The 70,837-nt window shown below is 53.5% G+C and overlaps 1 protein-coding gene across 1 annotated transcript; it reads left to right on the forward strand.

The window, feature by feature from the left end:
• Positions 1-8,431: 8,431 nt before the first annotated feature.
• Positions 8,432-36,839, forward strand: LRRC74A (leucine rich repeat containing 74A; the record flags this gene model as incomplete). The annotated part of the gene is made up of 14 exons (XM_079769000.1): positions 8,432-8,468; positions 9,898-10,026; positions 12,990-13,162; positions 15,890-15,997; positions 17,421-17,517; positions 21,520-21,569; positions 21,920-22,001; positions 25,524-25,609; positions 26,059-26,253; positions 27,064-27,159; positions 30,470-30,616; positions 32,677-32,784; positions 32,931-33,013; positions 36,725-36,839. 14 exons carry the CDS (start codon positions 8,432-8,434, stop codon positions 36,837-36,839), a joined length of 1,506 nt encoding a protein of 501 aa, XP_079625126.1.
• Positions 36,840-70,837: the final 33,998 nt, after the last annotated feature.

Consider the following 70,837-nt stretch of genomic DNA (forward strand, 5'->3'; position numbering starts at 1 on the left):
AGAAGCGCAGACACAAGCTTCCCCAGTCAAAGGAAAATTACAAGTATAAACTACACCATCTGCAGCCTCATGATGTCAGAAATATTCTAAGAGAGACCGGATGAGCCCCTCAGTTCACCCCCACTGTGATAACAGTGGAAGCAATGATAAACATCTGTGTCCACCACTGAGTGGTTTCAAGGGTGCAGACCTATTTAATGGGGCAAGTGGAAGGTTTTGCAATTCTTTGAGGAATTTAAAATGTTCTTTTAGAGGCAAATTTCCTGTATATAAGAAATTTAAGCTTTGAGCTTTCAAATTTTACTCTGCCAACAGGTATGTGTGGAAATTCGATATGAGAGCTGCCTTTATTAGTCCATTGGTTGACTATACAAGGTGGCATAATGCTTCCCTTGGGAATTCAGAGGCTACTGACCAAGGCCTACAGTAGTGTTGTCCAAGAGAAATATAATGTGAAGCAGATATGTAATTTAAAATTTTCTAGTAGCTTGACATAAAAAGAAAAAAAGTAGGTGACATTAATCTTAATATATGTAACCCCATATATCAAAAAAATTTAACATGAAGCTCATGTCATCAACATTTTTAAATGAGATATTTTATGTTCTGAAAAAATATATATATATATATATTTTTGGCACAACTGGTGTGGCTCAGTGGTTGAGAGTCAGCCTATGAACCAGGAGGCCATGTTTCAATTCCCGGTCGGGACACATGCCCAGGTTGCAGGCTTGATCCCCAGTGGGGAGGCATGCAGGAGACAGGCAATCAATGGTTCTCTCTCATCATTGATGTTTCTATCTATCTCTCCCTTCCTCTCTCTGAAATCAATCCTATATAATAAAACCCTAATATGCAAATCGACCAAACAGCAGAATGACCGGTTGCTATGACGCACACTGACCACCAATGCAGGACGCTCAATGCAGGAGCTGCCCCCTGGTGGTCAGTGCGCTCCCACATGGGAAGCGCCCTCAGCCAGAAGCTGGGCTCACAGCTGGTGAGCGCAGTGGCGGCGGCGGGAGCCTCTCCTGTCTCCGTGGCAGCACTAAGGATGTCCGACTGCCAGCAGGGAGTGGGCCTAAGCCATCAGTTGGACTTCCCCCGAGGGCTCCCGGACTGTGAGAGGGACCCCCCCCCCAGCACCCCCACCACCCCCTGAGTACACAAATTCCGTGCACTGGGCCTCTAGTAAAGCATATTAAAAGTAGTTTTTAAAAATTTTTTTGTGCTAAGTTTTTGAAATCCAACATGGGTTTCAGGTGAACAGCACATCTTAATTCAGACTAGCCACATTTCAAGTAGCTACACTAAGTGACTATCATATTGAACCTGTGCAGGTCTAGAGGGCTCAAACAGCCTCTTAAATAGGATAGGTAGAAAAGAATTGTCTGTTTAACTCTCAAGATAATTTGGACCCATACACTCCCAGTAACTTGCCTTCTCTGAGCCCAGTGTTTCCTCTGGCATCTCGGGATTTATGTCTAGATATTCCCAGAATACACCGGATCGGTCTGAGTTGATGCATTCATTCAGTTCCTTACTCACTGATTCATGTATTCATGTGTTTATTAGAGATTTCTCAAGTACTCATCAATGTTTACCTCACCCTTGTTTTTTCTTGACCTCATTCCTCCTCTCTCATCAAGACATTAATACTAGACTCACAGTATTCCCTACCTCCAGTCCTCCCTCCATTACTAATGTGGATGAGCCATCTCAAATCCTAGAAGCTCACTGTCACCACCTCCTCACTGACCTCATTCCCACTGTACTTTAGACACCCATGATGTGTCATTACTGGGTACTGCTCTACCTCTGAGATCATAAATTCGCATACCCCCTCTGATGGGTCACCCCTTGGCTTTCTGCCTTTCCCAGTTTCACTTCTGCACACTGTTCTTTAACTCCATCAAACCCTTGAGTTCTCTATTCTGCCCTCAATCTTCCCCTTAGTCACCTTTCAATCCCCCTCAGGCATCCTTTCAATCGCTCTCATCCCAATATCAATTCTCTTGCCCACCATTCCTTGATTACACCTGCCCAGGTTCAGTAAAGCCATTCTTCTCTTCGTCTGGGCTGCTGAGCACTGGTGTGTAAAATTACCAACAGATTGGAGCTATTAGTGGGCTGGTCTCCAACCTCACTTCAGCCCTCAACCCTCCCCACCAATCCTGTGTTCTTAATTAGTTTTCTCTCCCATTTCCACAAACTTGCTGTCATATTGCCTCCCTTCTTGCTCTCTGGAGATCATCTCCCTACCAACTTTAGAGGAAAAGTAGAACCACCAAGTGAAGTCCCTCTACTCCCGGTTGCCACACCAACACACTGACTAGCAGGCACAACCAACTTTTCTTCCTTCCCTCCCAACACGGTGGCTGAAAACCCCACCAGGCTTGGAGTCCCCTCCTTCCTGCCTTCTCAGAGGTTGTGCTCCTTCTGTTTACCCCTCTCCTTTTCTTCCCTGACTTCTTTCCATCAACATTTAAACTTGCTCAAATTGCTCCTATATTATGAAACCCTCCTTCTTCAGCCCCTGTCCCCCTCCAGCCACCCTTCCATCTCCTCACTTCTCCTCCACAGCCAAGCTTCTTCAAAGCGTTTTCTGTTCCTGCTGTCTATACTTCCTCACCTCTCACCCACCTTCATTCCACTAAAATATAGCTTCCACTCTCATCACTCCACTAAAACGTCCCAATGCCTTCCTTGTTGCTAAATTCTATGGACATTCTCCGGGCTTTATTATTTCTTGGATATTCTGTAATTTTGCATCTCCCCCCATCCCCCTTTTTGTAAGATTCTCTTCCCTCAGTTTCTGTGACATTGTTTTCCTTCTAATTCTCCGGACATTTTGTCCTAGTGTCTTTTATTTCTGTTCCTCTGACCCCCGCCCTCCTCCTTTCAATGATGGCGTTCCTAGGATTTTATCCTTGGCCTCTCTTCTCTTCTTACTTTAACGTTCTTCCTTGAGAAATTTTCACCACGCCAATGGCTTCAAGTACCATACACATACTGACAACTCACACATCTACATTTTTAACCTTTTCCTGGGCTACTGACACATACATCCTTTTGCCTATGGACCTCTCTGGTGGATTTCCCAGGGTCACATCAAAGATTCAACACACCCAAAGTAGTACTCATGAGCTTCCCCCACCATCCTCCAGAAAACCACTGCCCCGGCTCCTCTGTCCTTTTCTTTAGGAATGGCACGGTCATCCATCCTGGCCTCCTGCTTTTACATCTCCCCTTTTACTTCCATATCTGATCTGCCCCCAAGTCCAAGTAGTTTGGCCTTTATATTTATTCAGTCCACTTCATCCCTGCAGCCACTCCTAACTGATGTTGATCCTCTTCCTATCTTCAATCCACTCTCGACCCTGCAACCAGAGCAGTTTTCCTGCTATTCGAGTCATGTCAGGTCACACTGCTGCTTAAAGCCTCTCTCCCCTCTCCCTGCCTCCCCCCCCCCCCCCCCCCGCAATTCTCAAATACAGGTCAGACTCTTCAGCATAGCATTAAAGGCCCTTCATTATTGGCTGCTCACCTCCCATCTCATCTCTGTTTTTCTTTCCCACCACCACTTCCCCCCAGGAGAATCACACTCCAGCCTCATTAAACAATTTGAGACTTCCTCAACATGCCATAGGGACTTTGTATGTATTTCTCACCCTCAAATAATTTTCCTCTCCCAGTGAGCCTACCCCATCTCTCTGCCTTCACCTGGTTACTGCCCGATGGACCTTCAGGTCTCAGCCTAGACATTCCTTCCTCAAGGTTAACAGTAGCCTAATGCTAGGTCACCATGCCTATGTTATTCACTTCACTTCATCTAATGTAGGCATTGTATCATCTCACATCATCATGAGAAGGGTAAGTACAGTACAAGAAGACATTTTGAGAGAGAGACCACATTCACATAATTTTTATTATAGTATACCAGTGGCCTGGTGCACAAAATTCATGCACATTAAAAGAGGAACACAGAGTCAAGTCCCCGCCCACCCACATGCGCCTCAAAATTGCATGAGACCCAGACCCGGCCACACCCCCCATTGGGCTAGATCCAGACCCAGATAGTCCCACCCTTGTCAAGCCCTGCCAGGCAGAGGGCTAGCCTCAGGTCCCCTGGCCCAGCACCAGGATGGGGAGGCATGGCCTGAGGTCCCCCAGATGGGGTGGGGGTTGTACCTTGAGGTCCCCCATCAAGCCCTGCCAGGTGGGGGCATGGCCTGAGGTCCCCTGTCAAGCCCTGCCAGGCAGGGGTGCACAGCCTCAGGTTCCCCGTCCTGGCACTGGGAGAGGGCCGCAGCCTAAGGCCCCTCATCAAGCCCCGCTGGGCGGGGGGTGCAGCCTGAGTTCCCCTGACCCAGCACTGGGGGTGCACCTTGAGGACTCTGTCAAGCCCCGCTGGGTGGGGAGCACGACCTGAGGTCCCCTGTCAAGCCCTGCCAGGCAGGGGGGCGCAGCCTCAGGTCCCCTGGCCCGGTGCTGGGGCAGGAGGTGCGTCCTGAGGTCCCCCGGCCTGGTGCCGGGGTCGGGGGAGCAGCCTGAGGTCCCCTAGCCCAGCACCAGGACAGGAAGCGCACCTTGAGGTCCCCTGTCAAGCCCCACTGGGTGGGGGGTGTGGCCTCAGGTCCCCTGGCCTGGCGCCGGGGCGGGAGTCATGGCCTGAGGTCCCCCAGCCTGGTCCCAGGGCAGGGGGTGAGGCCTGAGGTCCCCGTCAAGCCCCGCCGGGTGGGGGGCATGGCCTGAGGTTCCCCGGCCTGGTGCCAAGGGAGGAGGCACGGCCTGAGGTCCCCAGCCTGACGCCAGGGCGGGGGGCATGGCCTAAGGTCCCCTGTCAAGCCCTGCTGGGTGGGGGGCACAGCCTGAGGTCCCCAGTCAAGCCCTATGGGAGCAGGGGAGGGCGTATCCTCAGGTCCCTGCTGATTGCTCGTTAAGGCTCCTTAAGGGAACTTGGCCTCAGCCATGGGTGCAGCCATCTTTGTGATGGAGTGATGGTCAATTAGCATATCCCCTCTTTACTAGATAGGATTGTTATAAGTGTTCTATTCCATTATTAGTCACTAGAGGCCTGTTGCATGAAGAATTGTGCAAGAATAGGCCTTCCTTCCCCTGGCTTTGCTCCTTCGCTCCCAGCTGCCCAGGAGCCTGCAAGTCCTTGCTCCCGGCCTCCCGGGAGCCTGCAAGTTCTTGCTCTTGACTGGAGCGCCGCTCCTGTAGCTCCCTCTGCCCCCCACCCTCCCCCTTATAGCAGGCATCCCGCCCCGCCGAGCCACTACGTGCCTGTGTATGCAAATTAACCTGCCATATTTGTTGTGTTAATTTGCATAGTCACTCCTGATTGGCTTATTGTCACCACGGAGGTATGGTCAATTTGCATATTTCTCTTATTAGTGTAGATTGTTGTGAATCTCTTACTGTACCTAATTTACAAATTAAATGTCATCATAGATATGTATGTATGTAGGTAAGTAAGTATGTAAGTATGGGAGAAAACAGTATGTAGGGCTCAGTACCATCCATGATTTCAGGCATCCACTGGGGATCTTGAACATAGCCCTTGTGGATAAGAGGAACCATGGTACAACATTTTGATAGATAGTGCATCACATTGCTGGTTATGTGGTTTCTGAAATGCTAGCCCCACACACACAAAAAAAACTGAAAGGATGCCTATAGTCAACTGATTTTTAACAGTGGTGAAAAAAACAATTCAATGGAGAAAGGACAGTCTTTTCAACAAATGGTGCTGGAGCACTTGAACATCCACATGCAAAATGAATCTCGACCTATGCCTCAAAAAGTAACTCAAAATGGATCATAGGAAAAGTTCTGGAAATGGATAGTGGTGATGGTTGTACAACATTGTGCATACACTTAATGCCACTGAATTGTACACTTTAATAGGGTCAAATTGTAGATTTTATGTTAGTACCCTGATAACAAAATTTAATGGATCATAGACCTAATATAAAAGTCTTTCCCTCAGACTCTACTTGTCCAAAAGCCTTTCCCCTGGACTATCCTGTCCAGAGCCCATGAATGCTCCCCAGCATAAAGAGACCTCACCCTCCTTGAACTCCTGGAGCATATCCCTCACGACCTTTATCAATTCCCAGTACTGTTCTTAGGCCCAGGCAAGCAGTGCCTGTGCCCAGTGGCTATTTGGAATGCCTTCCTCCAAATGTTCTAATGTGCCTTTTGTACCTAAGACCACCTGGTCCTGTCCAGAGTTTAGACCAAGACCTACATACTCGCTAGTCCCAATTTCTCTCCTTCCAGGACAATTTCTTATCCTTTCCATCAATGTGGGGTTCACTAGATGATCCGAGGGTCTCCATGACTGGTACCTACCAAATTATGCCAGGAGTTGATCACTCCCTTGGCCTGTTTGATATATCTTTAAAGAAACCACAATCATGAGACTGGACCACTAGAATGGTATTACCATGCTTATTTAGAGTGACTCGAGTTGTTTATATGAACAGGAGCTCTGCCAGAAATATTTGCCCAGGATCCTCACACTATAGAAGTGGCCCTGTCAATTTATATCTTGTTATATAGTACTAGAGGCCCGGTGCATGAAATTCGAGCACGGTGTGTGTGTGTGTGTGTGTGTGTGTGTGTGTGTGTGTGTCCCTCAGCCCAGCCTGCACCCTCTCCAATCTGGGACCCCTCGAGGAATGTCCGACTGCCCGTTTAGGCCCGATCCCACTGATGGGATCGGGCCTAAACGGGCAGTCGGACATCCCTCTCACAATCCAGGACTGCTGGCTCCCAACTGCTTGCCTGCCTGCCTGCCTGATTGCCCCTAACTGCTTCTGCCTGCCAGCCTGACCACCCCCTAACCACTCCCCTGCCAGCCTGATTGCCCCTAACTGCCCTCCCCTGCTGACCTGGTCACCCTTAACTGCCCTCCTCTGCTGGCCTGGTCGCCCCTAACTGTCCTCCCCTGCTGGCCTGGTCCCCCCAACTTTTCTCCCCTGCAGGCCTGGTCGCTCCCAACTGCCCGCCCCTGCTGGCCCGGTCACCCCTAACTGACCTCCCCTGCAGGCCTGATCACTCCTAACTGCTCTCCCCTGCTGGCCTGGTCGCCTCCAACTGCCCTCCCCTGCAGGCCTGATTGCCCACAACTGCCCTCCCCTGCGGGCTATCTTGTGGTGGCCACCTGTGTCCACATGGGGGCGGCCATCTTGTGTGTTGGGGTGATGGTCAATTTGCATATTACCTCTTATTATATTGGATACCCTGAAAGTCCATGTTAATCATGTCTGCATCCCCTCCCCATAATGGTGCTTGTCTTAGTGCCTTGCTCTATATTTTTCAGACTGAATGCCTGAAGAAATGACTAACATCTCAGATTTACATATTTCTTTTGATCCAAGGATCTATGTTTTCCCCACACAAGTTCCTAGATCTTCATCATTCTTCTGAGTGGCAAAGAGGCATTTTCATGTCCCCAAGCCCTGTAGTCACTGACCTGAACGTTGATGTGTTGAAAGCTTATCAAGAAGGAACAAACATGCCTCCAGAGTCTCTTGACAGTAAACTGCAAGTGAACTTCAACGAACGTGAAAACAGCCAAGCGTGGGAATGATGGTTGAGTGGTTTCAAGTTAGGCAGCCCAGTAGTTTGGATTGAACAACGGTTTGGCTGCAACAAATTGTAGTGATAGAACATATGTTTGTTGTGCTTTGCTTTAGATCTTCTGCTTCAAGATTGAGGATACTCTCCCAAGGGGGGACAAGAACAAAGGAAGGAGAACTGGGTAGAAGAAAACAGACTTCACCCATCACTGAAATGTTTCGTACCTGAAGCACAACCACCTGGAGAGAAGAACATGGTGGCAGCTCTTCACAGTCACCTGATTGAGGGGCTTGGGTTTGGTCCTGACTCAGAGGGAACTACAACACCACTGAGAGGCACCCCCACTGCACCTTCGTAATCACAGCCAAGCCTTAGCTTGGTCCCAGCAGACATATGAAAAAAGATGACTGTCAGAGCCACCAAGAGGGTGGCAGACTTGCTGTTACCAGGTCCACTCACATGGATCACAATGTCTGCATGAGGTCATGGAATGTTGCCGATGAAATGAAAGTGGCTCCTAAGTCATAAAGTTGCAGGCAGATGGACATCCTTTTGACAGGGCTCCTAGGAATTTAGCTGTACCACTCTCCCTGATGATTCTGGGAAGTAGTTATCTCTTCCAGAGTTGGGGTCAAATCCATACATGTCCAATTCCCACCAAAGCCCACTCTCCCCAGGGCTTGCAGGGATAGAAAGATACCCACACCCCCCAGATTTGCCTATGTGAGAGCAGAGAGCACAAAGTCTGAGACAGAGGTGAATGGACAGGTGTGCTTCTTAGGGAAGCAGCCGAAAGGTGGCAAGAAGCTGGCAGCAGCCCCAGGAGGCCCCTGGCACCATGGACAATGATGAACCTCTTGAGTCTGAGACAACAGGTGAAAAGGCATCCCATCTCTCACCACTCCAGCCCTTCCGGGCCGCCTCAGTGTAATACCCAGTGATCACATGGACCCAGAAGCCTAGTGCCCTTCTTACTTGGGACCCGCTAGATCTGGGATTAATGTACATCGACTTGGCTTCGGGACTTGCCAAACAGGGAGTGAGAGCGTTGAATGCATGTTTGTGCTAGAATTGGCTCCTACCAGTTCTAGCCGACTTTGAATTTCATTTTTTGAGCTGGTCTACGTCATGTTGGCAGTTTGAAATCACCCATATTGGGAACATTTACACCACTGGAAATGGCCATTACTACACATCAGAATTTTTTTTTTTTTTTCTGGAGAGCCAGTTAGACATTTACCAGCATTCCACAGATTGGATGGAATTCTAAAATTGTTTGACTACTGAGGAAATTAAGACTCAGAAAGTCATCACTTCTTGATACCTAATTTGCTGGTTAATCTGCTGTATGTCTTCTAACTACCAGGCCACTAGCTACTCCCACCCCTTATTACACAGACCTTATCTTACAGGCTGGGAAATAAATGTTGGGGCTTGGGTCTATAGACAAGGACTAAGAAAGACACAGACCTGTGTGGACTCGTTGGGAACTCCCATCTTAGAACCTGGTGGTCAAAACTTGGGGCCCCTGCCACCAATGCTCAGTCCACCCAAAGAATAGGCTGGCTAAGTTCTGGCAGTGCAGCCTGGCTTCCCCAAACCACTGCTTCCTTCTGATATAGGACGAGCTCTGGACATGTGTGTGTAGCTGTCAGGAACCCACAGCTGGTCCCAGATCAGTGGCCCAGGGGCAGAAAGACCATGTCTAGCAAGTGAGGAAGCTCAGGACACGTGTATTTAATTATAGCAATGAATTTAACCCCAGGGGGATTTTGTAAGCCCTGCCCTCTTCATGGTCATAAAATAGAAGTTGGGTTGGAAGGAGGAGAAGCTAGCTCAAATTCTTAGGAATCCAGTTATCCCTCTTGATTCCTGAGACCACTCCTGTTCCAGTTTATTTTACATTTGACCGAGTTGCCTGCCCTGCCTGTGGCCTTCACCATCATTCAGAGGAAAGCAACTCTGAACCCCACCCAAACCAGTAAGAAAGAGAAGAGGGAGCAAGAAGCCAATGTCCAAGTCAGGCCCAAAGAGGGGAATAGGGCAGCAAGTCTCCAGAGAACACGAGGAGCGGTAGCATGCGACCCCACGATGCTGGAGGCGGGAGGCAGCAGTGCCGGGGAGGGGGTGCTTGCAGAATGGAGTCCCTGGTGTCTGGAGCCACGCGCAGCTGGGGGACAAAGGCTGCAGCCAGAACCTGGGAGGCAGAGGAGGAAACCCGAGGTGGAGGGAAGCAGAAGTGGCTCCACCTGAAAGGCTGGCGGGTTTCATTTCCAACATCGTGGAGATGTGTTTTCCTTCTAGAGGAGACTGGGACCCAGTCCACACCACACAGCAGTGATGAAATGCTCTACTGTGAGGCCGAAGCCGCCCCGGCTACGGATAAAGGGAAACCCACCCGGGAGAGTTCAGAAACAGACCTCGAGATTGAAGGTGAACGTGGGCATTCGGAGGGGTGGGGGGACAGACCTGGCTTCCCCAATTGGCCATGGCTCTGCCCCATGCGTGGGGCCTGGCGGGTGAGCAGCGTGGGCACATCAGCTTGTTGAATGCTGAGCCAGTCAATGAACGGGGATTTCTGGTCTCCCAAATGTTTCCACACGGGGCATCTTGTGTCACCTTCGCCACAGCCCCAGGAGGGAGGCATTACTACCTGCCTCGACAGAGGAGGAAACTGAGGCTTAAAGAGATTGTATGAGTTGCCCAAGGCCACCGAGAGCTTACCAATGCTTGCTGACTCCAAGTTCACCCCGCCCTGCCAATCTGCCTCCAGCATTCCATATTCCAGGGGCCCCTGGCGTGTTTGTGGCCCAACCTGCATCCTGGTGACGTTCCTCTCCTCACACTGGAGTTTGTGTTCCCCTGCTTGAGAGCCCCTGACAAATCCAAGTGCATGGCCGGGGGGGGGGGGGGGGGGGGCGGGGAGGTCCGGGGGGGCGGGAGGGGACTGTCTCAGCTGCAGCAAAGACTCTCTTACTGCACCTCCACCTTCCTCTTCCTCTTCCTCCTCCTCATCCTCCCGGTTTCCCCAACAAGGGAAGTGCCACAAAGAACACACGTGAAGCAAGGCAAGAACAATGCCGGCCCCTCCGCTGGGCCAGCCTCACACCTCCCAGCTGAGGCTGGCCCAGCGGCCCTTCCTCTCCTGTGTCCTGACGGCTGGGTGGTGGGCAGTGATCAGAGGCTGTAGACACGCAGGCAAGGCAGTTCAGCCAAATTCAACCGTCAAACTCCTCTATACAGTCAGTTCCTAACCCCCGCCGTGGTCAACGTACAATTCACCCTGCACACAGACCTCCTCCCTGCCACCCCCAGGCATCTAGTTGCTCGGTTTTCTTTCTTCCTTTCTTCCTTTCTTCCTTCCTTCCTTTCTTTCTTCCTTCCTTCCTTCCTTCCTTCCTTCCTTCCTTCCTTCCTTCCTTTCTTTCTTTCTTTCTTTCTTTCTTTCTTTCTTTCTTTCTTTCTTTCTTTTTTATTTATAAGTTGTTGCTCTTTTTTCCTACTTTTCCACTTCCAGTCTGTTGTGAATGTTGCCTTCAACAATGAATGTTTCATGGTTGGAAGATGCGGAACCCCTGCTTCTACTCCTTCCTCTCCTCACCCCGACTCCCTGCTAGTGGTAACAGTGTTGCAAGCTGCCTCTAAAATACAACCACAGTGAATACAGCTAGAAGGGGTCAGCAGAATCTGACAGAGCAGAATCAGTGCCAGGGACAAAGCTGGGGGTTCCCTATGCTGCTTTGGCCAAGGAGAACCTCTAATGATTACGTTTGGTGCCAGCTCTGTGCTGAGACAGAAGCTCGAGGCCCCGCGGCTCCACTCCTGGTGCCCCTGCAGCTGGGGCTGAGGGGCTGGCACTGGGGCAGGGAGGGCTTCCCGGGGCGGCCTGAGACAGGAGCCCGTGGGAATACAAGCTGGTGTGAGGCGACAAAAGAGGGAGGGAAGGGAGCAGAAGTTGCTCAGCCACCTCGTGCTGTTTCTCCTATGCAGCCATGCATGGTTCTCCCTCGGAGGTGATTTTGCACCCCAGGGAATACTTGGCAAACTGGACTGCGGGGATGCTGCTGGCCAGGAATTCTGCTACATCTCCTACACTGCACACGACAGCCCCTCACAGCAGAGAATGCCCAACACTGACTGTCGGTCGGTCAGTAGTGCCCAGGTTGAGAAACCCTGCCCTAGAACCATCGCAGAGAGAGGGCCAGTGTGAAGCTGTGCCTGCAAAAGCAACTTCCTTGTCAAGCTGTTGTCCGATCACCGACAAAGCTCTCACTGTCCGCCTTAGAAATGTTTGCGGTGGCTTGGCCAAAGGCCCTGGGATCCGAAGGAAAAACAGACACAGGCTTAGACCCCAGCTGGCCTGGAAAGTCTGCCAGTGGGACATGGGCATCCAGGCAGGCCCACTGCCCGCTGCCCACGGGCCAGGCTGTCTAAAGCCTACAGACAAAGGGTCCAGGAGGTTGGAATGGAGATGTGAAGGCCTCGTCTGTCAGCTGGCTTTAGCACTGTGTGTAATCTGGGCTAGCTTTGTCATTGGGAAAGTAGGGATCACAGATTTTTTTAGGGAGAAAAAAAATGACATGCAAGTCTGCGAAAGAGGAACGCCAACTCACGTGCAAGTTTCCTTGTTTCTGGCTGGTTTGGGGGTCTCTCCATCTTGCCCTGATTTGCCCCCATGGGAGGCCTACTCGGCCCCACGTGGGCTTTTTAAGTTGGTACTTCTCTAAGTCTCCAGTAATGCTTCTATGGCTCACATCTTAACAGTGGTAGCAAAACTAAAAGGGGAATGGAGACTCCCTCAACCATCACAGATCCCTAGCTTCTCGTCTGGCTTTTCAGAGCTGCCCCAAGAGGGGCAGGAGACTAGGCCTTCACGCACCCTTGGTGATCAGTCCCTGGATGCAGCCAACCCAGGAAGCTGGCGTGGGGCTCCTTCTCTTAGCCCAGTGGTCGGCAAACTCATTAGTCAACAGAACCAAATATCAACAGTACAACTATTGAAATTTCTTTTGAGAGCCAAATTTTTTAAACTTAAACTTCTTCTAACACCACTTCTTCAAAATAGACTCGCCCAGGCCGTGGTATTTTGTGGAAGAGTCACACTCAAGGGGCCAAAGAGCCGCATGTGGTTCGTGAGCCGCAATTTGCCGACCACTGTCCTAGGGGAGCCTGGGGCCTAACCCCAGGGGCCTTGTGTCGGCCCAAAGGGAGACGTCCATTTGAGGCTTTCCGGACGTGAGTCTCCCTCCCACTGCTGGCTGACTTCCCAATTGGAGCCGCCCTCTAAACTCACACCCAAGGGACAGATCAGAAGGGAACATGGCCCGGGGTCAGAAGAGAGAAGGCAAAGGCACAAGAGAAACCCCTGCTTCCTCCATTCACATCTTTTTCTGCAGATACTGAGAAATATTTCACCACCGGGCAAAAGGAGCTGTACATGGAGGCCTGCAAACTGGTGGGCGTAGTGCCTGTCTCCTACTTCATCCGGAACATGGAGGAGTCCTACATGAACCTCAACCACCACGGGCTGGGCCCCCACGGTACTAAGGCCATTGCGATCGCCCTGGTGGTGAGCATGCCCGTGGAGGCACATGAAGCCTGGCAGAGGTGGGGGGGTTGGCAGGGTGATGGGACCCTAAATTGCATCCGGGATGCCTACCCTGCCGTAGGCTCGGCTTGACTGCCCATTTTCCCAACAGTCAGGGACTCCCCAATAGGTCCTGGGAAAGAGGCTGCTAGAGACCTAGGCCTTGGAATTTGTGCACTTTCCTCTTTGGGAAACAAAGGCACCAGCCCGTGGGGTCCGGGAAAGTGGGCTGGGTGCTAATTCCCTCCTTCTAGCACATTCTCCCAAGGTCAGCCTGGGTCTCAATGCCAGAGCCATTCCATTCAGTGTCTGCCTTTTGCAACGTTATGTGATCCTTCAGGATCACACTGGAGAGTGGGTCAGGTTTTCCCATAGGAATAATGTTCTCTCTGGGCTTGGCATGGGCGAACAAGGACTTGCCCTTGAATGCATCATAGCTTTCTATAATCCTAACTGATTATGTACGGAACTGATTCCCGTCCCAGGAAAACAGAATGTAACAGCTGTACGTGAGCACTACACTGTTTGTTCACTTAGGACAGTTAAGGGCAAGTTCAATTAATATAAAAAGCCACTCACTCGTTTTTGGACATGTAAGAGGGGGAGGAAAGGAAGGGAAGAACAGAGAAAGAACAAAGCCATCTTGAAATTTATTGAGCATTAAAAGACTGATTCATGTCGTGTGAGGAATGCACCATTACCTCCTGAGCTTGGGGGGGTGGGGTGGAGGGTGGGACGTGAAGAATAATAATGAAATCCTCTCGGGACTCAGGCCATGTGTTTCTTAGTGACAGTAGTTCCTGTTTGGGGGGAGTTTTGTCTTCCTTGATTCTCTGTATCACTCATTTAACAATTGCTGTGACATTCTGGTGGACTCACGTCTCACGTTTTATGTTTCTTTTGTTCTGTTTAACTTTTCACATGTTGCATTTGTCTGGTGTAGATCAAAGGCATCCCGCTAGGAAGGGTCCCATTTCAGGCTTCTTCACTTCTATTCCCCAACTGCCTGGCCCCATGCCCTTGCACTCGGTGCCCTCGAGAGCAGCGACATTCTCTGCTCATCTTGTTCCCCCAACACTCAGCACAGAGGGTGAGATGAATGTGGATGGAATTGGGGATTGGGCTGTCTGCTGTACCACACGCTGTGCTAGCCCCAGGGTGACCCGTTTCTGAACACTGCTAAATGACACCTAGACTGGGTGGCCACCTGAGCCATCTCCCTTGAGCACTATGGAATTATTCTCCTCCCAGAGAGCTGGGACCAGAGACATTGCAGGAAGGCGCTGGGTGGACTGTCCCCCTAACAATGTGCTAGACCAGTGGTCGGCAAACTCATTAGTCAACAGAGCCAAATATCAACAGTGCAACGATTGAAATTTCTTTTGAGAGCCAAATTTTTTAAACTTAAACTTCCTCTGACGCCACTTCTTCAAAATAGACTCGCCCAGGCCGTGGTATTTTGTGGAAGAGCCACACTCAAGGGGCCAAAGAGCCGCATGTGGCTCGCGAGCCGCAGTTTGCCGACCACGGTGCTAGACCGTCCCTCACTCTAGCGCATTCTCCCTTTTGCTGAGGCTAGAGCTCCTTACTGCCTGCTGCTTCTCTCACTGCCTTGCCTGTTTTGAAAATGCTCCATCCAGAGATGCGCCTGCTCTCTGTGCTTTTCTGCGCCGGGCACACGCGGGGAAGGGGGAATACAGTGCCGGTTAGCGCTAACCCCAGCCCTCATGCTTCAATGCCAGTCCTTTCCTCCCTGTGGGAATGCAGACTAGTTTGGATCTAGATATTTATTTAAGTCCAACTCCTTCCAAATAGCCTGAGGCAAGGTCCTACCTAAAGGAGGGTACCAGCTGTGCCTGGAGCGTACACTGAGAGACCGGCTCCCCAAGGCAGCAGGCACTGCAAGTGCTTTCTGCGTCAGGCCTTGTGCTTAAATATTCGTATTATATGTATCAAGTTCTCCTTAATCTTGGAGTAGGCCCCAGGCCTCTCTCCTCGAGGAGAAATAAATAATTAAAATCGGTTCTGCTCATCCTTGGACCCCCCTTACTTTTCAGGATTTTGTTTTCTTGTTCCTCTTGCAAATTCCCCCGCAGAGCCCCTTTGGGTCAAGGGGCCCAGGATAAGCATATTGCCCTAGAACCGTGGTCGGCAAACTGCGGCTCGTGAGCCACATGCGGCTCTTTGGCCCCTTGAGTGTGGCTCTTCCACAAAATACCACGGCCTGGGCGAATCTATTTTGAAGAAGTGGCATTAGAAGAAGTTTAAGTTTAAAAAATTTGGCTCTCAAAAGAAATTTCAATCGTTGTACTGTTGATATTTGGCTCTGTTGACTAATGAGTTTGCCGACCACTGCCCTAGAAAATATGCATCTAAAATGTAAATATAAAATATCAGCATGCAGGGGTGGACAAAAGTAGGTTGACAGTTGTAATAGAAAGAAATGATCTAATCGTTAATAAATAACAATACAAGAACAAACTGTTTCGAGTGCTCACAACTGTCAACCAACTTTGCCCACCTGTACTGTCCTCGCCTCGGTGGGATGGCTCATCTCCTGCACCATTCTCCGGTTCCTGTCTCCTCCTCCAAAACTGCTAGTCTGCATCTCCATACCCTCTGACATGGCTGGGAGGTTCTGGGCAAGGTCAGGGAACTGCCTAGGTCACCAACCGCCTCTGTCTTTCCCCCCATCCCTCGTGGCTGAAGTCCAACACGACTCTCATCACCCTGGAGCTGGCAGACAACAGTATCATGGAGGAGGGCATCCTGAGCCTGGTGGAGATGCTACAAGAGAACTACTACCTCCAGGAGCTGGTACTGTGCCTGCTCTGCTGGTTCCCCCCACCACACCCGGGGTCCCAGAGCCCACTGGAGACAAGCGAGGCCCTGCCCGCGCTCAGGCCAGCCTCAGGCTTTCTGCAATGCGTCTGGGGGCCCCTCGCCTGTAGAAGTGACTTCTCAGAGGAGGGCCACACCTCAGAGGATGGCCAGGGGGGACTGTGTTCCTGGTGGCTGTAGGAAACCCTAAGAAACCATTTCTGTTTGGACCTCATAAACCCCTAAATAGATGAACTCACTTCTGTGTAGTTGCCTTAAAGTAAAATTTTTTTAAAAAAGACATGAAGTAATTTCACAAAATACAGTGTGCCTGGAGATAGATGATGGTGATGGTCGCACAACAATATGAATATACTAAAGACCACTGAACTGTATACTGAAAAATTGTTATGATGCCGAACATTGTGTTATATCTATTTTACCACAGTAAAAAGATGCAAAAATTAAGATAATAATGGCTAATGTATATAAAATCCCTCACACTAGCCTGAAAGGACAATGTCTATACACACACTAGAGGGCCGGTGCATGGATTTGTGCACTGGTGGGGAGCGTGGCCTGCAGGGATCAATCCACTGTGGGAGCACTGCTGACCACCAGAGAGCAGATCCTGCATTGAGCATATGCCCCTGGTGATCAGTGTGCGTCATAGCGACTGGTTGACTGGTTGTTCTGATTGTTCTGCCATTCAATCGCTGGATATATATATATATATATATATATATATATATATATATATATATATATATATATATATATATTTCAGAGAGGAAGGGAGAGGGAGAGTTAGATAGAAACATCAATGATGAGAGAGAATCATTGATCAGCTGCCTCCTGCACACCCCCTGCTGAGTATCGAGCCCACAACCCATGCATGTGCCCTTGACCAGAATCGAACTGGACCTTCTGGTCCGCAGGCCAATTCTCTATCCACTTAGCCAAACCAGCTAGGGCAAGGACTATATCCATTTATCTCCCTACCTCTTCCCAGTACAGTGATTCATGCTTCGAATCAGTGAATGGAACTGGCAAGTGATTATTTACTCTAAACTCATTTTTTCAATTATGTTATGCCAAACTCTTCAAATATAGCTGACTCGGGTTTCAAAAAAGTTGCCATGTGCTCAGTTGGGGAAGTGGGGCATGATTGAAGCTAAGTTCAGAGCAAACTGAGACCAGCTCGAGGGCCTCACAGTGAGGCAACAGAAAAGCCAGGCTCCTAATGTTCTTCTATCCTCTGGACCACACTGATCCTTCCCATCCTTTCACCCAGGCCCCTCTCCCCACAAGAACCTACTCCCTTAGCGTAGGTCTCCGGTCAGCCCCACTCGGACATCATTTGTTAATGAGGGCCCTTTATTGGGGTTTGTACATACACAACTGTTTTCTTGCATTTCAGAATGTTTCTGACAATGCTCTTGGTTTTGAGGGGGCCAAAGTCATCTCAGAGTTTCTCCAGAAAAATTCCTCTTCGCTCGTGAGCCTTCAGCTATCAGGTGAGCCAGGGAAGAGGAGGGAGAGGACATTGGGGATGGAAAGGAGAAAGGAAGAAGGTGAAAGGCAGAGAGAATCAGAGTTGAGCTGAACTGGACCTGGTGCTTCTGATTCCAGAGACCAGAACCCTGCATCTAGACCCTGCCAAGCCCCTGCAGCCACCCTTGCCCCCTATCCATGGCCACACTGGCTTCCTGGCTTTCCTGGACCATCTACTTCTGATTCACTTTGCAACATTCCTTCCTCTGCTTTAAAGTCTCTTCCCCCAGACATCTCTCCGTGACTCTCGCTTCATTCACATCCGCTCAGATGTCATCTCCTTAGGGGGATGGCTCTGACGCCTTGCCTCAAAGCAGCCCCTCTCCCTTCCCATTACTTTCTATCCGTTGCCCCGCTTGGTTTTCCTTAATGGCATTTGTTACTACCTGACCCCCTGTTTTAAATTAGTTTAGCATCTGTCTCACAGAAAACAAAAAGCCAATTGAGAATTCTAGGACCTACAGAACTGCCCTCAGGTTTGTGGTTTGAATTTATACCACTTGCAGGTCCCTGGAATTCCTAAGGCAAGAAATTAACATACAAAGTGATCCTCTGCTGGTAACACCCTGAAGCAGGCAACAGAAACAAACATAAAACCTCTTTGGAAGAGCAACCTCTTGACCCATACTCCTTGCTGCCTGGTATTCCCACAGATAAAGCTTTCCCAAAGATGGGTTCACAGTCCAAAATTACAAAACAAGGAAACAAAACACCATGAGAGTTATCAAGTGGCAGCATCGAACTCTCAAGAACTTGAGAAATATAATTATCAGATATGCACTATACATTGAGTTACCATATGATTTATCCTCTAAAATGATAGCAGCATTATTAATTAAGTGAAACTGCAAGCAGATATCTCACACCCAAATATAAACTATGTTTATTATGATTAAGAAAACTCAAAAAATGAAACAACAAATCACTGGTTTTTTAAAAGATCTCCCCCAAAATAGAACTTCTAGAAATAAGTTATTGAAATTAAAGACTCAATGGATAAATATAGTTATTGAAATTAAAGACTCAATGGATAAATTCAACAGCCGTAGCTATAGGTGAATAAAATTAGTGACCTGGAAGACAGATGAAAGGATATTTTATCTATCATTGAAGTATAGAAGATAAAGAAATAGAGAATTTCCTATCTAATAAAAGAGTAATATGCAAATTGACCATCACTCCAACACATAAGATGGCCACCCCCATGTGGTCAAAAATGGCCGCCCCGATGTGGACACAAGATGGCCACCACAAGATGGCCAACAGGGAGGGCAGTTGAGAGGGACCAGGCCTTCAAGGGACGGCAGTTGGGAGTGATCAGGCCTGCAGGGGAGGGCAGTTGGGGGGGACCAAGCCAGCAGGGGAGGGCAGTTAGGGGTGACTGGGCTGGCAGGGGAGGGTAGTTGGGGGGACCCAGGCCTGCAGGGGAAGGCAGTTGGGGGCGACCAGGCCGGCAGGGGAGTGCAGATAGGGGTGACCGGGCCAGCAGGGAAGGGCAGTTGGGGGGGACCAGGCCTGCAGGGGAGGGAAATTAGGGGCGACCAGGCCTGCACGAGGGGACAGTTAGGGGTGACCAGGCCTGCAGGGGAGGAAAGTTGGGGGTGACCAGGCCAGCAGGGGAGGGCAGTTGTGGGGGACCAGGCCTGCAGGGGAGGGAAATTAGGGGCGACCAGGCCTGCACGGGGGGACAGTTAGGGGCGACCAGGCCCGCAGGGGAGGGCAGTTGGGGGTGACCAGGCTGGCAGGAGAGGACAGTTAGGGGCAATTGGGCTGGCAGGGGAGCAGTTAGGTGTCGATCAGGCTGGCAGGGGAGTGGTTAGAGGGTGATCAGGCTGGCAGGCAGAAGCGGTTAGGGGCAATCAGGCAGGCAGGCAGGTGATTGGTTGGGAGCCAGCAGTCCTGGATTGTGAGAGGGATGTCCGACTGCCCGTTTAGGCCCAATTCCACTGGGACATCCCTCAAGGGGTCCCAGATTGGAGAGGGTGCAAGCTGGGCTGAGGGACACCCTCCCCGCCCCCCCCATGCACAAATTTTGTGCACCAGGCCTCTAGTAAAAGATAAAAGAATATAAAAGAAAGAATAGACTCACTGTAATAGCTAATCAGAGTTCCAAAAGGAGAACAGGTGAGCAACAATATTTGAACAAATTATAGCTGATGTGTTCCTTGAATTGCTGAGTTCTAAAATTACCTGATTTTATACATTGACAAGCTTGTTATGTCATTTTATTGCACAGCCAAAGAAATATTTGTATTTCAGTGGGTGTATTCATTCATACATTTAGTCAGTCAGTCAGTCAGGAAGCATTTATTGAGCACCAATCACGTGCCAGGCACAGTTTAAGTGCTAGAGATACAAAAGTTGAAAGAAGAAATTTGGGGATAAGCCTCTGTGTCATTTATTCCCCAGAAATCTTTTAGACTGCTTAGCAGGGCAGGGGCTAGAGTAGGGAGGCATTCACCTCAGTCACACAATTTAAGGGGCATCAAAAAGCTCAGTAACTAAGTCAATAATATTTTGATGCAATATTTTTTAAATTCAAAGTCAATACAAAAATAATCTGGGATGAAATAAAATATCAACCCTTTAAATAAAAAAACACGGTACAAAAGGAACAATCTCGAAGGGAAAGGAGGGCGGGGGAGGAGGGGTGGTCATCAACCAAGGACCTTGTATGCATAAATGCATGACCCATGGACACAGACAATGGGGCGGTGAGGTCCTGGGGCGGAGGCAGGCTGGTGGGGAGTTGAATAGGGGGGGGAGACATATGTAATACTTTCAACTATAAAGAATTATATTACAAAAATAATAAAGTCAATGGAGTTTTATAAAATAGTAAAATTAAAAAAGGGACAGAGTGGGGTGAGATGAGTGAGGCTTGGCTATGCAAGTGCAGGGTCAGGTCCTGCCTTATTTAACATTTAAAAATTTTTTTTATCATAGACTAGAGGCCTGGTGCATGCAATTCGTGTGCGGTTATGGTCCCTAGGCCTGGCCTGAGATCAGGGCCATCTTCCCTGTCTGCTGGCATTCAGCCCCACCCCCCACTGCCACCCACCCCCGGTTCCCCATTCTCCATCGGGCAATCAGAGCCTGCCAGCCAGGGGTAAGGAACCAAGAGGTTGGCTGGCAGGCCCCGATCAAGCAATCGAGGCCTGCGGGCTGGGGCAGTTCCCTTACTGAGTATCTGCCCCCTGGTGGTCAGTGCGGGTCATAGTGACCGGTCCTTCCGCCGTTCGGTCCATTTGCATATCACCCTTTTATTATAAAGGATTATTATACAGGATACTTCTGCATTGGTTTTGGACTTTTTTAAATGTTAAAATATTATTCACTGAGATTACTGAGCCATTCAGTGCCCCTGAGATTTTGCACGCAAAGGCGAGTGCCCCACTTGTCTCCTTCCGGCATGTCTCTGCTGCTTAGACTATATTAGCATTTTTTTATTGATTTCAGAGAGGAAGGGAGAGGGAGAGAGAGACAGAAACATCAATGATGAGAGAGAATCATTGATCGGCTGCCTCCTGCACGCCCCACACTGGGGATCAAGCCTGCAACCTGGGCATGTGCCCTGACTGAGAATCGAACCATGACCTCCTGGTTCATAGGTCAATGCTCAACCACTGAGCCACGCCGGCTGGGCTATAGTAGCATGTTTTATACTGTTACACACTTTAGGCACTAGGCTAGGGGTTGATGCTGCCAGCAATGCACAGGGTATAGTGTTGCTGCTCCTGGAACTCCCCTGACAGTCACGGCAGAGCAAGAAGAGAATGTCAAAGGGGATGGTAAATAGTTGCCCTTTTCCTCCTGTTTTCTTCTGTGTCCATATTTTTGCTTTAAGTACTTGCCACTTTTCCTATATCTGATTGTTCCGAGGGGAGGAGCCTGGCAGAGCGAGGCTGTGGGAGGGCAAGGGAGCCCTGCCTGGAGAGCACTGATAACGCCCTCCTTCCTCACAGGAAACAAGTTCAAGGACCAATCAGCAGAGCTGCTCTGCCAGGCCCTGTCGGTAAGAAGCAGGGGGTGGGTACCGCTGAGCCACGTGGGAGATGTCCCTGGAGACCTGGGGGGCCTGGGGAGCCTCTGGGTCTAGGGAGACGCATGGTTTAGGTCACTGGTGAATGTTTGGATTCTACCCATCCTGGCCAAAGCCACAGCAGGGGGTAGGACTGTTTGGATGACAATAAACTCGCCCAGGTGTTATCAACGGTCAAACAGAAAATGAAAACCAAATTGTCTTCAGTGTAAGAACCCTAGTCCCCCTTGTTCTGGGTATGTGGGGGGCCCCATCCCGCTGACCTAGGATACGCGAGGCATTTGCAGTCCCATGGGAGACCCACAGCACCTCTCTCTCTACAGGCCAATTACAGAATTAAGGAGATAGATCTCAGCCACAACGAATTCTCCGATAAGGGCGGGGAGATCCTGGGAAACATGCTGGGTGAGTCCCCACAGAGGGAGGGGCTGGCAAAGGAGAGGGACCTGGCAAACGATCTCTTGTCAGAGCTGCATCTCCTGTTGTTGTTGCTATTGAGTGTTCTCATTATAGAAGAGACCACACCCGAAATACATTGTGAATGTGGGAAGTAAAACTTTAAAACGATTAGGAGAACATCTAGAGAAAGAATTTGCTGATTTCAGAGAGGTTAACGCCTATTACATAGGCACAGTGAGTACAAACCATAACAAAAATTATCTGTATATTTGACAATAGGTTTAAAACTGAGGATGATCAAAGACATTGTGGGCAATGTTAAAAGACAAGTAATAGTCAGAAGTAGATATTTGCAGCATTTGTAGAATATAAAAGACTAGGGGCCCAGTGCATGCATTCATGCACCTTGAAAGAACTGTGTGCCCCGAGGCTGCAGTAGGCAAAGGGGCAAATCTCAGACCCTCCCTCTGCAGCCCCTGGTCCCCTGTCTGCTGGCAGCCCTGCTCCCACCACAGCTGCTCCCACACGCTGACGGCACAGGCCCCACTCGTACCACTGCTGGCACTGGCCCCAATCGCTCTACACCATCAGCAGGTGCAAGCGGGGCTGTCGCCGTCAGTGGGTGAGAGTGGCGGCTGCTGCCCCGATTGCCCCTCAGGAGCATGGAGAGGTAGAGAAGCCCTCAGGAGCAATCAGGGCCAGCAGACACCACTCACACTTGCTGATGGCGCTGAGTGATTGGGACTGGCGCCGGGCACGGGCAGGAGGTGCGAGCGGCAGCTCCGGCACTGGCTGCGGGTGCGAGCGGGGCTGGCACCGGCAGTGGGTGTGAGTGCCGGGCGGGACTGCGGCTCACAGGAGCAAAGAATTTTCAGTAACCACCAGAGGCTCACCCCAATGACAGCAACCGGCACCCCAACTTGCTCTGGTGCCCCCGCTCACCTGCTCCACCATCCTGTCGTGGCCAATGCCCGCCATGTTTTGCACATGCCCCCTGGTGGTCAGCGCACGTCATAGCAATTGGTTGTTCAGTTCAGTTGTTCTGATTGTTCCACTGTTCAGTCTATTTGCATATTAGCCTTTTATTATATAGGATTAGTGTTCAAAATGTTGATAAAAGATCCTACAGGTCAATTGGATGATGATAAACACTCCAAAAACACAGTGGTCAGGCCCGGCCAGTGTGACCCAGTGGTTGAGTGTCGACCTATGAACCAGGAGGTCACGGTTCCATTTCTGGTCAGGGCACATGCCCAGGTGGCAGACTCAATCGCCAATAGGGGGCGTGCAGGAGGCAGCTGATCAATGATTCTCTCTCATCATTGATGTTTCTCTCTCCCTCTCCCTACCTCTCTGAAATCAATAAAAATAAAATAAAAAATAAAAAAACAGTGGTCAAGGCATATAGACAATGAAAAAACAAAGCCAAATGCCCAACCTCTTTGGTAATTAGAGAAATGCCATTAATAAAACAAGAAAAAAGTTTCCCCCTTGTCATCTATCAAAGCTGCAAAATTTTCAAATCAGAGAATTCACAGTGTAGTGAACACAGGGATAAATAAGAACCCTCAGAAGCTGCTAGGTAAAGGCACTTTGGAGAGCAATTTGACAGTATTTAGTAAAATTGAAAATGTGTATATTCAAGGATGCAGCCATTCACTTCTCCATGTCTCAGAGCTCTCTCCTTCTCTCTCTCTCTCTCTCTCTCTCTCTCTCTCTCTCTCTCTCACACACACACACACACACACACACACACACACACAGATGTCTAAGGAGTTCCATTGCAAACTTGTTATAAAAGAAAAAAATAGCTCCTAAATGTTCATCCCTGGGGAAAGGAGTAGACAAGGGGAGGGCACTTAGTGTGGGAGTGGGTGGGGGGGTGCTAATCTAGGTGGGGTGATGAGAGAAAGGCCCACAGGGAAGGTGGCTTTCTGTTGAAACCTGAATATGATTAAAGAAACAGCCGTGCTAGGTTCTAGAAGGTCAGCATTCAAGGCAGAAAGAATAGAGCATGGCACGTCCGAGGAACATGGAGGTGGGGGGTGGGGGAGACAGTGTGGCTGGAGCAGAGTGGGCAGTGGAGGAGAATGGAAGGACAAGAGGTCATTGAGGTGGCCTGCAGCCACTTGCATCAGTTTTGTGGGACCTGGATGTGCAGGAAGCCTGGACTTTATTCTACTGTGATGAGAAGTCGGTGAAGGATGTGAACGTGGGGAATGATGCGGTTTGATTCGCAGTTTTGGAACTTCTGTTGAAGAATGCAACTGAGGAGAACAAGAATGGAAGGAGGGAGGCCAATGAGGAGGCCCGAGGACGATGCGTGGGCTAAGGGAGCAGGCAGTGATGGAGAGCGGATGGAGTCAGAGTATATTTTGGCAGCAAAGCCAAAAGGACTTGTTGACCTGAAGAACGAGGGGAAGAAAAAGATAGATTCGTGGTTATTTTGTTTCAGATACTGGTTGAATGGGATGTTTATTTAAATGGGGAAAACTCAGGGAGTCACAGGGGTAGAGGCGCAGGAGTTAGGAGGCAAGATTTCCATTCGGGCCACGGAATGTTTGTAATGGAGCCATCAGGTAGGCAGTTTGCTATGTGAGTTTGGAGCTTGGTCGGAGCTGGACAAATACATTTGGGATCCAAAGGCATATACATGTATTTAAAACCATGGGACAAGGCCCAGCAATCAGAGTGATGCCCATGTACTCAACTCTTATCTACCCTCAACTCTATCTCACCTTGTCCCAAACAAAAGTAACAATGATCAGGTGTTTACATAGGATGTTTTCCCAGCCCCATATAGCATTTAAACAAAATAATCTTTACATTTTAAAAAACAGTGCACGTTCCATGCAAACCTGGCACCTAGACAAGCCTGATGCCTCGCTACTTCCAATGGGTTGGGTCCCTAAAGTGGAACCAAATAGAAAGTCCGGACCCACCACTGCCCCCTGCAGGTCTCCATGTGAACGGGACCGCAGGATGTAATGCTTCTTGCGGTCACAACCTCCCTGTGTCAACACAACTCCTGTTTTCCAGGCTGTCTCCCTCTACTTTAATGCGTAACATCCCACCAGGTGGATATTTATGCTGCACTTGACCCGTCCCCTGCGAGTCACGAGCCTTACTTGGATAAGTGAGGCCATGGCAAACAGCTACAAGCATGTAGCCCTCTCATAGCCTGTCTCCTTGGGAGGAGTCGCAGACGTGATACCGTTGTGTGACGGGGTGCACACATGTTTATAGGAAAGTACTTGTGACCAGATGATATTTGCCAAATAGATGATATTAAGTTGCTTGCCACCTGCAATGCATGAGTAGGATTATTTTACTTCATCGTTGTCAGCATTGGAAATCATCTTACGATTTTGTGTTTAAATGAATCACTGAACAGATGTTACCTCTGTGTTTTCCTTTTCATGAGCACTGAGCTCTCCTCATTCCCAATGGCATCGCTATCTGCCAGCCCTGAGAGTGGGTTCTCTGGGAGGCAGGGGATGCTAAGTTGATCCCCCACCCCCTCTCCAGCCCTCAACGTAGGGCTCCTGACACTGGACCTGAGCTGGAATCACTTATGCTCACGGGCAGCTGTGTCCCTGAGCAACGGTCTCCGGGTAAGGTCTCCCTGGGAGTGGTGTGCTGAGCCGGGGGTGAGGGGTAAGAGGTGAGGGGGTGAGGGTGGGGGTGCGAGGGAGGTCCCGCCCGCCATCTTGAACCTCTTCCTCATGGTCGCCCCTGATGCGGATATACAGAGCTCTTCACATTGTTGGTCTCCCTCCCACAATTCTGGGATGCACGTTATTCTTTAGCATAAATTCTATCCAGGAGAATTCACCCTGCTAGGGCCCAGGTGGCATCTTTGGGAGTACTTCAAGAGAGTAGTTTAATGATGGAGTAGGGAATGACCAGAACCAGAAGGAATGTGTTCTTGAGACTGAGTGCAGCTGGGAGGTCTGCGGAGATCTGGCAGCGACCTCTCTCCAGGGACCCCTGAGTCCTCAGCCTGGATGCCGGCAGGGATAGATGCACCTTGATGCCGGTGCTCTTCTCCCCCTCCCTGGAGTCCAACGTGACCCTGAAGACACTCGATCTCTCCATGAATGGCTGTGGGAATGAGGGGGCCGCGGCCCTAGCGGAGGTCCTCAAAACCAACAGCTCCCTGGCCTACCTAAATGTCAGCAACAATGACATCAGCAACGAAGGGATCTCCAAAATCAGCAAAGGACTGGAGTTCAACGAGAGCCTCCGATCTCTGAAGGTAGAGCCTTTACCTGGCTAGGAACAGGCCATTTTGTGTGTGCATCTGTGTGTGTGTGCATCCATGGGTGTGCATCCAGGTATGTACCAGTGCATCGTGTGTAGGTATGTGTGTGTCATGTGTGTGGGGATGGGTGCAGCAGGGTGATGGGGCTGGATATTGCTGAGGAGAATCGCTGTGAAAATGTGCCTGGTGCTTCCCATGTGCATACATTCTTGGCTGCCTCTCTGCTATAAACCCAGTATCCCCCGCTGCTCTCAGCTGGTGCGCGTACAGTAGTCACCCCCTAACTGGTCTTCCTTCCTCCCATGTGGGTCTCCTGCAGGCTTTTGAGTATAAATGACTCCACCACCTCCCCCCCCCCAACCCCCACCTACTCCCCTGCGCCTTAGACCCCTTCTGTGGCCACCTGCTGCTCAAATCCAGGTCTCTCAGCCCTGTGTGCTTCTCCAACCTCAGTTTACCCCATGCTGGCCCTTGCTCCCCCCAAGACCTCGGGGTCTCCTTTCATCTCCGTGGTCCTGCCAGGGCCTTGCTCACACCCGTGCTGGGCCTGCAGGACTCTCTCCCAAGCTGATGTCCTCCCCTGGCCTTAACTGCTTCCTGCCTCGGAGCGTAGCTTGAGCAGCAATTCCCAGGTGGGTGGGTGGGTGGAAGATGCGATAAAAAGACAGGCAGGGAGACGGTGCTTACACAGAAGTCTGGGTGGAACAGAGATTTCGATTTGAGGGAAAGAAACGGAAGCCGTGCCCTGAGCCAGCGTCTCCTTTCCCTGCCTCGGCCTCTTCCTGTGCGCCCCTCTTCCCACAGCTTTTCCTGAACCCTATGAACATGGATGGAGCTATGTCACTCATCACGTCCATCCGGAGGAACCCCAGGTCCAAGATGGAAAACCTTGACATTTCCGTAAGTAATCAGATGGTCGTGGCTTGCACCTGTGTCAGCAGGTGCCACTAGCCACGCCCCTCAGAGGCCTTCACCCAAACGCTCCCTGAAAAGGTCACTCCTTTGGGAGCGCAACTCTGCCCCCTCCAGGGGTCCTTTCAATGGGAGCAGCTGTCAGTCAGTGTCTGGGAGTGAGACATCATCTACCCCGGTGGTTCTCAACCTTTCTAATGCCGCGACCCTTTAATCCAGTTCCTCCTGTTGTGGTGACCCCCAACCATAAAATTATTTTCGTTGCTACTTCATAGCTGTAATTTTGCTAATGCTAATGAAGCGTAATGTAAATATCTGTGTTTTCCGATGGTCCTAGGCTCTACAGCAGCGGTTCTCAACCTGTGGGAACCGCTAGCAGGGTCGCCTAAGTCTTAGGCCCTAAGACCATCGGAAAACACAGATATTTACATTAGGATTCATAACAGTAGCAAAATTACAGCTATGAAGTAGCAACAAAAATAATTTTATGGTTGGGGGTCACCACAACATGAGGAACTGTATTAAAGGGTCGCGGCATTAGAAAGGTTGAGAACCACTGATCTACCCGGTCCTGGACCCAGGCTCTGTGCACCTGCGAGCAGGCCGAGCTCAGGTGCAGAAACGGCAGGCGAGGGCAGGCGGACCCAGGGCAGAAGCGTCTGTCAGCTGTGCTGATGGGTGGCCCCGGATCCCAGAAAGGTTCCAGAATCACAGGGCTTTTCAAATCTGAGTAATAAAACATGGACAGACTTGCGTTTTCATTTCGTAACTTAGCCTACTCTACTCAGAGCAGTATTTGAGGCATAAAAAAAAAAAAATCCCTTGGTGGACGGGGAAAGCCTGAGGAAGTGACTTCACTCTGCCAGGTGCTCCTGCCTGAGTCATCCTAGAGGTGGTAGCTGAGAATAACTAAGTCCTACACTTGTCTGTCACTTTATACTCTTTCCCCCCCCCAAAGTGATTTTATACCTGCCAGCTCATTGGATCCCCCTCCGGGAGGTAGGTCCCAGAGCTGCTGTAGCAAAAGGACTGCGAGCTGGGCGGGTTAAACTATAGAAATCTATCGTATCGCAATTCTGGAGCCAGAAGTCCAAGATCAAGGTGTTGGCAGGGTCGGCACCATCTGAGGGTTAGAGGGAGAATCTGTTCTGTGCCCCTCGCCTAGCATCCAATGGTTGTTGGCAATATCAGAGGAGGTCCACCCTACTGACCGCATCTTAACTCAAAGACCCTATTTCCAAATAGGGTCACATGCACACGTACCGAGGGTTAGCACTTCAACATAGTTTTTGGGGGAGTGGGAATATAATTCAACCCATAACAAGACGTTTTCCTCATTTTCTCATTTTACATATAATTCAACTAAAACAGAGAGGGTAGGTCACTTGCCTAGGAACACACAGCAAGTGAGAATCACAGCAAGGAGGAAAGCCAGGGCTTCTGCCTCCTACTCTAGAGTTCTAAAAAGGCACAGAGGGACATTTGTTAATGCCACACAAATGTGTTTTTTTGTGTGTTTTTTTTTAAATATATATTTCTTTATTGATTTCAGAGAGGAAGGGAGGAGAGAGAGATAGAAACATCAATGATGAGAGAGAATCATTGATTGGCTGCCTCCTGCACGCCCCCCACTGGGGATCGAGCCCACAACCCAGGCATGTGCCCTTGGCCGGAATCGAACCTGGGACCCTTCAGTCCGCAGACTGACGCTCTATCCACTGAGCCAAGCTGGCTAGGGCACAAATGTGTTTTGCTAAGCCATTAACGCCTTGCAATTATAGCCGTGGTGATATTTTGAATATTTAAACCCAAGTTCCTTGGAACTGAACTATAAGTTTATGTTTGCCACAGACTGTGAAACACTATAAACACATACCTACTCTCTTTCTCTGTTCGCTGCCTCCTGCCCTGGCTCCTGTGCTCAGGGGTCTTTCTCCTCGGAGGCCCGCTCTCCACCCTCACCCCACAGCTCTGACCTTGCACCCACAGTGCTGCCTCAGCCCCCACTCAGCCCTGCCTCTGAGTCCCAGCCACGGGTCCAGATTTTGTGGATATTGGTTTTCCCTCCCACGAAGCTGGTTGGAGGGGATGGAGCCAGGCCCTGCCTTGGTGTGTCTGAGGGAATGTCGGAAATGGTGCTGTTTAGGCACCAGACGACATATAGCCCCATGAACTAGGATCACTTTGCCACTAAACAAGCCGACCAGGAGGGAGCACACCTGTGCCATTCCCTTCCCTCTCTCCTTCCCCCCGCAGACACGCATCTCCTAAACCCCAAGGGACCTCAAGGAGCCCCATGAGACTTGCAACCTGGGCAGCAGTGGGCAGTGGCAGCTCATCCAGGTTCACCCCCTGAACTTGTCTCCAAGGCCCTCCTTTCTCTGACTTCCCAGTGAGCCAGAGCAGACCCACCTAGGTGCTCCTGTAGCTTCCTCCAGGCCCTTCTTTGTTTCACTGTCCTAAGGGGGTTTTGGGGGGGAGTTTTTGTTGTTGTTGTTGTTGTTGTTGCTGTGGTCAATAAATTCTAGCTTGCTTTACTAAAAACAAACAAACAAACAACCCCACAAGCCTATCAGAACCAATAGGTCTGAATTAGCTTTTTCCTTCCCTGTCCTCACCTATGTTGCCATAACTCTGCGGTGTCGGAATTCCTTCACTGTAGATGCTTCTAGAACTTTCTCTAGAATACCTACAAAAAGAGTAAGTCTTCAGCCCTTAAGCGTGGATTTAAGTCTTTGAAAGGCAGGAGATACTCAGAACTAAACCTGAGGAATGAAGCAGGTTAATCTTCCCCAGGAAGGCCAGGGTTACTCGAACGCTATTTCACGGAACACACCTCCTCCTGCGGCCTGTAACCCCCGGGTCTCAGGGCACTTCCTTAGGGGAGTTCCCAGTGTGGGCTGAGCCGTGCCCAGGTGGAGGGCATGAGGGGTCCTCGTCCAGGGCACCTGCTCTGCAGACCAGCACTGGCATAGGGATGGACCCGTCTCCAGCCCCATCGCTGCATCTCATCTGCCGCACGCTGGCGGGTAGGCTTGCTGTCTGAGAGCGTTGAGACGACACTGTATGATGAGCCCCCAGCACGCAGACAGAACATCCGACCCATCACGCGGGAAGCGTACGAGTTAAACCACAAGCTCTAAACAACAGGAACCAACCCCGTCTAGGAGCTGCATTGCAGGACAAACTGGAAGAGACGCAGCCCTCTGGCTGGCTTGGGTGGGACACTGGTCTGGGCAGGGGGATGGCACAGTGGCGGCCCCCTCCCCACGATGGGTCCCCTCTCTCTCTGCCCCAGCATGTGATGGTGTCTGAGCAATTCGTGAAACTCTTAGATGCGGTGTATACCATCCACCCCCAGCTGGACGTGGTCTTCAAGGCAATCCAAGGCCTCTCTGAAAAGAAATCCCTCGTCCAGTCTTCAAACCCCATGAAACTGATCCAGGTGAGCCCCTGCTTTCCTCTCAGCCCCACAGGGACCCCAGAAAGCTGTCCGCTGGCCCCAGTCAGCTACCCAGAGTCTCCCCTCCCCCAAAGCATCTGCACAATCCTCTCAGACAAGGACCCTCCGACTAGGAATATTCCCTCTGGTTTCCGGAGCCCTCAGGAGGAGGGAACAGCTGAGAACTGGCTGCAGTGGGAGGGGCTTGGAACCAGGTGGTTTCTACCAGCCAGGCTCCTCCCCTTGGTGTTGTAGAGCCAAAGGCAGGTCACTGAAGCTTTCTGTGCCTCAATCTCTTCACCTGTAAAATGGGCACAACAAAAGTACACACCTTCGCAGGGATGCTGTGAAGATTAAGTTCTATAATGTGCACGAAGTGTATAGAACAATGCCTGGCATATAATGAGCACCCAATAAATGTGGGCTCTTTCCAACAGCTGGTAAGAAAGCCAAGACCCCTGAGGTCAGGACAGCTATGTGGTGGCTTCCGCTAAAGAGGGAGCCTCACGTCCTTTACATCTAGTGGTAACCTGGCTTGGGTCTTAGATCGTCTCTGGCAATCACAAGAGGCAGATGTAACAGTGAAAAAAAAAAAAAAATCAGAGCCTATTAGAGCTGCTAGGGGGGTAATTAGACTATTAGAGCTATTGGGGGTATTAGAGCTCCTCAGGTCTGACCCCCTCAGAGCAGCATCCAGCCCCAGGCCTGGTGTGTCCACCGCTGGCTGTCACCCCAAAGTTCTAAAAGGCTAAGGGGTATCAAGTATCTTTCTAGGTCAGATGATCTCGGGTGGAACCGAAGGGAAACCTGTTTTGCAAGGGAAGCAGGATGTCCAGTGAGCAGGAATGGCATTATGTGATGCAAAGGGCGGGGGGGGGGGGGGGGGGCTGCCCCTTGTTTCAAACAGCACAGAGATGGAATCTAGTCAAGACCAAGCCCCACACACAGCGTGAAATGCAGTCCTTCCGCTCAGGGGCCAACAATCGGGTTTGGAAAATGGGACAGATACAGTAACTGCTAACAGAAAGGGTCATATGGTAAACTAGAGGCCTGATGCATGAAATTCGTGCAAGAGTAGGCCTTCCTTCCCCCGGCTGCCGGCACCGGATTCCCTCTGGCACCCGGGACCCGGGCTTCCCTCGTAGCCCCTGCTTTGTCCGGAAGGTCGTCTGGAAGGACGTCCGGTCTAATCAGCATATTATGCCTTTATTATTATAGATAATAAATAAGTGGCAAAGCAGCAAAGATAATCAGAGCCCAGATGAGAGGGCATGTAGGGTTGGCAAACAGAAAAGGATGCTTCCTGGCAGAGATAGGGTTGGGAAGGGCCTTGATGATCAAGGATTCAGGTGAGCAAAGATACTAAACAGGGACCCCAAAGAATATTTTAATGATAGTGAAAGGGTGTTCACAGTGTGTATAGGCACAGTGCATTTCATAAGCCAGTATGTTCAGTAGAAAAATGATGGGTGGCTGGGTGGATGATAGATAGATAGATAGACAGACAGACAGATAGACAGATGGAAGGATACACATCAAGATGTTACCTCTGGATAGTGGGATTAGATTTATGGCTTATTTTTCATTTTCTTCTTTCTACAAATCTAAAATTACCTTATAATATGAGTGGGTAATACTTTTTAAGTTAAATATTATTTTTAAAATACTCTAACGCAGTATAAGCATCTGTGTGAAATGATGAGAATTAAGTGAATTCTGAGAACCAGACCTGCCCATCACACAGCGTGGCTGTGGTTGGCTGGCTTCTGGACTCTAAGCCAACACCAGCTCACCCACTGCCCACAGTGCACCATCTCCACGAGTCTTAGCAGAGGCAACTTCAAAACTAAACAATACACACGAATACAACCACCGCCCCATTCCCTCGGTGCCCTGTGCAGACAGGACTCTTGGTCTTAAGTGACGCACATGCGGGAGACTCGAGCTCCTGGGACTGCCTCGTCACACTCCCCCTCGGCCTGCTGGCCTGGGGGGGGGGGGAGGGGGAGTTGTTAGAGGTGTTACGTGGGCAAGCATCTGCTCCTGGTGTCTCCCTCCCTCAGAGCTATGCTGACCAGAACAACATCAAGGTCCTGGACTTCTTCAAGAGCTTGACCCCTACTGGGACGATGAAGATGCCTGTGGGCGAGTTCTGGAAAGCCATGATACAGGTGCGCTTATCCCTGTGCCCCTGGGCACTGTGTGTGTGTGCACGCACACATGTGTGCATGTGTGTGCACATGCATGTATGTGGGGGGCTGGAGAGCAGGTAAGCTGAGAGCTCCATTAACCTCACATGTTCCACCCACCTCCTCAGCAAAACAAGATCCCCCTAAACCGGAACCAACTCAGGGAGCTGATCAAGAGGCTGGATGACAAGAGTGGCATGGTGAACTTCAGGTCAGCACAGGCCCCGCGGCCGGGCCCCATCAGCCTCTGTCCCAGGGGGCCCTCGGTTCTCTAGAACCGCGGTCGCCAACCGGTGGTCCTCAGACCACTGGTGGTCCGTGAGGTCCGAAAGGTTGGCGACCGATGCTCTAGAAGGCACCCCTGAGCTCCAGGGGTCACCCCGTCTGCATGGCACCAGGCCTGGTCTCCCCTGCAGAGCAGGCTGCCTTTGCTCCCTCCCACGGCTGCCCCCCTGGGTCCCCTCCTTCTCACCTTCCGCTGGCTCACTTGGCCAAGCTTCGGGCTCAACTGCACACTGCAGGCTGCGAGCCTGATTCTGGGGACACAGTGCTCACAGCAGATAGGAGGTGGCACCAAGGAGCAGTGGTTAGGCCCTGGCATGGTGAGGGGGTGTCGCACGGACACAGAGGAGAGGGCAGAGGGACGTCAGGTTCCAGGCACTGGAGCGTGAGCAGGGCCCGGGGAACTGCGGGCCCTCCATGCTGCTGTGGCTCAGGGAGGGACGCAGGCTGTGACTCAGGCTGGAGTCCTTGAGATAGGAAAGGGCTGTGACAATAGTAAGAACGATCACCGACACCCGTGAGTCCGACCTCGTGCCAGCCTCTGCCAATCCCAAACAGGCACAGGTGCCTGAGTTCTCACGCACCCCGTGCCAGTGACGATGGCATTTGTTTTCTGTTTTGTGACTACGAGCAACACTGTCACCAATGTCCTTTCGTACGCAGTGTTTGCACACGTGTGTTCTCGGACACAGGCTCGGTGGTGCAGACCTGGTGTGATTGCTGGCCAAAGGGTGTGCACATTCTTTATTGTTGTTTTTGTTCATCCTCACCCGAAGATAATTTTTCCATTGAATTTTAGAGAGAGTGGAAGGGAGGGGGGGGGAGAGAGAGAGAGAGAGAGACAGAGAGAGAGAGAATCATCAATTTGAGAGAGACACCTCAATTGGTCGCCTGCCTCCTGCACCACCTCTACTGGGGCCAGGCATTGAACTTGCAACCAAGGTACATGCCCTTGACTGGGAATCGAACCTGTGACCCTTTGGTGTGCAGGCCAGTGCTCTAACCACTGAACCACATCAGCCAGGGCGCGGTGTGCACATTCTAAACTTCAATCTACGGCCAAGCCCTGGCCAACAACGTAGCCCAGCTCTCCGCTCCTCCCCCGTGCCCACACCGAACCTCACCCTTGTTCAGCGCTCTGCCAAGCCGAGAGGTGGGGTTCCCAATGGTCTCGCTTGGAGCTGAGCCTAAACGTTCTCTCCGTCAGCCGGGAGGCTGCACTGGTGGCAACATTATCCCCTTACCTTTCAAACCAGCGGCTTGGAAGTGGTGAAGCCATAGCAACAAGTCTGGCCTGGAAAGAAGTTTCTGTGACAGAGAAGTCCTGGCAAGCCAGCCAGCGGCAAGGAGGAGGAGGAGAGCTGGCTGAGACTCCCGTGGACAACACCGAGGCCAGGACTGGGAGAGAGCCAATAAAGTCTGGCTTGGTCTCGGCGTCTCCGGGCTGCTGGTGGTGCGCCCTTCTCAGGGGAGCACCCTCTGGGAGCGTGTCCTTGATGGCCTCTTTAAGAACCAGGAAGACACATTGGGGATGCAGTGGGGTTGCTAGGCGGCAGGGAAAGAGCAGTGGGGAGGAGGCCAGTGCATAGAGACGTCGTGTTGTCATAGTGATTGTGAACTGTGTCAAGGGGAGAGATTCCGAGATGCGGGAAGCAATGGCAGAGGGAACAGACACTCAGCGGATGCAGACGGGGGCCTTTAGGTGCAAATGCTGAGGGGTCACGTGAGGAGAACCCAGGATGAGAGGCCGAGAGACCTGGCTTCTAAGTGAGCCCGGCACCACCTGGCCTGGGAGCCTCACGGTTCCACCTGAGAAGTGAGGCAGCTGCAGTCGGTTGTAGGGACCTCCCACTCCACATTTTTTGGGGAAACTTGCGAGACATGAGGAGTTGAGCAGAAGAAGAGCAGGAGTAGCCAAGTACAGCATACACCGAGCAGGGGAGGCGGGGGGGTGGGTAACTTAAAGGGTCTTGGTTAACCTCATCAGTTATCTTTGTGGATGAAGAACGGCAGGGACTGTCTCTAACATTCCTGTAGCACCACATGGTGCCTGGCAGATAGTAGATGCTCAATAAATACCTGTGGAGTGAACAGACACATTCATCTGGCAATTGTTTGGGGCGAGTGGTGGGAAACTGGGAGAATCTGGGGGTGTCCAGGAGCTGACACTTCAGAGCAGCAGAGGAATGCCGGACGGCACCCAGGAATCAAGCTGCAGCCGCGGGCGTCACTCTGCTGCAAGGTGGGGGTGATGCCCAGGCCTCTCCACACCTGTGGCAGAATCATTACTTGAAATGGTGGATGTCCCCCTCCCCACAGCGTGATTTCCCCTTTCCCATCCTTATTCAAAGTCTTCGCCTGACGTTGAATTTCCATTAGTTGGATGGTATAGGGGCTCCGAGTTGAAATTAGGAGGATGAAAAGAAAAGAAAGAAATACAATAAGGAGGTTGTGGGCTGAAACGCACATCCACCGTACCCATCAAGATATGGAGATGTCTTTGCTCCAACTCCCCAGATAAGTCAAATCTGCTTGAAGCCAGGGACCATGTCTCTTAAGTCTGTTATAATCCATAAAATTCTCCATCGAGGCCCCTGCCTCTAAGTGAGCATCCAGTCACTGCTGGTGTCTGGGTAGAACCCTGAGGACAACGAGGCCATAAAGTATCAAAATGTGTTATCAACTGTGGGTTATAGATCAGTGAAAAACACAGTTTTCTCAAGATGCTTTTATTTGTCTTTTGCATAAAAATGAAAAGGCAGCAATTTTTTTTACCAAATGTTATTTTCTGCTTGGGTAGCTATTGGAGAATGATGGAGATACAGGAAAACGGAAATCTACCCCCACACACACACACCACCACCAACCCTGACACCCGCCCCCTCCCAGGTCACCCATGGACACTGACATCACCTAGTAAGTGAAGGACCGCCAAGCCCCAACCCTGCCTGCAACAGATAGCCCTGGAGCCTTCTCAATGGTGGAGTAATTCCTACTTGTGGCCACTAGGTGTCAGGTCAGCTCCAAAAGTCCTTGAGGGCTGTGCTTAGCCAGCTTTGCACTCTTTGCCATGCACTTTCTCTGATCGCCCAAACTTTTGAGGAGACTGGCATGAAATCTGATACCTGGGTAGACCTCTCCAAGGCTCAATGTCCTCATTGTGGACCAAGGTAACTAACAGCTACCTTGCAACTTTGTTGTAAGGAAGAAAACCAGGCACCCAGTGAAAGCTCCCTACACGTTCCCCTCCCCAAGTCAGCCCACCCTGGAGCTGGGCAAGACCACAGAGAAGACATGCTCCATTTGGGGGGACTGCACAAGGCACACGCCCTCTGACAATGGCCTGACGGGCACTTTAGCAGCTTGCCAAGTCAGAAGGACTTTCAGCAGAAGGACCCCTGGCAGGAGCTCAAGTACAAGGCGTTGGCAGAGGGGCCTCGCAGGAGGAGGCGAGGTCAAAGATGGCCCAGAGGCGCTGGCTCACACGCCCAGCACTGAAAGGGGTCAGGCTGCAGCCCGGGGGAGGACACCCTGGGCATGCCCCTCCTCCCACGCCCAGCTTTAATGCAGCTCCAGGCACTAACTCTTTGCATCCTCACAGTGACCCTGTGCAATGAAGCCTATTATCCCCATTTTGCAGCTGGGGAAACGGAGGCAGGGAGAAGTTAAGCTTCTTTGCCCAAGGTCTCCTGCTAGCAAGTGGCCAGGCGGAGATTCAGACCCTGGAAATACGGCTCTGGCTCCTGGCGGCTTAACCACTGTGCGTGCCTCCCTGCCCCTCAGTGGTCTCCACACAGCTTCATGTCAACACGGGGACATGCAGACGCACTTGCTCTGTTTACATCCTTCCTAAAACAAAACGAAGAATCACTCAACTGAGGAGCAGGCATGGCCTCCAGGCCAGGCTGGACTGGCCAATGGAAAGGCAGATGGGGATGCTCTGTGGTGGCCGATTTCTCGAGGTCAGGTGGATGTGCCCTCCCTGGCCCCTGCATTGCTCAGAAACTGCACCAGGGGAGGCAGGATGGGAGACGAGAAGGAAGCACGTGGAATATCTCGGGGTACCAGCATCGTGGAGCGGTTAAGCATGCACAGGCTGGCGTTTGACAGTTCTGGGTTTGAATTCTGCCTGGCTTTGCCCATTACCGGCTTTGTGGCCTTGACTAAGTCACTCAGCCTCTCTGAGTCTCAAATCTCCTCAGCTGTAAGTAGAGAGAACCATGGTACCCCTCCCCGCTACGGTGGCTGTGAGGATTTACTGCAATCGTGCGTGTGAAACCCTGAGCCCCAAGCCGGGTACACGTGAGTACCTAATATAACCATGACCGCACGACAGTGGTGTTCCACCCCTAAGAGGGGGTGCAGGGAGCTGTGGGTGCAGCAGGGCGCGTTAGGGGCCAAACTGAGCAGCCACCGATGGAACACTTGAGTACCTAAGTCCTGGGTCTTTGGTACCTTTTTTTTTTTTTAATCCTCACCCTGGGATATGTTTTTATTGGAGAGAGAGAGAGAGAGAGAGAGAGAGAGAGAGAGAGAGAGAGATCAGTTGCTTCCCAAATGTCAGGGATCGAACCCGAAACCTAGGTATGTGCCCTGACCGCCTTGACCGGGAACTGAACCAGGAACCTTTCGCTGCGCGGGATGAGACTCCAACCACCTGAACCGCGCCAGCCAGGGCAGTACGTGGGCCTTTGAAAGCCATGGGAATCGTGCCAACCTCAGGTTTCGGTTTAAGGCTTGCATAAAATAAATTGTCCAGAATCCTAAGAATTGGAGGGAGGGAGGGAGGGAGGGAGGGAGGGAGGGAGGGAGGGAAGGAGGTCAGGGACCAGCAGCACTGTGTGGGCAATGCAGGGGACACAGTGGACACCTGGCATTTTTCTTGGCTGCTGAGGTCTGAACCTCCTTTTTGGGGTGGGGGTGCCTCACTTTACAAGCCTTTGGAGAGGCAGCTCGGACCTAGGATGGTGCCTGCACCAGACGCCGGCTCTCTGGGCTAGATTCAGGAGCCAGTGTCCCCAGGAACCAAGGTCCCCAGGGAACATCCTCAGGCAGCTGTGTTGCTGCAGCTGGGTGGGGTCCTGGGAGCAGTGGTGGAGGCGATGCGGGTCCAGGGCCTGGGGTCAGCGGGTCAGCGGGGCAAGCTGCAGCCCGGCTGTGTGGGCAGAGTCACAGGGGTCCAGGCTGCCTTGTCAAGCCGGGGCCTTGGGATCGGTCTCCTTTTGTTTTGCTTTAAACAATGACTGGCAAGGCAGGCCTGCGCCTTAACCACTGGCTGCTGACCAACGGCCCGGGGAAAAGAAACAGTTCTCCTTCAGGAAGCAGACATCCTGGCTGCGGTGGAGCGGGGGTGAGGACGCTGGGCCCAGGGTGCCTTTTAAGGTGTTGTTTTGCCACCAGTTCAGGGAGCCCTGGATGCACTGGCATGGGACAGGCCGGCTGGATGCTGTGGCGACTGGATGAATGAGCCAGCCCTGCATGTGTGCACATTGTTGTGGCAGAATCAAGAACAGAATGGGTTTCTTTCCCAGTTCCTGGCACGGGCTTCAAACACCCTTGGAATTTCCTGAGAGGAGTATCTGCTATGCTAATAAGGTGACTCAGGGTGGGTCCCCAGACAGTCTCAGGGTGGGGCTGGGCATCAGAAACACCCACCACGTGAGCAGAGGTCTGGACTTCCAGCCAACCAAAGGAGAGGGGGTGGGAAACGGAGTCCAACGCCTGCTCGCCCGCTCCGTCAGAACACCTCAGGGACAGCTCTGGACACACAGACTCAGCGGCGCTTCCCGGGGAGTCAGCGCATCCATGAGCTGGGAGGGTGGTGCCTGAGCCCCTGGGGAAAGGGCCGGAAACCCGCTCCCCCTCCCAGACCTCACCCTGTGTCCCTTCATTCAGCTGCTCCTGAGTCATCGTCTAAAGCTGTAATCATAGTACTTTCCGTGGGTTCTGTAAGTCAGTCCAGAGGATTATAGAAACTGAGGGGGTCACCGGAGACCCCCAGTTTGGAGTTGGCAAGTCAGAAGGGCGGGGGTCCTGGGGACCCCACTTACAGCTGGTGTCTAAAGTGGGGGTAGTCCGTGGGGGGACTGAGCCCTTAACCTGGGGCGTCTGACGCTGATTCTGGGTGGTGAACGTCAGAACTGAATTGCAGTACACCCCAGGTGGGGTGACCTCGGAGCAGTGGACATGGGACGCGTGTGTATGCAAAGGCATGCTCACACTCGAATTACAGAGACATGGTGTGTGTGCTCGAGTAGTCCACGCCCAACACGAGGGGCTCGCCTGTGCGCTGACACCCAGGCCAGCCGGCTCTCTAGCTGGGATCCTAACAGCTGGGCTTTGTGGCAGCCACCCGCCCCTTGTACCTCTCTCCTGGCTGTACCTCTGTTTTCCCAGAGGAGGGCGCTCCAATCCCATAAGTCCTCCAACTCGGCAAAGCTACTTCAGCTCTCTAAGGCAGGGTTGAAAAGCACAAAACGGGAAGATAGAACCCCAGACTGGCTCGGGGAAATGGAATTCTTATTAGGAGCCTGAAAAAGGCTAATGGCTTCTGCGACACAGATCACACCCCAGGGCTCTCTGGGCCAGAACTCACAACCTGCCTGGGGAGCAGGTTTCTCTACTCAGGGGCCGACCCAGGTTCTGTGGGGGCTGAGCCTCTACAACTTGGGGATCCTCTTTTAAAAACACAGATTTACAAATACAATATTAGGCACGGAGCGTGGGTGTTCATTTAGAATGAGGGAAAAAATGAGAAATTAAAAATAAGTTGACAATGGCATAAACCTCAGATCCTCCAGGGCCTGGGAAGGGCCTCACTGAGTGAGGGTCCCCGCATGGGGCCTCTCTGGCTTCACCGTAAGTCCACCCTGCACTTCCGCCAGCGGCAACCAGACCTCCGAATGCAGACTCCAGTGTGCTGCCTGAGCCCCTCCTGCCCCCAAAACAGGCTGAAAGGGCTGCACTCCCGGGGTTCTGCTCTGTGAACCACTGTCCAGTTCTCCTCGCCTCTCTCCTCGCCGCTGATCTTGGGCAGCCGGTTGTAGTCACACCATGACTCTCCCTTCTCTTCCCCCCTCCCCCATTCCCCGCTCTGCCATGCCCGGGAGGCTGCTGCCTCTACCCCTCTGCCATTTGGGAGACTTCCTTGAGTTCTGGCTCTATGGTGGGTCCTCAGTCCACTTAGTGTTATTTCAAGACTATAAAACTCACAGCCCCCAAAATGCCTTTCCCAAGGGTTCTGTGATTGAGATGTGGGAAACAGTCCCTTCTTCAAATTGGGGGAGGGGGGGTGGGAGGGGGGATCGGGGATTTTAGAATGCAAATCAGAGAGAGAGAGAGAGATCATGTACATTTATTTATACTAAAGTGTAAGTGACTTCATTTAAATTCAAGAAACATTTATTAAGGGCTTAGCATGTGTCCGGTATTGTGAGTTTGGGATACATTAATAAGTAAGAATAACAGAACCCATCCCTGACATGGAGTTTACATTCTAGCAGGAAGCAACTGGCCAGAAAGAAATATAATCAATAAGTGAATCACAATAGGTTAGAAGCGCTATGGGGTGACGAGGCGGGGAACAGAGCTGGGAAAGGAGGTCCAGAGGGTCACTGCTGGGAGGGTGGGGGCTGCAATGTACAACAGGTGAGAAGGGGCATTTGAGCATCGACGTGAAGGCAGTGGGGGAGAGCCGTGTGGATACCTGGGGGAAGGGCTTTTCAGGCTGAGCAAGGACCCTCCAGCTGCCAGGACCCTGCCTGACAGGGCTGGGGAGGCAGTAAGTCAGCCCGGAACCAGCTGGACCAGAGGGCCTCCCATGAAAGAGGGACCTGAAGCCCCTGGTGAGGCCCCTGAAAGGGGGTGGGCGGGAGGCAGGACCGCGCTCCCCTCTCCCCGAGCTCCTTCCATGAAGCTCCCGCTGGTCCTGCCACCTTTCCAGCTTGGGCTGGGGCAGGGCTCCATGGGAGTTTGCTACAGGGACCCACACGGACCTGGCAGCAGTTTGTCAAGGGAGCCCTAGGTGAAAGGGAGGCAGTGCAGGCCAGCGGTTAGGGCCGCAGGCTTGGTGTCAGGCTGCCCTGTGTTGGAATCCTGGCCCAACCACCTCCTTCCTTCTTCCCTCCCTCTTTCCCTCCTCCCTTCCCTTCCTCCTTCCTCCCGTTCTTGTTATTTGTGGGGGGCCTACTATGTGCTGGGCACTGTGTGTGGCACCAGGTTGCAGCCTTGAGCACTGTAGTCGGCCAGATGTGAATTCACACGGCCGCTCTACTCCCTTGACGTGGAGCTTAAGCCCGGAGGCGTACATTCAGCAAATAGCCGTGCAAACACCGCCACTGCAATGCCTTCTGGGAAGGAAGGGGACAACGTGGCAGCCATGTGGGCTGGAACCCGTTCCTCCATTAATCTGATTCTCATTATGTGATAATAGGTTCCACGGCCGATGGCTTTGTGAGAACCAATGGAACACTGCGCACAGACCACTCAGCACCCCCACCTCACACACACACACACACACACACACACACACACACACACACCGTCCCCAGCTCTGCCTAAGTGCTCCTGCGGCCGTGGGGAGGGAGCATTACTGACCTTGAAGCTGGCGGCAGGCCTGGAGCCTGGGCTCAGGCTGTGGCTGCAGGAAGGGGGGTCTAGCAGCCGCCGTGGCCCTTGGGGTCCTCAGGGGCAGAGCAGTGGCTGCTTTCTGTCCCTGTCAGGGCCACCTTCGCTCTAGCCTGGCATGGCCCAGTGAGTGGAGGGGTCACTTCCAGTTCCTAGGCAGGCCCTGACGGCCCAGCTGCCGCTGCCAGAGCCCGGCAAAATGCCCCAGGCATTCCTGGACCCAGGCCCCCACCACCCCTTGGCTGAGGGGACTGAACAGCCCCAAGGGCAGCCGCCCTGCCAGGTGGGGGCTGAGCCAGCTGCTGGGCAGTGGAGACAAAGGACAAAGCCATCAGACTTGGCTGCATGGAGGCCTGGCCTGGAGCTGGCGCGCAACCCTGCACGTCCCCTCGGGAAGAATGGCTCTAATGGGGAACAGAAGGCCAGGGTGGGACCTTTTCCACCACCCCTCCCACCGGGGGACTGGGGTTGGAACACTGTGGGCAGCTGGGGGAGCCCTGGCCCCAGTCACCACCCCTGGCCCCCCGCCCCTGGTTGTCTAGGATGGGTGGTACTGTATGGGATGGAGATACCCCAGGCCTCCCCGTGCCTCAGTTTCTCTGGGAGGAAAGTCAGGGTGAGACATCTGAGGACAGTGTAAGATGTGAGACTGCAGCGTGTGTGGATCCTGCCTTCCAGCCAGGGTCTCAGAGACATTCTGTGGTCGAGAGAGATGCGAGGGGGCGGAGGAGGGTCAGAGTTTGCTGGGAGCAGGGTTGGTTTTATGGGGGCAAGATGTGCAGTCACACAAGGCCCCATACTTAGAAAGACCTGGGCCTTGGCTTCATGTTCTCTTGTCACTGTCTTACAATCTATATATATAAGCCTAAGCGACTGTCACAACCAAAACAACCAAACGGATGACTGAACAGGCTGCGTGGGCTGACCAGGTCAGCAGGGGGGTTAGTGAGGGACAACCAAATGACTGAGCATCAGGCTGCATGGGGCAACCAGGACAGCAGGAGGGTTAGTGAGGGACAACCAAATGACTGAGCATCAGGCTGTATGGGGCGACCAGGCTGGCAGTGGGGGCAGTGAGGGGCGATCAGGCTGGTGAGGGGGGCAGTTGGGGGAAACCAGGCCAACAGGGGGGGCAGTTGGGGGTGACCAGGGCAGCAGGGGGGGGCAGTTAGGAGCGATCAGGCAGACAGTCAAGTGAGTGGTTAGGTGTCAGTGGTCCTGGATTGTGAGAGGGATGTCCACAATTGGACATCCCCTGAGGGGTCCCAGATTGGAGAGGGTACAGGCCAGGCTGAGGGACAACCCAACCCCACCCCCACCCCCAGTGCACGAATTTTGTACACCGGGCCGCTAGTCTATAATAATAAAAGCATAATATGCTAATTAGACCAGACAGCCAAATGACCTTCCATATGTCATTCTGGATGTCCTTCCAGATGAGACGGTTAGGGGCGATCAGGCAGGCAGGCAGGCAGAGTGGTTAGGGGCGATCAGGCAGGCAGGCAGAGTGGTTAGGGGCAATCAGGCAGGCAGACATGCATAGTGGCTAGGAGCCAGCGGTCCCAGATTGCGAGAGGGATGTCCAACTGCCAGTTTAGGCCCAATCCCGCAGGGACATCTTCCAAGGGGTCCCGGATTACGAGAGGGTGCAGGCTGGGCTGAGCACACCCTCCATGCACATATTTCGTGTGCTGGGCCTCGAGTCTATATATATAAAACCCTAATATGCAAATAGACCAAACGGCGGAACAATTGAACAACCGGTTGCTATGGCAACCGGTTGCCTCGAGTCCCAGGCATCCCTTTAGCTTTCATTCTTCACATTGTAGGAAGTTTATGGGCGGCCAACCTGAGTAAGACCCGGGGAAAAGGGCGAGGGAGGGGATTCGGTGAAATTGGCAGCAAAGACTTGCTTCTACAGGGGCGCGTGCAGAGCATGGCAGGCATCGGCTGCAGCAGGATGGTGGATCAGGTGAGAGGGGGCGCCAGACCAAGGCTGGTCACTGTCATCGGGGCGAGCCTCTGGTGGTTACTAAATATTCTTTGCTCCCATGTGCCACGGTCCCGCCCAGCCCTGGCAACTGCTGCTGGCGCCGGCCCCACTCACACCCACTGCCAGCGCTGGAGCTGCTGCTTGCACCTGCTGCCAGCATCCAGCACCGGCCCCGATTGCCCCTGAGGGCTTCTCCACCTCCCCCTGCTCCTGAGGGGTGATCGGGGCAGCATCCGCCACTCACACCCACTGATGGGGCAGGCCCCAATAGCTCCACGCAGTCAGCAGGAGCGAGTGGGGCTGGTGCTGTCAGCGCATGGGAGCGGTGGCAGTGGAAGCAGAGAGGGGACCAGGGGCCGCAGCAGGAGGGGCCAGGTGGGGGCACGGAGGCTGGGCTGAGACCTGCCCCTGTGCCCACCGCAGCCTCGCCGTTCCTTTCAAGGTGCACAAATTCGTGCACTGGGCCCCTAGTTCTTAATAAATCTTAGACAAGTTATGCTTCTGGTGCTGCCTGAGGGTATGGACATTTATCCATAAAGGCCTTCCTGTCTGGGAAGCAGAACTGGAGGGTGTTGGATCCACCAACCCATCTTCCCCTGCAACAACCCTGATGAAGGTGAAGAAACTGGAGAGGCCTCCTGTGGGCTTTGGCCAGATGGGACTGGGGTTTCCAGAAGAGAGAAAGAACAGCCCTGACCTCAGCAGGTGGCAGGTAAGGCCAGGGAGAAAGAAAGTCAGGGGCCTGAGGGGTGGTGCCCCTACTCCTCGGGCCCTGGGCTGCCTCTTCCACAAATGAGGTTGTGGGGAGCACGGATGATCCCCAACAACTGGAACTGGCCACTGGAGGAGGTTGGGAGGCCCGTGGGGAGAGGAGAGTGGAGGCGGCGAGGCCTCCGAGCCAGGCGAAGGGCTCCTCGGGGGCCTCTGGTCTCCAGCCAGGAGGTAATTCAGAAATTTCTCCAGAATGCAGCAGGAGCCTGCTGGCCTAGCTCCCCCAGCCTGAGGCAGCAGAGCCGGGCAGACTCCTGGTTCCCGCCTCCCAGAGCCTGCCAGCTGCCCCTCCCCACTCACTACAGCTGGTCCCAGGTCAGACAGTGCCGGGAAGCGAGCTGGCAGGAGGGGCCCAGGGCTGGGGACGATCCAGCTTCACAGAAGGGGGTGGAGAGGGGCCTAACCTTGTGTGTCTTAGGGGGGGAGGGGGGAGGGGGAGGAGGTGAGACTTAGCCTTGAGAGGTCTGCCTGGGGCCCAGCCTGGAGCCCCGCCAGCTCTCAGAAACCAGGCCCAGTCCCTGGCAGAAACTGGCCAGGCCAGGCCAGGCAGGAGGCAGGAGCCCCGGGGCAGCACCTGTCTCAACGTCCCCACCTTCTGTCCTGAGGCTGAGAACTGGCTGCAGGAGCCTCCGTCCTGGGCATCTCCCAGGATCCCGCCCTGCTGACCCCATCGCCACTAGAATGCAAAGGTCCTGGGAGCCTCGAGTCCCAGGCATCCCTTTAGCTTTCATTCTTCACATTGTAGGAAGTTTATGGGCGGCCAACCTGAGTAAGACCCGGGGAAAAGGGCGAGGGAGGGGATTCGGTGAAATTGGCAGCAAAGACTTGCTTCTGCAGGGGAGGACGGAAGCGGGCAAAAGGGTAGATGAACTTACCAGTTTCACAATGTGTCCTGGGCAGGCTTCCTGGCCGTGGCCCCAGCTCACAACCACGTGCCAGTCTCTGCCTCCCTCCCCTTCCTCCCCTTCCTCCCCGCTGCTCAGGCGGCATAGTGGCTCCTTTGGGCCCCCTCACGCTTCTGAGGCCTCTCAGGGCTTCAAAGGTTTGCTTCTGTTTTGCTGCTCTCCTTGCCTATACCCTCCCATTGCTGCAGATAGGGAAACTGAGGCTCCGAAGGTTAGGTGAGGTCAACAGCTAAGTGATAATCACAACCAAAAGGCACGGCGTCTGCTGCCAGCCTCGCCGAGGTCCTCCCTGGACAGGGCAGCGGAGCTCGAGTCAGATCCCGTCTTTGCCACTAACTGGCCACAGTTGCCACTCACTGGCTGCAGGGCCTTGGGCCAAACACTTGACCTCTCCCAGCTGTAGCTTTTCACTGTAAAGTCCCCTCTCAGGGTCATTGTGAGCACATACTTCACTGGGGATTAGGAGGGGGTGGGGGGTGGGGGGCCTTGGCTCATGCCTGGCTCAGACTTGTCACTCAACTGATACCGTCCACCCCTAACCCGAGCTCTATCCCCACATTCCCACTGCTCAGAGGCAATTCTGAGCCCGGTCCTCAGACTCAGGGTGCCACCAAGCCAGCTGAGACCTGGACACATCACTAGCAGAGCTCCCCAGGCCCCAGCTGAGTTCCAGCCTCAATGCTGCAGAGCCAGTGTGACCCTCCAGTGCCTTTTCTCCGCCCAGGTCCAGCTGCCACAGCCTCAGGAGGAGTGGCCGGGGGCGGGGGGCGGGGGGGGGAGGGAAGGTAAGCTGTCTGAACTCTAAAGGCCCAATTTCAGTTGCCTTCCATTGTTGAAAGAATCCCAAAGTATCCTGACTTACCTCCAGTTCTACCCAACCCACAAACACTGCAGAACACCAATCTTCCCTCATCATCTCCTTTAAGAATCAGAAGGTCCCAGGACAGGCCTCTACATCTGCAGGGCCTTGGAGGGTCCCCTCTGGTTACTCCAGAGGGCAACTCTGCCAGCTGCACCCTCCTCCTGACCAGGTGATCTTCTGATAACATGGCCCCGGCCTGACCCTCTGACCTCCACTGCCCACCCACCCACCCCCAGCGACCTACTTTTTCTCCGCCCACCTGACTCAGTTCCCCCTAAGCAGAGTTTTTACCATATTGTCCTCCCCTCCTGTTTTGACCTCTATTCCCGCCTGAGGCCTGACACTTGGCCTAGACCTCCAGCCATGAGCTCTACACCTCTGAGGAAGCTGGCTGGGCAGAGAGAGGGTTGTGGTCCACACTCTTGTGAATTGCCTGGGGCTAGAGGGGGTGGGGACACAGAGGGGCTCAGAGCACAGGCTCCAGACCCCATAAGATCCCATTTGCCTTGGGCCAGGGTCCCCTCATTTTGCAGCCTGCAGATGTGGGAGGCAGCCCGTGTCCAAGGGGAAGGGGAGGAGATAAGAGAAGGCAGTGAAAGCCAAATGCCGTGGACCCGCCTGAAACCTGGCCAGGTCGCCAAAACAGTGGCCGATCCCAGCCCAGGCCTGCCTTTCCCTGTGGTCAGCAGTAGCGGCTTCGTGTGTTAAGCTTGGAAACAGCTGATAAAAGGGTGTTCTCACCCTCTTGTCCAGAGGTCCCTCCAGGCTGTGTGACTGAGCAGAGGGCAGACACCTGGGAGGGAGGGAGTCGCCAGCCCTGCACCGGATGAGAGCACAGAGGGACTGGGCAGGGAACCTGACCCTCCGTGAGTGAGCTGGGAAAAGACAGAGGCCACCAACTGGGTCCAAATCCTGACTCAGCCACTCGCCGGTTTCCGTGACCTTAACCTCACGGCGTCTCTGCTTCGTCATCTGTAAAATGGGAGCAAGCATACGCCCCTCACAGGTTGTGGTGAGGAGTGAATGCTGCGTGTGGCTGGAGACGGAGGGGTCACGCGCGGTCATCTGTCAATTACACTTCCTAACTTTTCTATGTATGTGACACATGTCAGTGCATGTGGAGCTGTGCACGCACGTCGACGAAGTTGGAAACCTAGTAGGTGTTCAGTGCCTGTTAGGCTTCTCTCCCCTGGGCGCCACGGGGGGTGTGTTACCGCGGCGTCCCCCGGGGGCTTGTCACTCTCCCCTTCCCCGAGAAAGAACCCCCTGCACTTTTCAGGAAAGAACCTTGGGGTGAATCTTAGCTCATCCCCTCATAAGGTCCCTTTGCTTCAAGAGATCCGGGGGGTCCCGGGGGGTCATCCTGGGGTGGGCAGATAAGCTCAGCCTGCCCGGATCCCAGAAGCAGGAATTCCTGGGGAGGCCTGGACTCGATTTTCCGGGGATGCTCTCCCACTCTTCCTTATACGTCTCCCAGCAGAAGTCTTACCAGATACCAAGAGGGAGAAGCCGGGAAGTGGGTAGGGGCAGGGGGCTGGGAGGCAGTGTTTTTAAGGTCCCGCCCTCCGGTCATCTCTGAACGGTTCACCACTTGCTGTCTGGGGCTCTCCCAGAGCAGGGAGACTCAAAGCTTGGCCCCACTCCTTCTACGAACTCCTCCCTCGGATCCAGGATGAGATAAGTACAGAGATTGTCAGCCAGCATTTAGATCCCTTCAGAGCAATTTGACAGTCATTTTATGTCAGTTGAATCTAATAATAAAAAAAAATTTGGCTTGCATTTTGTATGCCTCTTTGTTCGTTTCATCCCCCCCCCCCCCCCCAGCCATTCTTTTGTGTTGTATTTTACAAAAGAAATGGCCCGTCATCGATGAGAAATTAAAAAGAAAACAATTGGGTCTGGACCACAGAGAGCTGGAGAAACTCAGCTCCAGATGTCTCTTCATCTTGGACTTAGAGACCTTCCTGTCCACATGTGACATTAAAACATGCCGCTTAGGGAGACGGCACACAGGGGGTGCAAAAAAGCCCCACCCCCACCCGCCCCCCCAGCAACACCCCAACCTGGTCAGCTCCCTCCCCCCTCCTGTTCACAATCCTTTCCTTCCCCCAAAACCCACAGGACTTTCTGTCTCCACCACTCATTTGGCAATTTAGCTAATTGAAAAATAATAATAATTGAGTGCAAGGCTTTGTGCTATGAAATTACCCAGGCACCCCCTCCATGGAGCTGGCCTCTTGTGGCTACTTTGCGTCTATTGCTGACACATGACGGCTTGTGGATGCGAAATCCTCCTCTCCTAGCTTTCAGGCTCTCCGCCCCCCTCCCCCCCCCCCCCCCCCCCCCCCCCGCCCCGGCACTGAGCCCAAGGCCAACCCTTCCCAGCGCCCACCCCCTGCTGAGCACAGGCGGCAGATACACAAACACACAAACAGACGCAGCAGTGGAACTGCCCAGGGGGTTGGCAGCAGGTGGGGAAAGGGAGGAGCAAAGAATTTTTTTTCTTTCACATTCAGGTCCAAGCACCAGAGCTTTTTTTTTTTGTTTGTGTTAAAACATATTGATTTTTAAAGTCAAACAGGCACAAGGCAAGACACTCAAACTAGACAGGGAGCGGGCAATGGAAAGGGAGTGTGCAACCCCCTGCAGGACCCCATTTGGAGGCAGCCACTCCGATCCTCCCTTCAAAGATGTTGTCTCCAGCTACGGGCACTGTCGTGCAGCCCGTGTTGTTGTTGTTGTTGTTGTTTTAATCCTCATCGGAGGATACTTTCCCATTCGTTTTCAGAGAGAGTGGAAGGGAAGGAGGAGTGGGGGAGAGAGAGAGAAACATTGATGCAAGAGAGACACATGGATTGGTTGCCTCCTGCATGCACCCCAACCTGGGCTGGGGATTGAGCCCGCCACTGACGTACGTGCCCTTGACTGGGAATCAAACCCGAGAACTTTTGGTCCATCGGCCGACCTTCCAGCCACTGAGCCAAACCGATCAGGCCCTATGCCGGGTTTTTTACGTGTGTATTCTTTACAGCAGTGAGAACACACACGCCCCTCCACCTCTGCACTGAGCCTCTTCTGTTTCCATATGGGATCGCGCCATCAGCTGCCTGCCCTCACGGACTGTCCTCTGAGGCTTCTTTCTCAGGGATCCAGAGCTGGCTGCTTCCTCTGAAACCTGCTCTTCCAGGGATGCAAACGGGGCCTCGGCTGCAGGCACCTGCCCGCTGTGTCAGCGTCGCCTGAGACAGATCTGGGGCCATACCCCGGGCCGGGGGTTAGCAGAGGGCACCTGGGGTCTGGATTTCTTTAAAACGTTGCAGCCCAGGAACCTGCCAGATGTAAACACTGGCCGATTATCTGCTCCTCTCTAGTTACACGTGAGGAAACGGAGGCTCGGGGCAGGGAAATGATTGCCCAGGTCACACAGGAAGTTGGTGGCAGGTAGACACCCAGCCTGGGGTGGTGTGTGTCCCACTGCCCAGGCCTTAGGGCCTGTCTTAGGGCTGCCATAACCAATGACCACACACTGGGTGGCTTAGGACAACAGAAATGTGTCCTCTCACAGCTCAGGAAGCTGGACGTCCGAAGTCAGAGTGCTACCAGTGTCTCCCGCCTCCCGAGAGCTCCAGGGGCGGATCTTTCCTTGTCCCGTCCAGTTTCTGGTGCTCCAGGCGCTCCTCGCCTTGTAGACGCATCTCTCCAAACTCTGCCTCCGTCATGAGGCGGCCTTCTTCCCTGTGTGCCTCGGTGCGTCCTCTCATCTTCTTATAAGGACACTAGTCATTGGATTTAGGGCCCACACTAAATCCAGATGATTATACCTTAAGACCCTTAACTTATTACATCTGCAAAGTCCCTGTTTCCAAATATGGTCACATTCTGAGGTTCCAGGTGGACATAACTTGAGGGGTGGTGGGGGGAGACATTATTCACTACAGAGCCTTTCTTCATAAACAGTTCCATGGGCAGAATGGACGCCTGTTTTGAGCTTTCAACCCCCAGCGTGAGAGGTTCCTGGCAGCCTTAACCCTTGGGTACGGTGGGCCCAGAGGGACAGCTTCCGGCCAGGAGCTGCACATCCAAGTTGCTGGGTGGTGGGCGTAGTGATCCCCAGCTGCTGTACCCTCTCCTCTTCTGAGAATTGCCCGGGCCTACGGGAGCTGCCTGGCCTGCACTGTGGGTTATTTGTAGACAGAGGCACTGACTGAAGGCTACTGGGGCACAAAAGCCAGTCTTCTTGCCTCTGGAGGGACAAACTTGGTGGTGCCATTCCTACCCCAGAGCCCTCTGAGGACGGGCTGGGGAGAGACCCCAGCGGAACCCACCTGTTTGCCAAGCATCTTCCCTGTCCCCTCCTGCTTCCCTCACTCCCTTACAAGTTCACCTGAGAGCCTCCCTCAAAAACTGACTTGCATAAGAACCCCTGCCTCAGACTTCTGCATCTAGGCAACCTGACCTCAAACAGTGGGGGGACGAGACCCTGTGTGACAAGTCAGGGAACAGAGGTGGTGGCTCTCCTTTCTGAGTCAGCAAACCACCCCGCCCTCTTCCTCACTCAGCCCTCCCCCTGCTTTCATTGGCTGAGCATACCTCGGGGCACCAGGCTTGGAAGAGGAGCGGGTGGAGTGGGCGTGGCAGAGGGGGAGGGGGATGAAATAAATAGATATCACCAAGGAGCTTGTATTACGGAAAAAGATGCACAGACGAGAGCCAACTTGAGAGCAGTTACAGAGTGATGTGTCAGCACGCCAAAACCAACCCTCATCTCTTGGTCATCTCTGGGACAAGCCACAAAGGGTTTCTGAGCAGGAATTCGCTTCCAGGTTCCCTCACATACCCTACCCCGCACCCTTGGCCACGTTCTCGTGGTTAAAACACCAGGAGACGTGGGTCAACTACAGTCTGACTGCCATAGGCCCCAAGAGTTGGCAGCGCTCAGGATACAGCAGAGCCTAAGCCATTCTTGTTTGTTAAGTGGTTGGTTAATTGGTTGGTTAGTTAGTTAAAGGAAGAGGGAATTCTGGGGCTAATCCAGGCAGAGAACTACATGGACAAGAGTCAAAGAAAGCAGGGCCTGGCGAGGGAAGAGCCTGGAGTCTCTGTGAGGGTGTGAAGAGGACTGTTGGGAATGACACCCAAGAGCCCAGCAGGGAGGCCACGTGGAGGTCACACGGAGGCCTTGTCTGCTGCGTGACGGAGTTAGGAGCTCACCTGGAAAGTGTGAGGACTTGAGAAGGAAAATGGCTTGATTGGATTTTCCTTTTAGAAAGATTGCTTTGGCGGTGGCTTGGAGGGTATTTGTTACTAGTGCCTGTCATTTATTGCTGCATAACATATCATTCTAAAACTTAGCAGCTGAAAGCAATGAGCATTTAGGACCCGACCTGGTTTCTGAGGGTCAGGAGTCTGGGAGCAGCCTGGGTGGGGGGTCCTGGATCAGGGTCTCCCCTGAGGTTGCAGTCGAGCTTCTGAAGGCTTGAGTGTGGCTGGACCATCTGCTTCCAAGACGGCTCACTCCGTGCTGTTGGCGGGAGGCTCCCCACTCGCAGTGTGGCAGCTACATCCCCGCTGCAATCCAACAGAACACAAAGGAAGCCACAGTGTGTTTATGACATAACCACATAGGCACTTCCGCTGTGTTGTCTTTGTTAGAAGGAAGTCCAGCCTACACTCAGAGGGAGAGGAATTACTAGCAGTCTCCACCTTTTAGAAGGAGGAGTGTCCAAGATTCCAGAGAGGTATTAAAGCTGCCGTAGGTGGTTGGTTAGCCTACAGGCAGAGAGATCCGTTAGGAGACTCCAGGAGAGAGGAGTCATGGTCGGAGCCAAGGCAAGGGTGGTGGGAATGGAGAGGAGGGAGCGTGTTGAAGAGTTGTTACGACAGGGATGGCTTATGTCGGGCAGGGAACTGTGATAGGTCAAGAGCCAGCTGGTGGGAGCAGCGTGGGGAGCACAGCCCCTTGAAGGATCCCAGCATGCTGGGGTGGCCTGAACTGCCTCCACCTACAAAGAGGAAGAGGGTGGTGGGCAACCAAGAGCCTCCAGAAGTGTTTGGTGCGGGCAGGTTTCTGCAGCAGCTTCGGGATGCAACTAACATTAGCCACGCTGAAAGCTTGCTGGAGGCCATGTAGGGCTACCCCTCCGCCAGGCTGCAGGGGGGAGCACATGACCTAGGTCTAACCCATGTGAGCACTGTGTGTCCTTGACCACTGCAATTGGCCTGAAGTGGGCGTTTTTGCCGAGTGACTGGAGAAATGGTGCCATCTCAGTGCTGGGGTTGCTAGCTGCTGTGACATGTCTCAAGTTGCTAAGAGCCGTCTGGCCACCGTAAAGTGAAGAGCTGCCTGAGAATGAGACCTGCCCGAGGAAAAGCAGCACAGAGAGAGGGAAGGAAAGAAGTTCCCGATGCGTCATCTGTGCACCTGGATGCAGCCATGCCTGAAAACAACACGCCCTAAGACTTTCGTTAATTAAGTCAATAAGTTCCCTTTGGGGGGTTTTCTGCCATTTATAACCGAGAGCGTTTTGAATGACTCACTTCCTTGGAGTCAGAACAGCCAGGTTATCTCATCCAGCCATGACTTCTCAGCCTCTGGGATTCTCTTTCCCGGGCTAGCCCAGAGCTGGGAGTTGTTGTGTGTGTTTTTATCAAGGAAGGCTTATTCCCTTACATGTGCATCAGGAAAAAGGCCCACTGCACATCCTCCAGATTCATAATTAGGAAGGTCATGTGATGATGTCATAGCTGAGCCTCACATGTGCGTGCCGTCTAGGTCAGCCTGTAGCTGATCCAAACCTTATCTCTATCGGGCCCCAGTTGGGGTCATTCAGTTTCTGCTCAAACTCTCCCATGGGAGAGGTCTGTCCCTGGCTCCCCGTCAACTTTTCCATTGAGCCCGAACCAAGAGCATAGCTAGAAGGTTCTTCCTCCATCTGGCTGAGCCAGTGTCTGCTCCCCTGTAGCTTCCACAGTCCCTAGAAACATAGGAAACGTCCTAACCCACTTCCCAAGAGAGTCCTGCGGGCCTTTTAGGAGATGCCGTGTCCCTTTTTACTAACAGAGGTTGAGTGCAGCTGCATGAAATAGAAACCAGACGTTGGCAGCTTGACCAAATGCACTGGTAGATGTTCCTTGACATCACAATAGGCCTGGCTGGCAGCCCGGAGCTGGCAGAGCAGCTCTGTGAGGTCCTCCATGTCCCTGTTCCTTTCTCTCTTTCGGCTCCACCCTCCCCAATAGGTGGCGTTTATCTCTATGGTTGCCTCACAGTTTCAAGGTGGCTGCTCCACCTCCAGACTCCAATCCACACTCCGCGCAGGAAGAAAGAAAAGGAAAAGTGCAAGGAAACAAGAGTTCCACAGAAACACCCAGCAGACTTCTGTTTATGCCACACGGGCCGGCATTGTGCTTATGGCCTCCGATGGTTGCAAAGAAGTATATCTTTTGTTTATTTGTTTAAATCTGCACTCATTGCTGCCTCAAATAAAATGACGGTGCTATTGTTAAAGAACAAAAGGGAGAATGGGCTTTGGGTAGGCCATGCGCAATGGCTTCAAAAGCTTTCTCCAAAGTTTAGCTTCTCTGGAGAGGCAGCACTGTGGCAAAGCTGAGGTCCTGGCTTTGGGGGAGGCCAGAAAAGGGGATCCCATAGGCTCCGAGTCCAGCCCACTCCTTCCTTACCTGTGTGACTTCAGGAGATATTCTTAAGCTCTTTGAGCTCAATTTGTTTAAAGAGGATGAATGTGTTTCTCTCAAGGGTTTTTGGAGTGAGTAGAGCACCTCCATGCAAAATACCTTAAGGTGTATAGACTCCCAACAAATGTTCATTCTTCTCTTACTTCCTGTAATTGCTCATCGTGTGACATGTTTCTCCTCTCCTCTCCTCCTGGACACACTCCCAGGATCGGCTTTAAAATGTTCCTTTTAAAATGGAGTCCCGGATGGAGCACAAAACTCCATTGTGTCTCCACAGCGTGGAGGACAATGGCGCAGGTTTCCTCCCGTGCTCCGGGCACTGTACTTCCTCTCACACCTCCCAGACGCCTTTGGGGGTCTCATGAGCCCGGATTGTGGCAGGTCCGGGAAACTCTGCACTCACATCTGCTCCTCGTGGGCTATTAGCCCATCAAGAAAAGACCAGAAGGAGCTGAGCAGGGACCTGCGCACAGGATGAGCTTTATTAACACGGAGCTGGATGCAGAATTGGAGGGGCCTCCTCCAGTCTAGACCCCACACAACCCCTCCAATCAGAGCTGGAGAAACTAGGCCCTGGGGAACAAGGGCCTGCTGGACAGGACAGCCTGAGAAGACCTTTTCAGTCTGCTTAATGCAGGGCAGCCCAAAGTGGAGCACCAGCTGCCCCCACCACAGATGAGAGGTGCCCTTCCCGGCGGCAGCGTCATGCTGTACCCCCTGGCCATCCAGTGGGACGGGTGGCTTTGCCTCCAGCAGGGAGGAAAGTGAGAAGGGTGGTGAAGAAGGCTCTGGCAGGCCAAACAATCCATCCCCCCCATCCCAAAGATGTCTATATCCTAATCCTCAGAAGCCGTGAGTTTATTACCTTCCATGGCAAAGCAGACTTGGCTGGAGTGATGAAGGATCTGGAGATGAGATGATCCTGGATGACCCAGGTGGGCCCTGGGTAATCACAGGGGTCCTGTTAAGAGGCAGACAAGAAGGTCAAGGACAGAAGAGGAGATGGGGTGACGGAAGCAGAGGTTGGAAGGATGCACTTTGAAGAAGGAGGAAGGAGCCACAAGCCAAGGAATGCAGGTGGCCCTTAGAAGCTGTGAAAGGCAAGGAAGCGGGTTCTCCTCCAGCCAAATGGGTTCCCTCCCTGGAGGTGAGCCCCATTAGACTCATTTCGGACTTCTGGCCTCCAGAGTAGTAAAAGGATAAATGTGTGTTGTTTTAAGCCACTAAATGGGTGGTAATTTGTTACAGCAGCGATAGGAAACGACTAGAGGAGCTGTGAAGAGAGGGGACTGTGAGAAAAGGGGAAGGAGAAACCCTCCCACGGATGTTGATTTGCAGTCACCCAGGGCTTCCCATGAACTCAGGCATGTCCTTCTTCCCTAGGTCGGCCAACCCACGTTTCCTCCGTCCATCAAGGCTCGGTTCGAGAGCTGTGCCCTCCTCCAGCTTTTCCTGAGCGAATTGACCTGACAGTTAGCCACCCCTCTCCCTGCCGTGCACAGGGCCCTGTCTAAACCACTGCCTGGGCAGCCCAACTCAGTACTGACTTCCTCCACAGAGGGGGAACTCCTTAGGAATTGGAGCTATAGTAATTTCCCCTAAAAGTATGTTGGACTGAGGAGGATTTAGCCACCCCTCCCTCTCCATCACAGACTTACCCTACAGAGTGTCTCTGCTTTCATTTCAACCCAGCCCAGCCGTTCACAGCTCATCACTCAAAACTGGGGCTCTTACCCCAGCTGGCGTGGCTCAGTGGATAGAGATCGGCCCACACACTAAAGGGTCATGGGTTCAATTCCCAATCAAGGGCACATACCTGGGTTGCAGGTTAGATCACCGGCCCCAGTTAGGGCATGTGCAGGAAGCAACCAATCGATGTGTCTCTCTCACAACAATGTTTCTCTCTCTCCCTCCCTCCCTCCCCTCTCCCTTCCACACTCTCTAAAAAATCAATGGGGGAAAAATATCCTCAGGTGAATATTAACAAAAAATAAAAATAAGTTTACAAACAGGCTCTCCCTCTGCATCTTTGACAAGCTCTCTTTCGGTGTCCTGTCTCAGCCATCAAGATAAATGTCACCCTGCATCCCTGGTGTTTTATTTGCATACCTGCAAAGGAAGTCCTCCCCCAGGAAGTATGAATCAGAACCAAGAGGTTCCACCCAGGCTGGTTGCTCCTTTGAATGGAAGACATGGAAACCCAGCTGCTGTTGTTTCCATTGCGTTTCCTACCCCCGATTCTGTACATCCCAGAAAGCAGGGCAACAGATGGGGAGGGAGAGGCAGGAAGCAGAGGGCAGAGGGAGGAAGGATTGTGCTCCCACAGGACCCCTGTCCCTGGCTTCAGAGCATTCTTGAGGCCCAGTGACCGGCCTGTCCTGGAATTCTTGAGATACCTCTGGGGTCTCTCAATAGAATCGATTTCCTGTTTTGCTCAGCTCAGCCAGAGTTCATTTCCATCACTCGCAACCAAAGAAGTCCTAAAAGATTTGGAATGAGCGAGCCCGGGGCCAAGAACAGAGTGTTGGCACCTTGTGTATCCAGCGCATCCCCAACCCAAATGTGGCAAAGCCTGGCTGGCCCAGAGGTCCCCAGTGCAACCCCTTGCCTTCCCACATTGTGGAAAACCTAGAAGGAAGAGAGAAGCCTGTTGTTCCATCTGCCTGGCTGCAGGGCCAGAGCCAGGAGGAGCCAAATCTCGGAGCAGAGTAAAGCAAGGAGGTGGCTGGGAATCGGGAGCAGAAGCCAAAGATGCCAGGATCCAACGGCCAAATAGAATAGGCAGAAACCAAAGAAGAGAAGCGGGCCAGAGTCGAACGGGGAGGGAGGGAGCCGCCCTTCAAGCACCAGTCTCTTCTTGGTGTCTGGACGCCCCTCTCGAATGCCCAGGGTCCCTGTCACTGGCACCTCCCTGCCTTTGTTAGAGCGGCGGAGCCCCACCCCCGCTAGGTCAGGCTCACAGAGCTCATGCACTTGACTCATCGTAGCCCATGGGGCGGCCTCGGCATCTCTTTCTTACTTAGGAACCAGTCGGCAAGCTCGATTAACCAGTTTCCAGGCCTACAATGGGTTGGAAATCCCACTCCCACGTTAGAGATGCTACTGGAGTAACCACAACAACATCAGCAGCCGATAGCTCCAGGAGTCTGCACCTCAGCGCGATGACCTTGGGGGCCAGTTAAGGGTGATGGCGCTGTCCTGGGGAGGATGGAACACAGGGGACTTGTTTCCTCTCTTTAGCATCCTCTGACAGTGCCTGGCACACAGTAGGCCCTCACTAACGAGTTAAATTCAATTGTAAGGGTTTCTACGCTGATTCTGTATTATTTCTGAACTTGTTGGGGGATGGATGCTTATGCCTTGTCTGATGAGATCCTCTCAGTACTCGGAGGCCCCTCCGCCCTCCTGCCTCCTTCCCAAGGCCACACCTGCCTCCCCTCCCGGTCACTTCTCCCACAGCCTTTCCTTGCCTCTTCCAGCACTTGGAGCCAGGAGCTGATCATGAGGTCAAAAGGAGGTGAGAGAGTCTTATCTCATCAGAGCCCTGCGTGTGGTGCAGACAGTCAGACGGGGTCACGGTGGGCGGGCCTCTGCTTCATTTCTCATTTGCACAAGCAGGCCCCTCTCTCTCTCACCCCTCAAGGAGCACGGGAAATTGAGTCATAATGAGAAAAGATGGACTGTGGTCTGGCATCAGGGGTCTCACCATGACCAAAAACCTAAGCCGAGTTAAATTAACTGCTATCTGGCACCTGCTTTGGGTGGTTGTGTGTGCATGCACGTGTGTGTGTGGGGGGGGGGAGGTGAGTGTGTGAGTGAATGTGGGTGTGCTTGGGAGAGTAAGTGTGGGAGACCTGGGAGGAAATGTATGCAGGGCCTGTACACAGTTTTCAACTTGGGTTCCTGAGGGCCTGCATTCTAGTTGTTGTAAGCGGATGCCTTGGCGGAGAGGCCTCTTTCGGAACCCGGACGTGGGCCTGGGCATTTCATTCTGGGGTGGAAAGGGGTGCTGGGAGCAGCGGGGCCAGCGACTGGCCATGGGGGGGCCTGGCGGGAGAAGCAAGGCTCCTCAAGCTGGTCCAGGGCAGGCGGGCTCAGACCTTCACACGTTCTCCCAGGGACGGCCCTGGAAGGAATGGCCCTCGGCAGGTGTGCGAGGCTCCGGGACGATGGCCGCTGTCCAGGGTGGTCACATCCCTGGACATCAAGGTGGGAACACATAGCCCATCACGGGCCCAGGGGCCTGAGCCAACCTCTGCACTCCCGTTGGAAGAAGCGAGTGGGCAGCCGTTCCCGCTGGCCCAGGAAATGCATATCACAGCCATTCCCAAAGGTCTTCCCTACGAGCTCTGACCTGGTCCAAACGCGGCCATGGGAGCAGCTAGCCTGGTCCAGCCCCAGCAGGTACCAGTTTCCAGTCCCTGGGAAGCTCTGGTACCTGCAACAGGGAGGCAGGTGAGAGCCTGGCCGGCGGGAGGCAGACTTACACACGGAGAGTCACCGTCCTGGGAAGAGCCGGGGCCATCCCCCAGGGTGGCCAAGATGAACCCCAGCTCCTGAACAAGCGGAAGAAGGAGCCACAGAGAAAAGGATGAAGACTCGCGTTGAGAAAACACACTGGGGGATGTGCCACGGAACTGTGCCAAGCACTGCGTCACACACCACTGTGGGATCTTCAAAGCAGTGCCCAAGGGCATGGGGCATCAGATGACTCAATGAACAGATGAGCAAACCGAGGCTCAGAAACAGGAGGCCACTTTCCTGATATCACACAGCTATTAGGCAGAGAGCCAGGACTCAAACAAGGTCAAGAATGAGGTACAAAATGTCCAGCAATCAATAGACTGGTTAAATAAATCATGGTTTATTTATGGAACACTGGGCAGCCATTGACATTTCTTGGTAGAAGAATAGTTAATGACCTGAAAAGATGTTCAAGATATATAATTGGGTGAGAGGGGGAAAAAGCAGGTTACAAAACAGTATGTGCAAATGGGTTGTTAAAAAATAAAATAAGCCCTGGCCAGTTTTCTCAGTGGTTAGGGTGTCAGCCCACAGACCAAAGGGTCTCAGGTTCGATTTTTAGTCAAGCGCACGTACCTGGGTTGCAGGCTCAATCCCCAGCCCCAGTCGTGGGAGGCAACTAATCGATGTGTCTCTCTCACATGGATCTCTCTCTCTCTCTCTCTCTCTCTCTCTCTCTCTCTCTCTCTCTCTCTCTCCCCTCCCCCCTTTCTCTCCCCTCCCTCCCCTCTCCGACTTCCCTTCACTCCCTCTAAAAAAAAAATCAATGGAAAAAATATCCATGGGTGAGGATTAACAACAACAAAAAAGACGACACCTGAAATGATTTTGGTTGAGGATCCCACGTTGCCCAGAATTTACGAGGCTGTTCCAAGCCCACTCCACACACCACCTCCCGCTGGAGGTTAGCATGACTTTCAGACCCTCAGATGAATCACACAGACACCCGTGAGGTCTACTTCGCTATTGTGTAATCTCTCCTCATCCCTCTTAGCGAGTCTGCCAGCCACACCTTCTCAGGTCCTGACAGCCATTTGCAGTCTCCTTGGCCTCAGCAGGCAGAGAGGGGTGGGGGCTCTTGGCCTAGAACCCTGAGAAGGGCAAGCAGCCAGGCAAACCAATGCCTTGGGCTAATCGGTAGGGAGCCTCCTGCAATACCCTCCTCACCTCCTGGCTCTCCGCTGAGCTCCTCTGGGGGAGGAGGGGATCCTCAGACAGCCCTTCAGCCACTGCACTTGGCTCTTGACTGGGATAATTAGAGACGAGCCAGGAATGATGTCATGCCTTTGCAGGAGAACAGAGGATGACTTTGAGCAAAGCACTTACCTTGGCCTCGGCTCTCTCGCTTGTCAAGTGAGTTGGGGGTGGACCTGATCCATTTTAACATTCCTGGACTGACCTTCTGATTTGAAGACGAAAATCCTCCTGGGCAAGCTCCTCTGAGAAGAGGGGCAGCCATGGCTTTGCACATCCAACTCACTCTCCCTCCCCCCTCCTCTAGGTTCCCTGCAGAGCTTCTCTCCCTTTCCAGTTGGTACTGATGCAGTTGTCAATCATGTTGCCCTACATCCTTCCAAGAACATAGGGATGGGCAAGTGGCCCAGGTCTCCCAGTCAGAGGATCCGCCCTATGCTGATTGGTTCATTAATGGACTTGGTCCCGAGCATGCCGGGTAAGACTCTTCCCTAAGATACTAAGATAGGAAAGACAAGAAATGATGTTTCCGGGGGCTTATTAGGCTGGAAAGATGTGAGTCTAAGGATACCAGCTGTCTGCTTCCTGACACAGGAAGAGAGACCATCTACAGAATAAAGCCAGTGTACAGAGCAAGACAATAGGGAGATAAAGCCCTGATGGCATTGTTTAAACCCCTGGATCAAACTGTGCCTGAAGGTGATGCCTTTAGGTGGATCAATAAGTTCCCTTTTTGCTTAAGTTCGTTTGGTTTGGGTTTCTTTAACTTACAACCCAAACAGTCCTAAAATACAACCCTTAGCAGAAGGACGAGGAGAGGGGTAGAATCCACCAGCTTGAGCCAGCAAACCCCAGAACCCCGGCACATCTCTCCTGCCATGTGCTTTGACAGTCTCTTCGCTTCAGCCTAACCTATGGCCCAGTGCCACCATGGACCTTTTTCAAGCTCAAATTTGATAGCAGCCTTAACAAAAAGATGCCCTTGCCCCAGTCGCATGGCACCCCGAGAAACAGGCAAGTGGAATCTGTCAGGCACAGCCTGCAGCCAGCTCTCCCCAGAGGTGGGAAGCAGGGCTTCTCGGGGTGTGGTGCACATCAGCATGGGCTGTGCCCTCAATACTCACGCCGTCACGGGAGGTCTGGCACTGGGATTGCAGAGACCTGGGGCTAAGAATAGGCCAGGCTGATGCCTGACAAGTTGGAATTGCCCTTCCCCACGCAAGCTGCTGACTGGGAAACCAGCCCCAGCCACAGGGCCGAGGAGGGTCTTCCTGGGATGGGTTCCATGCCCACGGTACCGGGGTTCTTGGCGCAGTGCTCCACTCTGCTATGGACGGAACTGTGTTATCCCCCGAGTCATATGTTGAAGCCATAACCCGCAGTGTGACTGTGTTTGGAGACAGGGCCTTCAGGAAGTAGTTAAGGTTAAATGAGGTCAAAAGGATGGGGCCCTCATCCTTATAAGAAGAGGGAAGAGAGAGAGTTCTCTAAGCATGCGCACCTCGGAAAGGCCATGTGAGCACACAGCGGGAAGGCGGCTGTCTGCACCACACACAGGGAGGGGTTCTCACCAGAACCCGGCCAGGCTGGAACCCTGATCTTGAACTTGTAGCCTTCAGAACTGTGAGAAAATAAACGTCTGTTGTTTAAGCCACCAGTCTGTGGCATGTTGATATGATAGCCTGAGCTGATCAGGACACGCCCCCCTCCACCCCCACAGGAAGGCGTCCCCCCTCCCCCCGGCTCCCTGCTGTGGGAGTGGGAAGATAATTGTTAGCCAAGGGTTCTCAGTGGTTTACTTCTAGCGGGCACCGCTGTTCTAAGCACATTCCCTGCCTTAGCTCGCTGAGTCCTCACAGGACCCTGTGAAGTAGGCAGCAGTATAACCCTTGTACAGATGAGGCAACTGAGGCACAGCGAGGGTAAGGAACCAAGCTCACGCAGATACTGTGACACTGAATTCCAACCCCCGCAGTCTGAACCCAGCACACCTCGACTCTGAGAAACGGAGAAAAGCAGTTACGGAAAATGCTGCCCAGGATCACTGGTGAGATCAGCACGAATAAAGGCAATGGCCTCGCAGCCTGGCATTTAGTCCTGGCCAAGGCTGTGCTGTGGTGTGAACTTGGGCTCCAGCTCCTCACAGTCCACAGGAAGCCATCTGTCCCCGTGGCCCTCTGTGTTCCACTCAGTGGCCGTGTGACCCTGCCTAAGTCACGCCGTGACTGTAAGAGGTGGGTGACTACGCTGCGCAAAATGCTTCCGGTTCATTCTGTGGCTCTAAAACCATGTTGTGGGCGCTTGGTGTGGGCGGTGCGAGAACTGTGTGGAATCGGTCCACCTGAGGGTCCCCCTCGGTGTGCAACCCCAGGTCAGGGCCTGGCATGGATTCCCACTCGGCCCTGAACCCGCTTTGCGCCGGGCACTGGGACTGAGGGCTCACCCCGAGCCCAGTGGCTCCCAGACCTTTCTGGAATCTTCATCCAACCCTGGTGGCCACGTGCCAGCCATCGCAACCTGGCCAGGCCCCCCGGCAGTCCTTGTGTGACCGGGTAATGAATCCTGCCAAGACTCACCTCCTGTCCCCAGTGCCCAGGTGGGTTTTAGCCCCTGGGGGGATGGACTAGCACAGCGGCCCAGGAACAGTGGCGCCCCTCCCCCTCAGGTGTCCTGTGGGGTGCTCAGCCCACGAGGGGCCTCTGGGCTCTCCTTGTGATGGCGCTGAAGACCCACCAGGTGTCGTTGTGTCGCCAGCAGGATGAAGGGCGATGGCAGAGGCTTTCTCTGGCACAGTTGCCACCCTGGGGACCGGGACGCAGAGGCGGTCCCAGGCAGAGCAGAGCAGTGCCCTGAGCCCCCAGCCTCAAGGCCAGCGAAGAACCCTTGCGAAGGCATTCATCATGGTCTGTGAGCTGGGGACAGCGGTCTCTATCCAAGGCTTAAAATGAGATGAGTGTGAGGAGGAAGAACAATTCCCAACCTGTCTGCAGGCTACGCCTTCCCATCCCAGCAAGCCACTGGGTGGCACTGGAGGCTCCTTCCATCCTCAGCACACCTTCACCCAGGAGCTCAGCTCCGCTGCCTGGGGCTGCCCGCACACACCCCACAGAAAGGGTCCCTGGCTGGCTGTGTAAACTGTACACAGAGACTTGGGGAAGCCGCTTGCTTTCATCAGACAGCAGAGCCCCCGGCCCTCACCCCCAAGCAAAGCCGGTTCAAGGTCAGGCAGGGCTGGGAGCCTCCAACTGGTCATTTCCAGCCGAACCCGAGTCCTGAGGCATGTCACCCAGAAATCGGCAGGCCCCTCCCCTCCTCCCTGGGCCCACATGCTCCAGCCTCTGAACCCTGACTCTCCAGGCGCAGGAGACCATGGACCTGGCGGTGGAAGGACTTGGACCACTTCACGTTCCTCAGACCCATCCCACCGGAGCACAGAGGTCCAGCTGCAGTTCTGGCACGTCTGGTGCCCCAGTTGGAACTCAAGGGAGGTAAAGGTCCCATGAGGAGGGGGTGTCCTCCCAGACCGAGGGCCAGCCCCTCCAAGTCCAAGTCCTTCCCTCTCCTCAGCCACTCAGAGGCCTCCGTCTCACTTTTCACCTTGAAGAAACATCCAAGGGGGAAAGGCAGCAGTTCAGTGAGTGCATCAGGGCTCTGAGTGTGAGATGGGAAGGAAGGTAGGGGGGAGGCGGGACAGGGAAAGCAGGGTGTTGGCAGGCGGGGTGGGACGCCGAGTGAGGAGCCGGCATAGATAGGACGTCGTGGCGTTTGGTCTGGGTTATGGCTTATGGAAGGCTCCTCCGGGATGGCGGATGCATCTAGCATCAATCACCTGGTGTCTTTCCTTTACCCGTCAGGGCACAAATCCAAACGGACCGCCAGCTAGAGGCTGCACGGTGTCTGGCACTCAGGGGACCACCAGAAAACATCCTGCTCTCAAAGGTGTGACCGTCTACATTAGGAGGGAAGACAGGCTTATGGGCAACCACACACGTGTGTGCACTGCACACAATGCTGGCTGTGAAAGCCCGGTGGCAACTGTACAGGGTAGCCGCTCCCTGGTCATTCCTGACATTTAAAAAAAACCTGGGAGACTCCCGGAAGCTCTGCCCAATTCCCATCGAGGGTCTGGAACTCTGCTCAAGATCTTGTGCCCGTAGGCATGTGTGTGCATGTGTGAGCACATGTATGTGTGTGACCAGGGTTTGTGCTTGGTAGCCCTGGAAGGAAGGAGTTTCTAAGGCATGTTGTATGTCAGAGCAGCAAAGAACCAAGGGGTCCCCCAGGCCTCATGCTGTACAGAGGAGGAGGGAAGAAAAGGTCCCAAGGGTTGAATTCAGCCTTGGGTCACTCAGCAGTGAGCAAGTTAATAAAAGTGGCCGTGAGGCTGGGCTGGGCTGGGCTGGTACGGGAGCTCCCGGAGGTTGGAGGCAGCACTTACCTCCTCCTGCCTGTGCTGACAGTGGGGAAGGTGAGGTGGTGAGCCTGGTGTCACTGTGCAAACCTGGAGCATGACAATCAGGTGGAGACAAAGAAAGGAAGTGGTAAAGGCTGGCCTCTGGAAACAATCTATGGCTGGAATCCTGGCCCTGTTTACTTTCGAGAGGCTCCTTACCATCTCTGGGCCTCAGTTTCCACATCTGGAAAACAAGGATGATGGCCCGACCTGGCTCAGGGGCTGCTGTGAAGGTGAGATGGGTGGATGCGCGCGTCAAATGAAGAAAGCTGCCTGGCATGCAGGAAAGGCTGGATCAAGGTGCGTCGTGGTGATTATTCTCTGCTTGCTTCCTGGCCAGCAGGAGCCCAGCCTGTCCGCCTCTGCTAGACCCGGCTGCTGAGGCCCAGAGTGCACCCCTCTGCATGCCCAGGTCGCAAGCTCCCCTTTTTACGGATTCACCTTGTAATTCCCAAACCTGGCCAGCAAGCAACTCATATAGAAGCTCTGGCCACCTCCTGATGCAAATGGGCCAGCAGGCCAGCTTTGTCCTATGGCTGGAGTGGGGAGCACGGATAGGCTGGGTGCACTGGACAACAGACGGATGGGTCCCGAGCACGGAGGCTGGTGTCCTCAGAACTGGGTGCTGCGTGTTCTCCTGCCCTGCGATTGTTTATTCGTGTGACACAACACAAAATACACATCCTGCAGAGAGCTCCCGCCATCCGGAGCTCCCGTTAGGCTGTTGACATCCACACAAAGCCTTCTCTTTGTGCAGCTCATTTTTATTTCTCTCATTTGCTTTGCTCGCTTACTTCCCACCCCCTCCCCGCATCATTGCATGTCAAAACCAGCAGGAACCGTGGAGCCAGCCTTTTCTTTATTTTAGGAATGAGGATCCTGAGCACAGACGGATATTTTTCTTGTGTCTGGTGTGAGCCTTGCTGAGCCTGCTGAATCCAGGCTGGCCACAGCTCATCCCTCGAGGCCGGGGACCAGGCCTTCCTTAGCAACCGCCGCTGAATCACTCCTGGGGTAGACCCGAGGTGAGTCCCTTTAAAGCAGCCACACTTGAGCCTGAGCCGGGAGAGCTAGTAAGAGGGGGAGCGTGGTGCGCCCTGGCACGGCCGCCTGCCCCTCCCCGCCCCCCTCAGGAACCCGTGACAAACAACCTTGCCCAGTGCCCAAGCGCCTGCCAAGCCCTGTCGCATTAAAACCCTGGCAGACTCAGCAAGGAGTCCCATTTCAGCCCAGCAGGTGGGGAAACCAAGGCAGCAAGAAGGCAAAGTGACCAAGGTCACACACAGCATTGGCCACAGGCACCGGAGGCTGGAGTCCGGCTGCCTGCTGTGCGCTGAGCTCTCGGGATCACCCCCAGCAAAGGCTCCGGAGGCGCAGACGTCTCCCGAATCCCGGCCGCAGCAGAGCCCGAGAAAGGCCTTCCATCCGCGAGTCCGCACAGCAGTCCCCTCTCTGCAGGGAAAACAGAGGCAGTGAGGTTCCCCGAGAGGCCCTGCCCAGAGGGCATCAGGTCCAGGCCCAGGAATCCAGCTCCAGAGCGTCCTCGCTCCCAGCTGAGCGTCCGGAACAGCAGACATCAAAACCCTGGCAGGCCAAGGGGAGGGGAAAATTAGATCAGGACAGCAGAAGGGAGGAAGTGGGGAAATCGAGGGAGAAGAGGCGGGACAGAGGCCAAGAATGTCTCAGGAAACCTGGAAACGCCCTCAGAGTCAGGCCGGCCGAGACCCTGGTGGTTCCCACTGCCTGAGTTCCTGTCTGCAGACAACCCGGCGTGTCTCTGCCCCTTTCGTGGGGGCGGGTGCTGGTCCACACGCGTGTGCAGGCTTTAGTTCCTAAGGGTCATGAAGGCGATGGGAACGGGAGGCCTGTTGCGTGGCTCCGTGCGCACCCACACCAGCACGCATGTGTAGGTATCGGGCTAGGCGTGTGAGCCCACAGGAGTGCATGTGTTTGCGTGCAGTCTACAAACATGTTTTCAGCAAGCTCAAGGAGAAGCAATCAGTCATCTCTGAGGAATCTTAGCAACAGCCATCCCCAGAAGAGGCTCCTGCCAGCTGGAGCCGCGATGAGTCAGCAGAGGCAGCGGTGGGAGGCAGCCCGTCCTGGAGCCGGCCTCTCCCTTCCCCAGCCTGGCCGCCTCGCCTGGGTCACTGCTTTGGCACCGATGTCCCAGAACACATTCCTGGAACTGGCCAGTACAGGCGGCTCCCTCGGCTGAAGGGTTTTTCCCTCCTCCACCCTCTCCCTCTCCCCATACCCACCCTTTTATTTTTCCTTCTTGCTGCAAGACCAAAACACACCGCATTCACGAGGTCAGGAGCGACAGCCAAATGGCAGGAGTTGGCAGCCGAGGGGCTGGGACACAGGAGCTGTCCAGGCCTAAGCCGGCCAGGGGAGCAGGACATCTCGTGCCAGGCAGCAGAGAGGACCCTGATTGGGGACACTGAGCTCTGCTTACGTCCTATGGGGCAAAAGTGTCATTGCCGGGAGCTCCGGGGAACTGTTAAGGTGCTGGCTGGCAGGGAACTAGGCTGTGACTCTGGGCCCCAGGGGATGGGGCAGGGGGTGACCTGAGGAACAGAGGCGCATTATGAATCACGGCTCAGCTGCCTTAGTGCGTGTTCGTTCCCTCCTCACAGTAACCCACGGAGGCGGGAGAGTGGTCTCCCTTTGCAGCTGGGAAGATGGAGGCGTAGACAGGTAAAGGGATCTGGACCAAGGGCGCACAGCTAGCAGCAGAGGAGCTAGATGAAACCAAGCCAGGCTGGACCTGCCTCGGGGGCTTTAGCTAGTGGGCCACATGGCCTTCCCTCCTGGGCGTGCCGCCTACACTCTATGCCGCCCACACGGCGTGCCGGGATCACTGCACCTACAGAAAAGAAATACAACACAAACAAAAAGGCTGGTGCTGTGCCCTCTCCCCTCCCCTCCCCTCCCCTCCCCTCCCCTCCCCTCCCCTCCCCTCCCGCAAGCAAACAGATCTGGGTGAAGAGCCATCTGCAGTCGCAGCAGCAGCCGGGGAAGCAGGGGCAGCAACAGCCTGGCCCGGGCCGAATCCCTGGCCTCTTTACTGGAGGCAGGAAATGAATAAAAGCTAAATGAGTTTGAAAATGCCAGGAGGCAGTGTTTATCCCCTTCCCCCTCCCCCCTCCCCCTGGCAAGGACCGTGTATAGTTACAGTTTAATCTTGGAAATGCCAGACAGCTGTTCCCCGTTGCTAAGAGACTGGCCCACATTATGCAGATGTCAGGGACCTCAAATGTCTGCCGGAAATTACAGATCATGTTGGAGGAGCAGAGAGGCCTTCTCTCGGCTGAGGAAGAGCAGTGGGAGACACCCCCCCGCCACCGCCCCTGGGCAGGTGGGGGGAACTGGGTGGCAGAAATAAGAGGCCCACCCCTCCCTGGGCCTCCCCCCACACCCGACCTGAGGCTCTGGATCCTTCATGGTGCCTGCTGGTGCCCCGGCTCCCTCCTTCCTACAGCTCCCACCACATCCGGGCCTTCTTCCTTTGACAACAGAGTGGATGCCTATCTCCACCCTCTCCCTCCATTTCCATCTGGGACATCTTTCTGCGGTCCAGTGTCCCTGCTGCTGGGATGCCACTGAGCTGGCTGGGACTGAGCTGGGAGGAGGGGCCCACCCCACTCCCTGAGTCCCCTTCACCTGGGGCTGAAAATGGAAACATACGTGCACACACACACCCTCCCTGACAGACATGTGCCCCCGCCCAGCCTCGGAAACCCAAGCATTGCCGTTGTCATGGCAACTGCAGGCTACCAGGGCTGCTGCATCCCTGGTCCCTGGGGAAGGGGAGCTGCCATCTGGGGGAGGAGGGGTGGGGAAGCCCTTTTCCAAACCCTGGAACTAACATGGACCCTGATTGAAAGTGACAGGGAATCCACCAGGGCCCTGGAGCAGGGCAGGGAGCAGGCACAGCTCCTCACCCAGGCTGGGGAGGGGGCGGAGAGGCCGCCAGGTCGTGCCAAGGGAGCAATGGCATCCGCAGGTCTGCAGGATGACCCCCGGGTATTGTGAGGGTGGGAGTGGGCTGAGGCCTGATGCAGAGTGGGTGCTGAGTGGGTGCTGTTTCCCTGAGAGCCCACAGGGTGCCCAAGGGTGGAACTATAACTCACGGCCCATGCCCCCAGGCCGTGTCTGTCCCCCTGCTGCCTCCTCCCATCGGATATAATAAAGCCAGGAGAGCTTTATGTGCCATGGAAGGTGGCTGTGCGGATAGGAATCGTGTGTGTGTGTGCACCCCCCGATATGCAAGTGCTTTAGAGGAAGGTCCGCAGGTTCGCGGAAGCCCCATGGAAACAGGGCAATAATACCACCCCTCTGGCCTCCCCAGGAGATGCTGCGGGGGCTGTTGCGAGGGGAACACTATTTACACAGCTTCCTTCCCATGGGCCCAAGTCTTCCTCCCTCCAAGAGACCCACAGTGACTGTGTGCCCTGCTCGTCTGGCCTTCTCCCCCTCAGGTACATTTCTACAGCAGCAGTAATGTCAGATGGGGAAACTGAGGCACGGACTTCTGTAACCTGCCCATCACAGTCCATTAGCTCTCCACAGCCCCTCAGAGCTGCCAACCCCTAACCCTAACCCAGCCCAGCCCCTGCTCCGGAGGGCCAGGACCTCTGTCCCCACCAATTAGCTGCCCAGTCCCTCTTATTAGCTATGTGAGCTGGACAAACAACCTTAGCTCTCCCTCCCCTTCAGGGAAATGGGAACAACAGTGCAAACCTCTTAGGGATGCTGTGTGGATGGAATGAAAAACGTGTAACCTGTTTCGCTCCTGCTAAGCTCTCAATACATTTTAGTGCTTAGAGTGGAGCCCATTGCTGCGCACTACCTCCTTAGCGATGTGCCAGGCTTCGGCAGTGAGAGGAGGGGGAATTCCTTGGGCTGTATGCATACCTGCTCACAGGCCCCCTCCCCCGCTCCCTCCCCGCCCCCCAACTCCTGCACAGCTACTGGCTTCTGCCCCCTTGGGAGGTTCTAGAAGGTCTGTTGGGGACAGTGCACCTGGGGAACTCTGCAGGCAGCAAGCACCAGCCACAAAGCCCGGGGGGCGGGAGGGAGATATCATGGAGCTGCATAGAACAGGGGAGGATGGTGGAAGATGGAGTCCCCTCTCCTGTGGAACTGCCAAGCCAGAAAGGCAGACAGGAGCCACCTGAGACGGAGTGATGGCCGGCACCAGTTCCTTCAGCCACTGGTGGCCATCTGAGGCCTTTATTTGGCGGGAGGGAGAGCTGGCAGCTGCTTGGTCTCTGCCTTTGTTCCTCTTTCTCCCCTCCCCTCTCCCCATCCTTTTATTTCCTTTCCCCCCAGCGCTCTCTCTCCCTCATTCACTTTCTCCCCCTTCTCTTTTCTCTCATTCTCTCACCAACCTCAGTTCCCTCCCGCTTTGATCCTTCCCTTGAAACGGATTTCTTGCTTTCTCATCCTTTCTTCTTCCTTAGAGCTCAGAATCACACTTGGCAGCTCTCCCCTCCCACCACCCTCCCCTCCAGCCGTCTCTCTTCCCCATCCCCCTCTCCCGTTCCTCCCTCCTCCTCTTCCCCATCCATTTCTCCTTTCTTTCCCCTCTTCTCTCCAGTCTTTTCTGGGGTCTCCTCTTCCCCTACAGAGACACTTCCAGTCCCCAAACAGACAAAGCTAGGTCAAGGTCATCTTGTCAAAGTCCCAACAGCCCTGGTCTGGGAGGTTGGGGCCCAGAGACCAAGGTCAGAGCTGAACAGAAAATCAGAGTGGTTTAGGGAGCGTTTGTGTGAGTATCCAGAGAACCCCCACATGCACCTGGAACCCTCTTCCTACCTGGGGATTCCTGTGCCAGGCCACCTGCGTCCCACAACCACCCTGCGTGACATGCGGCTCCCTGCTGCCTAGAAGCTCCCAGTGGAACTGGGAATGTCTGAGTCCCTCCCTGGTTCTGCTTGGCTCCCTCCTCTCTGCCCTGCTGCAGAGGGAGCCCGGTGAGAGGGCAACAGAGAAACCAGAAGCAATAACAACCTGCTTTGAGCTGGAAGGCACATGGCGGGGGGGGGGTGGGGGGGGGCGGGGGGAAGGTCACTCATATATGAGGTACCTATTGTGATAGAAACAGCACAAGGCTTTGAAACCAGGCAGGCTGAGGTTGCCTCTTGGCCCTGCTTTTTCTTTACCAGCCAATGACCTTGAGCCAGACGCTCGCCGCGCCTCAGCGTCCACCTCTGTGGAATGGGGGTATGACGAGGAGAGCACCTCCCGCCCAGGGCGGTTGCCAGAACGCCGTGAGAAAATGCCTGGGGGTCACGTAGCACAGGTGGCTGCTCCTCAGCACCAGTTCCTCTCTCCTTAGAGAAAGGAGGGTTTTGTGGAGAAGATGGGGTTTACTGGGGGAGGGGGTGCATATAATACTCATCAGACTTTTGTTTTGTTGTTGACGCCAGGCGCTACACTAAGCATTTTGAGTACACTGTCTCATTTAACCCTCCGGCAACCCTGGGAGGCGGTTATTTTCTTATTCCTGCTTCTTGGAAGAAGCAATGGAGGCTTAGCAAGGCCAGGCCATCTGCGCAGGTCCCACCGCAAAGGGGAGAAGCAAAATTCTTAACTGCTCTGCCATCGGTGGGGGCGGGGGTGGGGGGTGGGGGAGACACAGCAAGAGCAGTGCCGCCTCAACCAGGCATGGGCAGGCGAGGACCCGAGCCTGATGACGGGGAAAGGGGAGCGTCTAACGGAGG

The sequence above is a fragment of the Cnephaeus nilssonii genome (genome assembly GCF_951640355.1).
Source record: "Cnephaeus nilssonii genome assembly, chromosome: 4".
Lineage (NCBI taxonomy): Eukaryota > Metazoa > Chordata > Mammalia > Chiroptera > Vespertilionidae > Cnephaeus > Cnephaeus nilssonii.